At 46.3% G+C, this 65,658-nt stretch overlaps 1 protein-coding gene across 1 annotated transcript; it reads right to left on the minus strand.

Moving 5' to 3' along the window:
• Window positions 1-21,737: 21,737 nt before the first annotated feature.
• CFAP141 (cilia and flagella associated protein 141) lies at window positions 21,738-60,671 on the minus strand. The gene is made up of 4 exons (XM_073566634.1): window positions 60,519-60,671; window positions 60,367-60,407; window positions 34,727-34,856; window positions 21,738-21,916 (listed from the first exon to the last, which is right to left on the minus strand). The coding sequence occupies exons 1-4, from the start codon at window positions 60,561-60,563 to the stop codon at window positions 21,815-21,817; spliced, it is 318 nt and encodes a 105-aa protein (XP_073422735.1). The 5' UTR covers window positions 60,564-60,671; the 3' UTR covers window positions 21,738-21,814.
• Window positions 60,672-65,658: the final 4,987 nt, after the last annotated feature.

Here is a 65,658-nt window from a genome sequence, read left to right on the forward strand (position 1 = left end):
CATCTCTAGCCAGACCCTGGCGCTAGTATTATGTTAGGAGTGGCGGAAGGCACTAAAAAAAAAAATAATTAAAGTGCCTTCGCCACTCGGGGTCCACCGTGAGGCAGGTGATATGACCGCTGCTAGAGAGGCAGAGCACTGTAGTGCTAATGTGCACGGGGTTAACTGCACCCAGAGTGCACTGAAGCAGACTCTGTTAAGGACACAGAGCTGCAAACTTAAAGCACAAATACCGCTGAGTCTGTATAGCGTCACCGACTTCAGCGATGTGGACACGGTATTAAAGGTCACAGAAATAGCCTTAAACCCAAGGACTATCCCCTCTAGACCTACCGTAAAAAATGAGGTACGAGGTGTCGCAACTGCGAACACCCAGGAGGCTGCAAAGACGCTGGCGCAATGCAGGACGCTTAGCTGCTGCAAAAGGTATGGCTGGTGCGCGCTGGCGCTAGCGCTGCTACTGGAGGCTGCCCAATCACTCACACAATCGTAATATCAGAGGGAAGGGGTTTCATAATAAGTCATACACCAGTCCAAGCATCCAATACCAAACATACAGCAGCGGTATGAAAATACTAGCGCATGGAATAGCGGCCATGCGCAATTTTTATAGCGTACGGGACCTGCCAGAAATCTCCAGAGCCCTGAGCTGAGCCAATGGAATCAGGAGCAGGACCTGAGCACCTGACTCCTGAACTCCAATGGGAGCTCGTCCCATGGGCATGCTCAGAAGTTGGAAAAAAGGACTTAGCCTCTGGAGACAAATGTGAAAATCTGGATTCCCGCATAGGCATTATAGAACCCTGATTCCTAACACTATATTCAAGACTGATAAATATTTTATTATTTTTATTCATGTCTCTCTTTTTTATGGGATTCACATTATTTTTTGGTTCCAATGAATCTTTTCTGTCCCTATTATCTGCCCTGATTTTAGCTCTTTCTAACATCCAATTTGCATAGCCCCATTTTTTCAGTTTTTTGAGCAGCACATCAAATTCTTTGTTTTTCACCTGTTCCTCCGTGCAGTTTCTTTTTAACCTTATATGTTCTCCAACGGGAATAGATTTAATTACATGCCTAGGATGTCCACTTCGGGCATGTAATATAGTGTTCCCTATAATAGGTTTACAGTAAGTGTTAGACATAATTTTTTGTCCTACATTTCCCCTTAATTCTAGATCTAAAAATGATATTTGGGTTTTATTGGATTTATCATTATTGATGGTTATTGCTATATTTTAAGTATTTATATATATGTTAATTAATTTGTTTTTATGTGGTATCATTGTGCAAACCTAGAGAATGTGGAATTTTGCACACAGGACCTTTCTATTAGAACATGTGATAGAAGGTGATATCGTCATTGGTCTCTATGGAACATAGGCATTGTAGTAATGCTCACAGGACCTTTGGCTTGTTCATGTGATTTACATTGCAGTTCTCATTGGTCAGCGGTGGATACCGCGATAGACCAGGTCAGCAGTACTCACTCCTCAACAGAGACTTACTAGCCTCACAGTACACTACTCATCAGGAAGGTGTCTATTCTAAGTGACACTACGTACAGGAGGAAATTCAACAGGACCTATCCACTTTAGCAGTCGGTATACTGATGAAGGTCGAGTTAGACCGAAACGTCTGCTATTTGTACCACTGACTACGCAATAAAATCTTTACTAATCAGCAAATAAAGTTGAGTGCCAGGTTTTGTTTATTCTCTCAATAATTTGCAGCTGTGATAAAGACCCATGTAGGGTCGAAACGCGTAGCTGTTGTCTCAGTGCCTCATAGCACATCCATCCACTACTGAGGAGTAAGCCGCTGTACTATTTTAATTTTTCAATAAAGCAAGAAATTTTATCAGCTGAAACGCCCCTTATGTTTCTGTCTACAGACACGTGTAGGCAGGACTGGAGCAGGACTGCAGGTATGGAAACAGGTAGGCAGGACTGGAGCAGGACTGCAGGTACGGACACGGATAGGCAGGACCGGAGTAGGACTGTAGGTCCGGACACGGGTAGGCAGGACTGGAGCAGGACAGCAGGTACGGACACGGATAGGCAGGACTGGAGCAGGACTGCAGGTACGGACACTGATAGGCAGGACAGCAGGTACAGACGCGGGTAGGCCGGACTGCAAAGAAGCACAAGGCAATATGAAAGTGGAAGCCGAAATGCAAGGCAAACCATGGGGCCTAGAATGCTGCTGCAACAACAACAACGATCAGGTGCCTCCATTATGGGAGGGTGGCCTGATATACCCGGAGAGATGCCCCCATTGGTCCTGCGGTGCTACCGGGTCAGAGCACCGCCGGAGGATAAGATCAGAGAGGGTGAGCCGGCCACGGCCTATGGCGCATGCGCAGGGCTCGCAATGATGTCACAGGCCGCGGGCCGGTCAGAGGAGGCCGCCGCCGAAGCAAGGGGGAGCGAGGCTGCGGCGCTGGGTAAGTATGAGAGCACGCGATGGGGTGCCTGGCAAGGTGCACGACGGGAGGCATGGCGACGGGGACGGTGGCAGTGTGGAGAAAACTGCTCATCACCTGCCCAATACAATCCAAACAGTGAAACATGGTGGTGGAAGCATCATGCTATGGGGGTGTTTTTCAGCTGCAGGACAGGACGACTGGCTGCAATTGAAGGAAACATGAATGCGGCCAAATAAACTGTGTTCCAAATTATTATGCAAAAAGAGTTTAGGAGTGATAAGGTTAGAATTTTTGAGTTTGACAATTAAACTCATTGATTGTGATGTGTGTCAGGGCTCTTTATATCACTGAAAGCAATTGCAGATACCTGTGCAAATTAGTTTGGCAGGTGTGTCCAAATAAAGGCAAGACTACTTAAGAAGGCTGTTCCACATTATTAAGCAGCCTACATTTTTTGCCAAAATGGGAAAGAAAACGGATGTGTCGGCTGCTGAGAAGCAACAAATTCTGGAGTATTTAGGTCAAGGCATGACTACAATCAACATTGCCAAGACACTTCATCGTGATCATCGCACAATCAAGAAGTATGTAGCTGATACCCAGCACACACGTGTGCGTGCTGATAAGGAAAAATTGAACTCTTTCCAACAGGCAATTGCATCAGGTTAAAAGAGCAGCTGCAAAAATGCCTTGTCATAGCAGCAGACAAGTTTTTGAAGCTGCTGGTGCCTCCAACGTCCCCCGAACAACAAGATGCAGGGTCCTTCGGAGGTTTGCAGCTGTGCGTAAGCCATCCTGTCGACCACCTCTATCCACTGCACGCAAGCAGAAATGGCTCCAGTGGGCCAAACGATACATGAAGACTGACTTCCAAACTGTTTTGTTCACCGATGAGTGCCGTGCAACGCTCGATGGTCCAGATGGATGGAGTGGAGGATGGCTGGTTGATGGACACCCCATGAAAACACGGCTCAGGCGCCAACAAGGAGGAGGTGGAGTAATGTTTTGGGCTGGAATCATGGGGAGAGAGATTGTCGGCCCCTTTAGGATCACTGAAGGGGTAAAGATGAACTCCATAATCTATGTGGAGTTTCTAAAACAGCACTTCCTGCCATGGTTCAAGAGGAATAACTGTGCTTTCCACAGCAAGATCATTTTCATGCATGATAATGCACCGTCTCATGCTGGAAATAACATATCTGCATCTCTGGCTGCTATGGGCATAAAAGAGGACAAACTTATGGTGCGACCACAATCTTCCCCTGACCTCAACCCCATTGAGAACCTCTGGAGCATCATCAAAAGGAGTGTCTATGATGGCGGGAGGCAGTTCACATCTAAGCAACAGCTCTGGGAGGGTATTCTGTCCACATGCAAAACAATTGAAGCACAAACCATCCAAAAACTGACAAATTCAATGGACGAGAGAGTTCAGAAGCTTCTTTCGAACAAGGGGTCCTATGTGCAAATGTAACATCACCTAGAATAAAGTTTTGACTTGAAAACTGTTTGATTTCATTTTGTAATAAGCTGATAATGCTTATAATTTCACAATTGACCATTTTTTTGTTCAAAATAAAAATAAAAAGGTTGAAAACTCTGCTGTGCATAATAATTTGGAACATGCATTTTGAGTGTTTCTTATTTTTAAAAATATACTGTTTTCATAGGCAGTTTGTCTAAAAACATTGCAATTATAATAGAATATTAGATGACTGGAAAATAACAATGACTGCAATTCATATAGGTAATTTAGAGAAAATATGAGGAAATATTTTTTGCATAATAATTTGGAACACAGTGTACAGAGATATCCTGGATGAAAACCTCTTCCAGAGAGCTTTGGACCTCAGTCTTGGCCGAAGGTTCACCTTCCAACTGAATAATGACCCTTAGCACAAAGCTAAAATAACAAAGGAGTGGCTTCAGAACAACTCTGTGACCATTCTGGACTGGCCCAGCCAGAGCCCTGTCCTAAACCCAATTGAGCATCTCTGGAGAGCCCTGAAAATGGCTGTTGTAACGGGGTCTTCTGGGCTGTAATACCACTTACATTACCACCCCGTGTTTCAGGAGGTCCACTCTGCTTTTCCTCACTTCTGAATGAAGGGTGCTGGCTCGAAAGGCTTTGTAGCATGGGAACATATAAAAGATTACTGCTACTCCATGTATTTCCAGTATGACAACATTTTACTCATCGATCTCAGAATATATGCATACAGAGGGCAGGACAATCAATGTGTGTCGTGCCAGTACATAACAGGCTCCAATTAAGACGCCAGACATACATTACAATAGCCGTGGGATTTACAAAGGTGGGGGGAGATCAGAAGTGGGATATCTTCCTTACCTCTGCCCAGGGGGTCGCAGCCGGTCGGTTGCAGCATTAAGGGCATACATCTCCTATTCGGTGTGCTGGGGGTTCAGTAACAAATGTCTACCATCTTTTCAGTTAGCCATTAAAAGGTATCAACCACTGAGGACTCTCAATTCTGAATATTTTTCTGTCCACCAACATTCACCATCCAACCTGATGGAACTGGAGAGGATCTGCAAGGAAGAATGGCGGAGGATCCTCAAATCCATGTGTGAAAAACTTGTTGCATCATTCCCAAGAAGACTCATGGCTGCACTAGCTCAAAAGGGTGCTTCTACTCAATACTGAGCAAAGGGTCTGAATACTTATGACCATGTGATACTTCAGCTTTTTTATTTTAATACATTTGCAAATGGGTCGCCCCTCACACCCAGGGCAGCGGGGTACTCGGTACCGGGCTGGTGTCAGGGGGATGTGTGACACAGCAGCGGTGACCCGGTCCGTGGCCCTGGGCGCCCAATATCAATGGCGGTGATGTTAATGGTGTAATAGTTTATTTGGATAGTTCCTGACGCCAACCGTGGTGTTTGGCAAGTGAGATGTTGAACCAACGCTGCATGCAGATCCACTGGGACTGATGGTGTGGTGCTGCAAAGATGGTGTAGCTCCCCACAGGTGGAGCTGTAGTCCTAGGGCAGTGTAGGTGCAATGGATGAGGAGAGGCGCAGAATGGTATAGATGCTGGTACCCAGGTGTAGCGGTGCTGGAATAACTGGAGGACACCAGAGTATGCGGTTCCAAAGCTTTACTCACTGTTTGCAGTTCACACAAATGCCTGCCTCCGCACTGTGTTCTTCAGGTCAGGGCCCCAGCCAACCTCCAGGCAGGATAGAAATCTCCCCTCCACACTCCGCCAACATGTACCTTACTGAACGACTCCTCCAATGTGCCTTTAGGTGTGAAGCACTCCAGTACTTAGTTACCCTGGAATGCCTCTCTCTAGGTGTTCCTAGTCTCTACTTGTATGACAGACAGCTGTAGCCTGCTTCAGGGAATCCTCTCTGCGTCCCGGCTCACTATCCAGTTGCTGTTGTGTCCCAAGTCTATGATGGGAGCAAGGCGTTAGTGGCTCACTACTCCTCCGGTGTCTGTTGCCGGACATAAAGATTCAATCAACCTCGGGGACCGGGCCCCGGCCTTTGTGCTCTGGACTGGAAGGGTTCTCTCTCTTTCTCAACCTGCTTCCCACCGTCCTTCTATTCTCCTTCGTTCCGATCTGTTCTATCTCTCTTATGGAATCTGTAGTCTCCAGTCTACGTCTCCTTCCTTCTGTTCCTTTCCCGTGCCAGCTGGCTCAGGTCACTGAGGCAGCTGAGGCACTCCTTCCTCCATCCCTCTTCCAGGGATCCTCACTCCTGTCTGAGTGACTTCCTTTCTCTCTCACCCTCTGTCAGACTGATCTCCTTCTCTGGGACTCACCCCAGACTGACCTCCTTCTCTGGGACTACCCCAGACTGACCTGAAATCTTACACCTTCCCTCTCTTTTATATCTAACTCCACCCGCCTCCCCAGCACCTCCCGTGTTACGAAGCCAGGGACCACAAAAGGCATCCCATGACCTTTCCAGCATAAAGCATGGATGGGTCCCTGCTGAACTATCCTGTGTGTGGGGTGCAGGTGTTGGAATGTGAAAGGTAGTTCACATCCTACCTGGATGGTGGGGTACCACACCTTAGGAGAAGGTGCAGTACCTCTGTGGCGACTGAAGCCTCAGGGGCGTCACACAAAAATTTCTACATTTGTTTTTTTTCAGTCAAGATGGGGTGAACCTTTTTGAATTTACCAAATGGCTGCAAGGAAACAAAGAGTGAAAAATTTAAAAGGGGTCTGAATACTTTTTGTACCCACTGTATGACAGATCTGAACCACCATAAGGATCCCAGATGAGTGTATGGATAAAATAAGTGCCTTAAGAAGGGATATGATAAAATAAGGTAGCGTACAGCACCTAATAACCTATATGAGATGTAGGGATTCGCTCTGGTAGGTAATGGCAGGGCTGCTGTAACGAGGCAACACACAGGCTTAAAGTCCAATTTCAGTGGTTTAATGTCACTTTGCAAACAGCAGGTTAACAGAAGAAAATCAGGAAAAACATAAACGTACTCCAGCTTGGAGAACCACTGGTCCCAGACTGACCCCTTGCACGGGACGGGCTTAACTAAGCAGCTGCCAGGTCCTGCGGCGTCCGCCAGGTGCCATTCCCAGGGTTGTTGAGAGTCTTGCTGCTCTAGTCCTGCAGCATGGGGATCCTGTGTTCAAGTTCTGGCTAAGTCCACACAAGTTCCTGTAACTTCCAGACACACTCACCATGTGCCTAATACCAACCTCCATTACATAGCCCATAACCCCTCCCACCGGTGAGGTAGACATCACATGGGCTGATCACGTGACCATGGCATCATCGCAGGTCCTGTCTTTAGGAAAAAACCCGGTCAAACATTAATCTGCTGGGAGAAATGTATCTCCCACCCAGTAAAATACCCTTTACTGTACCACATACCTCCCTCCTATGTTCAACCCTAGAGGGGTGGATACATGACATACAGTGAACTCTGAACAGGGCATCTGCATTTCCCTGTAGTCTGCCTGCCCGATGTTCTACTGAAAATTTGAAATTTTGCAGGGACAGGAACCACCTGGTGACTCGGGCATTCCTCTCCTTAGCTTAACTCATCCACGTAAGAGGGGAATGATCTATCACCAACCGAAATGTTCTCCCTAGCAAATAGTAGTGCAATGAATCCAGTGCCCACTTGATGGCCAGGCACTCTCTCTCCACAATACTGTACCTGGTTTCAGCTGGGGTAAGCTTCCGGCTCAGGAAGCTAACAGGATGCTCTTCCCCATTAACCTCCTGAGACAGCACGACATCAAGCCCTATCTCAGAGGCATCAGTCTGCACAACGAACTCTCTTTTGAAATTTGGAGTGATCAGGACTGGTGTACCACACAGTACCACTTTTAACTTTGTAAAGGCCCCCTTTAACTGATCATTCCAATGGACCATCACAGATTTCCTTCCTTTTAAGCATTCTGTTAAAGGCGCAGACAGGGTTGCAAAGTTGGGAATGAACCACCTGTAATATCCCACCAAACCTAAAAAGGCTTTTACCTGTTTTGTTGTGAGAGGACGGGGCCAGTTCTGGATTGCCTCCACTTTGTTTACTTGAGGCTTGAGAACTCCTCTCCCAATGACGTAACCCAAGTACAGAGCTTCCTCCAACCCTATGGAACACTTCTTTGGGTTAGCAGCAGCGTCGGACTGGCCCACTGGAGAACCGGAGGATTCTCCAGTGGGCCCTGGCATCTGGTGGGCCCTGGCACCTGCTGGCATACAGGGCCAGCAGTTGCCTAGGGCCCCCGCTGCTCCAGGGGCCCCCAGCCAGTCGTGTGTCGCACACCATGCAGCTGCTATGGGGGACCATGCCAGCGGAGCAGCAGCGGGTGACAGGAGGCAGGAGCCCCTGTCCCCGCTGCTAAAGTGAAATGAATATTCACTGCTTTCCACTCCCACATGGGCGTGGGAAGCAGTGAATATCATTTCATGGTCTCCACTCCCCCAGGGGCCCCGCCTCCAGCCCAGTAAGCCGCTATTCGGATGTAAATCAGGACCGGCGCCGCCCTCTATTGTAAAGGGAGAGAGGGTGTCAGCATAAGATGACGCTCTCTCCCATTAGTCCCCTCTGCTGACTCACAGCCGGTGCGCGATGACATCACCATCGCGCACCCGCTGTGTGTCTGGCAGACGGGGCAGCTCCTGACACTGAAGCCGGGATCAGCGTGGGAGCAAGGAGGAGAGGTGAGTATTGCGATTTGTTTTTTTATACCTGTATCTCTCTCTACATCTATTTTCTCTCTCTGTATCTATTTATATCTATCTCTATATCGATATCTATCTCTCTATCTCTATATCTATCTCTCTATATCTATCTCTATCTATATCTCTCTCTATCTATATCTATCTCTCTCTATCTATCTCTCGCTATATCTATCTATCTGTCTATCTCTAGCTCTCTATCTATATCTATCTGTCTATCTCTATATCTCTCTGTCTATCTATCTATCTATCTATCTATCATCTATGTATATGTCTATCTATCTATATATACACTCACTGGCCACTTTATTAGGTACACCATGCTAGTAACGGGTTGGACCCCCTTTTGCCTTCAGAACTGCCTCAATTCTTCGTGGCAGAGATTCAACAAGGTGCTGGAAGCATTCCTCAGAGATTTTGGACCATATTGACATGATGGCATCACACAGTTGGCGCAGATTTGTCGGCTGCACATCCCTGATGCGAATCTCCCGTTCCACCACATCCCAAAGATGCTCTATTGGATTGAGATCTGGTGACTGAGGAGGCCACTTGAGTACAGTGAACTCATTGTCATGTTCAAGAAACCAATCTGAGATGATTCGAGCTTTATGACATGGCGCATTATCCTGCTGAAAGTAGCCATCAGATGCCTGTTCTTAGCTGAGAGGAGTGGTACCCAGTGTGGTCTTCTGCTGCTGTAGCCCATCTGCCTCAAAGTTCGACGCACTGTGCGTTCAGAGATGCTCTTCTGCCTACCTTGGTTGTAACGGGTGGCAATTTGAGTCACTGTTGCCTTTCTATCAGCTCGAACCAGTATGCCCATTCTCCTCTGACCTCTGGCATCAACAAGGCATTTCCGGCCACAGAACTGCCGCTCACTGGATTTTTTTTCTTTTTCGGACCATTCTCTGTAAACCCTAGAGATGGTTGTGCGTGAAAATCCCAGTAGATCAGCAGTTTCTGAAATACTCAGACCAGCCCTTCTGGCACCAACAATCATGCCACGTTCAAAGGCACTCAAATCACCTTTCTTCCCCATACTGATGCTCGGTTTGAACTGCAGGAGATTGTCTTGACCATGTCTACATGCCTAAATGCACTGAGTTGCCGCCATGTGATTGGCTGATTAGAAATTAAGTCTTAACACACAGTTGGACAGGTGTACCTAATAAAGTGGCCAGTGAGTGTATATATAGCATTATACCCTATGAGGGGGTGCAGCATTATACCCTATGAGGGGGTGCATTATACCCTGTGAGGAGGCAGCATTATACCCTATGTGGGGGCAGCATTTTATTCTATGAGGGGGTGCATTATACCCTATGAGGGGGCAGCATTATACCCTATGAGGGGGTGCATTATACCCTATGAGGGGGCAGCATTATACCCTATGAGGGGGAAGCATTATACCCTATGAGGGGGTGCATTATACCCTATGAAGGGGGCAGCAATTTATTCTATGAGGGGGGCAGCATTATACTCTAAGGGGGTGCAGCATTTTATTCTATGAGGAGGTAGCATTATACCCCATGAGGGGGGCAGCATTTTATTCAATGAGGGGGTGCATTATACCCTATGAGGGGGTGCATTATACCCTATGAGGGGGCAGCATTATACCCTGTGAGGGAGCAGCATTATACCCTATGAGGGGGTTCATTATACCGTATGAGGGGGTACATTATACCCTATGAGGGGGTGCATTATACCCTATGAGGGGGGCAGCATTATACTTTATGAGAGGGCTATATTCTATTAGATGGCTGCATTATATTCTATGAGGGGGTTACATTATATTCTATGAGGAGGCTGCATTATACTACAGTATATGAGGGGGCTGCTTTATATTCTATGAGGGAGGCTACCCCAACTCCTGCTGCATAATTAAGATTTGTACTACCTTATATTATACCTGGATATTAGCGTGTTTTACCGCACAATTGATGGTCTTGTATTTATCTCTATGTAGCTACATAGTGGGCCCCAAGCATGATTTTCTCTGGTGGGCCCAACGTGTTCCAGTCCGAGGCTGGTTAGCAGTTAGTCCTGCTTGTCGCAGAGAGTCTATCACTGCCTGTACTTTTGCTAAGTCACTTTCCCAGTCGGTGCTGTATACAATAATATCGTCTAGATAGGCTGAGGCATAGCGGCGATGGTGACGGAGAACAATATCAATTAATCGCTGGAACGTTGCTGGTGCGCCATGCAACCCAAAGGGTAACACCTTATACTGGAACAGCCCCTCGGGCGTTTCAAAAGCCGTTTTTTCCTTCGCCGCCTCTGTTAGGGGTACCTGCCAATAACCTTTTGTGAGGTCCAGAATCGTAAAATACCGTGCTTGCCCAAATCGCTCTATCAACTCGTCAACCCGGGGCATGGAGTAGGCGTCAAACTTTGAAATGTCATTAAGTTTTCTAAAATCATTACAGAATCTTAGAGACCCATCAGGCTTGGGTATTAGGACTATTGAGCTGGCCCACTCACTTTGGGACTCTTCTATGACCCCTAACTGTAGCATAGTTTTCACCTCTTCCGAGATGGCTTGTCGCCAGGCCTCAGGCACCCGATATGGCTTTAGTCGGACTTTGGCCTGTGGCTCCGTGACAATGTCATGTTGGATTAGGGAGGTGCGTCCGGGGAGCACCGAAAAAACATCTGTATTTCGGCTAATTAACTCCCAGACCTCCTGAACCTGTCTAGGAGACAAAGTATCCGCAATTTTGACTGCGGGTTGGGCTTCTCCTGCCTCGCCCCGAGGTAATGGAGCCTTCTCCATCTGAAACACAGGCAGCGGACTATCCCCACCAAGGTTTTCTCTATCCTTCCATGGTTTAAGCAAATTAACATGGTAAACCTGTTCTGGCTTTCTCCGTCCTGGCTGGTGTACATTGTAGTCTACTGACCCCACCTTTTCCATGATCTCGTAGGGTCCCTGCCACCTTGCAAGGAATTTACTATCTACGGTAGGCACAAGTACCAACACTCGATCCCCAGGGCTAAAGGTTCTTACCCGAGCCTCCCGGTTATAGACCCGACTCTGTGACTGTTGTGCTGCCTCCATATGTTCCCGGACTAAGGGTAGGACTGTCTCCATTCTTTCTTGCATTTTTGCAACATGTTCTATCACACTTTTGTGGGGGGTAGGTTGGTTCTCCCAGGCCTCTTTGGCTATATCGAGTAAGCCCCGTGGATGTCTGCCGTACAATAGTTCAAAGGACGAGAACCCCGTAGATGCCTGAGGCACCTCCCGCACTGCAAATAACAAATATGGCAATAAGAGATCCCAGTCCTTCCCATTTTTGGAAACTGCCTTTTTTAACATGCTTTTCAGCGTCTTATTGAACCTTTCTACCAGACCGTCTGTTTGGGGATGATAGACCGATGTGCGCAACTGCTTAACATTTAGTAAACGGCAGAGTTCCTTCATCATTTTTGACATGAAGGGCGTTCCCTGGTCTGTTAAAATCTCTTGAGGAATTCCCACCCGCGAAAACAAACCCATGAGTTCCTTTGCTATAAGCTTAGCTGATGTGTGGCACAGAGAAATGGCCTCAGGATATCGGGTAGCATAATCTAGAACTAACCAGGATATGTTGGTGTCCCCTTGCTGACTTATTGAGAGGCCCCACCAAATCCATTGCCACTCTCACGAAGGGTATCTCTATAATTGGCATAGGCACCAACGGACTCCGAAAGTGAGGCTGGGGACTGGTTACCTGGCACACTGGACAGTAACTACAGTACCGTTTAACTTCTTCATGGACCCCTAACCAGTAGAACTGCTGCAGAATTCGGTCAAGGGTTTTCTTTTGGCCCAAATGCCCACAAGTACATACATGCGCATGCACTAAGTCCATTACCAGCCTACGATATGTCTGAGGTACGAGCAACTGTTCTACCAATTCCCCACATATTTTCTCCACTCGGTACAACAAATCTTGGTGTAGCTCAAAGCGTAACAGCACTGTAGCTGCCCCAGATTGTTGGGGTTCCCCATTGACAAACAGTACATTTTCTCTAGCCCGGGCTAAAGCAGGGTCTCGGAGTTGCGCCGTACCAAAATTGTCACCTGCTACATTCAAGTCTGACAACTCGGGTCCCGGCGGCAAGTCTTCCACCTCTCCAGCCAATACTTCTATGGGAGAACTCTCCCCCTCCTCCACCGAAGGGAAGGTTATTCCTACCGCCAGCACTTCTTCCTCCGGGCCACCAGGTTCATGCCCTACTTCTGGAGAATGTAACCTGGTTGCCTCTGGTGCCGGCAGTTGCTCCGTGGGTGAGACAACAGATGGCCACGGCATAGAAAATAAAGAAAAGTCTCTTCCAATTATCACCTCATAATGCAAATTAGTCACAACCACCACCTCGTGGCACCGCATCCCCGCTGGCGTGCTGATCACCACAAGTGCGGTGGGATAGTCCCCATGTATACACAACACCCCAATTTTCCGATCCATATACTTGCTGGTTTGTATCCAGCTGGCTCGTACCAGGGTTAGAAGACTCCCTGAGTCCAATAGGGCCACAGCCGGGGTGCCCTGACACAAATATTCCATATTGGGACCTTTCGGGGTGCCCATTGCACACATCGGTTTGGCATAGGGAGACTGGCAGTACCCAAAGTTGGTGTCCATGGGCTCAGCCAGGTGGGGGCAATCAGCTCTCATATGCCCTGGTTCCTGGCACCGCCAGCAGATTATGGGGCTCCATACTTCCCCAGATAAGTCCTGAGCGGCCTTCCTGGGCTCTGCTCGCTGAACCAGGGGTGGAGACTTAGGGAAGCTTCCTGTTACCTTCCGAGGAGTCCCACCCTGTAGCTATTTGATAGCCCCATACCTTTCTAAGGTCTATCATTTGCATGGCATTAGTAGGGGATGCCTGTCCGACCCTTGTCTGGAGGGAGTGGGGCAAAGTCTTCCAAAACTTATCAGTCACTATGCGGTCCAGCATGGCCGTGGGGGACAACACCTTAGGCTGTAACCTCTTTTATAAGAGGTGCATCAGGTCGTAATACTGGGACCAAGCCGGCCTGGAGGGGGTAAACTCCCACTGGTGTACCCGCTGGGCCCGAACTAACACATTTACCCCAAGACATGCCAGTATCTCACCCTTGACGACCATGTAGTCCGCCCTTTTCTCCGTGGGTAGGTCCTGATACGCTTTCAAAGGTCCCGGGGCCAGAAACGGAGCGATGATTTCTGCCCAATGGTCCCGGGGTAGCTTCTCTCTCTCAGCGACTCCTTCGAACAACTCCAGGTACGCCTCCACATCGTCCGACTTCTCCATTTTGGGAACCGCTTTCCGGACATCATGGATTACCCAGTTAGTTCCTTTTGTCTGCGCTGCCATGATATGCTGTATCAACAGTTGATTAGTTTCCTGCTGCTGCTGCATAGCCTGCTGTCGCATGGCGTCCTGCTGCTGCTGCATAGCCTGCTGCTGCTGTGTAGCCTGCTGCTGCATAGCCTGCTGCTGCTGTTGCATGGCCTCTATGAACGTTTTTACCGTGGCCTTCATTTCTGGACAGTTCCCCGACTGGGTCTGTGCCACTCGTTTCACCCAGGACATAGGCTGGGGTACAAATCAAAAATAGTAAAAACAGCCTGGCCTCACTGCGTTTGCCCGCATTCAGTCCACCAATTGTAGGGATTCGCTCTGGTAGGTAATGGCAGGGCTGCAGTAACGAGGCAACACACAGGCTTAAAGTCCAATTTCAGTGGTTTAATGTCACGTTGCAAACAGCAGGTTAACAGAAAATCAGGAAAAACATAAATGTACTCCAGCTTGGAGAACCACTGGTCCCAGACTCACCCCTTGCACGGGACGGGCTTAACTATGCGGCTGCAAGGTCCTGCGGCATCTGCCAGATGCCATTCCCAGGGTTGTTGAGAGTCTTGCTGCTCTAGTCCTGCAGCACGGGGATCCTGTATACAAGTTCAGGCTAAGTCCAGCCAAGTTCCTGTAACTTCCACACACTCCCCATGTGCCAAACACCAACCTCCAATACATAGCCTATAACCCCTCCCACCGGTGAGGAAGACATCACTTGGGCTGATCACGTGACCATGACATCATCGCAGGTCCTGCCTTTAGGATAAAACCTGGTCAAACATTAATCTGCTGGGAGAAATGTATCTCCCATCCAGTAAAACACCCTTTACTGTACCACAGAGAATATAACTGTATTCAAGTATTGTGTCCTATAGATATTTTGGACTGTGGTTTATATTGTGCTGGAAACAGCAACTTAGACCTTTTTGGTACTATACACCCCACTATAATTGCTTCAAAGCACTTGTGTATACACACGGTTATTGAAATGTTAAAATACCTATTAAAGGTTAAGTTTTAATGCCCCCAATCTTGTTATACCTGTGATTATACGTATGGACTATATATAATCCCATGGAGTGAATACTGAATCCAGGGATGTGCGGAAACTGAAAATGCAAGGAAATGTCACAGGTTTACCGAGACAGAGAAAAGTCAGATGATTTCTCCTACTCCTTCACTGTTTATAAGCACTTCACCTTCATATTAAATGGTGCAGGTATCTTTTAGCCATGCAGGGGTTAATCTACTCAGTTGAGAGCTCCTGGAAGCTTTCCTGCATTAAGGCTCTCAGCTGTTAACCGTTAGCCACTCCTATCTGTAATATATTGAGAAGGTAGATTTATCTAAGGCCTCTTTCACACATCAGGTTTTCGCCGTCAGGCGCGATCCGGCGCTTTTGACAAAAACCGGATCCGGCGAAATGCAATGCCGGATCCGGTTCCCCCCCCATTGACTTGCATTTGCGCCGGATGGCCATGCGTTTCATCCGGTTTTCGCCGGATCCGGCATTGTGTCTCAATCCGGCGTCTGGAAAAAACGGCTACTGTAACGTTTTTTGTCTCCGGCGAAAAAGCCGGACTCGCCGGATCCGGCGCGTCCAGCTTTTTCACACAATGAAAGCCTATGAGCGCCGCAATGCGCCGGATCCGGCAAAAGCTGGATCCGGTATTTTTGGTCTGAGCATGCTCAGTAGCTCTGCCTACAAGACACATATAAAAGCAAGACAGTGGGACCCTCAGCCACACCCAACATGCCACCCAAGACAGCAACCAGGCGCAGGAGAAGGCAGGAGACCACTGCAGCACCATCAGCACCACCACCACGCCAAATGGAGCAGCAAATGGAACATGCTGAGGAGGGGAGTCCAGCAGCAGATGAGAGACGGTAATTATCAAATCCCCCATTCCTCCAAACTAGGGCCATGGAATATCAAGATATTCATTGGCCCTTTGTTTCTCTTTATTCAACAGCCGCCCAAGAGATGCAGCAGCAGCAGCAGCAGCAGAAATGGCATCACTGGCAGCAGCAACAGCAGCAGCAATACCCACAGCCATGGAGTCTGGCCATCAACAGGACAGCACATCTTCTTCTGGGAGCCCTCCCTCGCATCGTCAGCGTTTGACGGTAAGTTTTTATTTCCAAAATGCATCATCTCTGTAATATATGTCTATTCATTGCCTTTTATTTCAAAACAGGAATCACAAGATGAAGAGGAGCTCCCAGAAGAAGAAGGAAGGGGTGGACAGACACCTGGAGTGGGCTCACAATTGGTAAGTTTTTGGCATCAAACGCAGAAACACAACATCACACTACAAACAACATATAGAAAACAATGTTCTGCAGACCACACACAGCAAACAAATGCCTACATCCAAAGACATAACATTTTTTGTTTTCTTCTCTAGTCTTCCCAATCTGGTGCTCGGCCAAGAGGTCCTTGCAGTGCCTCCCAGGGTCGTCTGCGACAGCAACGCGGCGGTCACCAGCGTGTAAGTATAAATATTTTTGCTTTGTTTTTTTGCACTTTTTATTTCATTTCTTTTGTGGAGGCTAATTATGTTATTTTTGTCTTTTTCTTTAACAGCCTTCACAGCGTGCTCCCGACTCTGACGGTGAGGATGGAGGAATCGATGTGGACAACCTCATCGATCTCGTCAGAGAAAGGGAGCCGCTCTGGAATATGGCTGACCGCCGCCACGCTGACCTGATCGTTACCCGACGACTCTGGGAGGAAATCTGTTCGCTCCTTGTGGGCCGCTGGGAGGACCTCGATGCTCGGGCCCAGATTAAAGAGCGTAAGTATATACAGTACCGGTTGCTTGATGTAAACCAGTGTTTCCCGAACTCCAGTCCTCGTGGTCCCCACGGATCATGTGTTCAGGATTTCTATTTACTATGGAAATCCTGAAAACATGACCCCTGGGGACCATGAGGACTGGAGTTTGGGAAACACTGATGTTTTATACTAACCACTCCTTTCTCGTTTCAGGGAACAGAATTGTGAATCGGTGGCGGTCTGTGAGGGATCGTTTCAAGAAGGAGTTCAATAAAGAGATGCGGGCCCCGAGTGGATCTGGAGGACGCAGGAGCAAGTACAAGTACGCACAAGCCCTGTCGTTCCTCCGGGAAACAATGGTCACTAGAAGGTAAATATTACACACCACATGTGAAAAAAAATGTTAGATGTAACTTTTTTTTTTCAGCCAGGGCCATACCATGTCACTATTTTAATTGTTTTTTTTTCTCTTTATTCCACAGCACGGTGAGCAGCACTCGGAGCCTGCACGATTGGACCCTTCTGAGGCGATCCCTGAGGAGACCGGCACCGAGGGACACTTCGACCGCCCCGGTACATCTGCACCTTCCCAGCCTTCCCACACATTCGACCCATCTGTCCCATCCACCAGCACAGGAGCATCGTGGCCGCCTACATTACATGAAGCTGCTGGTGAGGAGATCGATTTCCCTTTACCCCACCCTTCTGCCCCTGCCACCTCTAGTACACCTGCGGGTACTGGGCGGCAGTGGCAGAGGGGTCAGGAAAAGACTTATGCGCCAGAGTTCTTGCATCTGAATACATCTTTCCAGAACTGTCTAAAAGTCTTGTCAGAGCAAATCTCCGCAGGCTTTCAGCAGATCAACTCCAGCATTCTGGAGGTGAAGACACTTCTGCAAACCATGCATTCAGAAGCAAGATCTTCGCCAAACCACACCTTTTTCAGGTCTGTTGTGGAGCGCATGGAAACGCTATCTCCTACCCAGCAGATGCATGTAATGCATTCATGCCACGGTGCTCTCCAGCAAGTTACCTCCCAACCTCCTCCTCCCACCACAGTAGTTCCTCCACCTGCACCCCCTCCAGCCACTTTCCATCCTCCCCCTCCTATTACATCTGCACCCCCTCCAGCCACTTTCCATCCTCCCCCTCCTATTACATACCATCCACCTCCCCAGTACCAGCAACCTCCCCAGTACCAGCAACCTCCCCACTTCCAGCAACCTGCCCCGTACCAAACTCCTTCCCCGTACCAAACTCCTTCCCCATACAACTTGCCATCAACATCATCTGCTCCTACAGTCCCTGCCCAACCCTCCACTCCACCGCCCACCACCTCTTCTGCCTCCCACATGTCCACCCATTCTGTAGCTTTTTCCACACCATCACCTCTAACTGTTCCTTCCCCACCACGATCCCAATCCTCTCTCCACACTCCCAGTGTCGAAGTGTCCCGCAGCCCCTCCAGCAGTATTTCCACCCCACACTACACAGATTTATGATGTGTTTTGTAATAAAAATGCCCAGTTGGTTTCAAACCTTTATTAAAAAAGTTTTTTTAACTTTAAAAACAGTTTACAAAAAAAAATATTTTAAATAAAAGTTAAATTATTGTTTACACTGGTGGTCTGTCATTTCTTTCTGCGGCGAAATATGTTTAAAAAAAAGGTTAAATACAGGGTATTTAAAAGGTAAAAAGGTATTCAAAACCAGGTATATAACTGTGGGTAAATTTTAGCTTTTTGCCACAGTTGTGTTCCTGGTTGTGTTTGAAGCAAGGTATTTCACCTAAAAAGTTGTGTTTATTGTTGGTGATTTCCTAACAATGTACACAACTTTTGTTAAAAGGTGAAATACTTTGCATAAAACACAACCAGGTACACACCTGTGGCCTAAAGCTAAAAATAGAGACCATGACAAGATAGCCAACTTTGGTTGGCAAAGGTATATACTGTCGGTACAGAAGGTACACAAGTTTGGTTAAGGGCACAAATCTTTCACACTCTGTCATCCTGCCAGTGTACTCTGCCTTGAGGTGACATAAAGTATAGTGCAAAATTGTCCCTCATTACTGAAACAGTCACAGAACTTCTAGTGGTAATGTCATGGTAATCTTGCAAGGTGGTTTCTTCAGAGGTGTCCTCAATGGAAATGGGTTCCTTGCAGATAACAAAATTGTGGAGTACCACGCAAGCTTTGATCACCTCGTCCACAGTTTCTGTCTTGAGATTGATCGCAGTCAATAGGACCCGCCATTTGGCTGTCAGAATACCAAAGGTACATTCAACCATTCTTCTTGCTCTTGTGAGGCGGTAATTAAAAATGCGTTTTGTTCTTGTCAATCCTCTGCTACCGTACGGTTTCAAAAGGTGTTCTGACAGCTGGAAGGCTTCATCCCCTACACAGACAAATGGCATAGGTGGACCAGATGTTTGCGGCAGCGGTCTAGGGGGTGGGAACTGGAAGGTGTTTCCATACAGTTTACGCCCCATGGCAGACAGTTTGAAAACTTGAGAGTCATTGGAGCGGCCATAGGCCCCGATATCAACCGCAATAAATTTGTATTCCGCGTCAGCGATGGCCATGAGGACAATGGAAAAATATTTCTTCTAATTGAAATATTCCGATCCCGATCCGGCTGGCTTTACAATGCGGATATGTTTCCCGTCCACAGCGCCCAAGCAGTTGGGAAACTGACATATCTGTTGAAACTTTTCTGAAATTTCAATCCACCTCTCTGTTGTGGGCTCTGGTAAAAACTCTTCAGCTAAGGAGTCCCACAGTGCACGGCATGTGTACTTCACTATTCCAGATATGGTGGAAATCCCGAGTCTGTACTGAAAATGCAGTGACGAAAGGGATTCTCCAGTTGCAAGAAATCTGTGGGGAATTAAAAAATAATCAATTAGTTTTAAATCACAGCATCACATACCAAAACTCAGCTATAACACTTGGAGATACAAACTACCACCAACAAGATTGCAGTGAAAGTGTGCTCTGATGCGAGCATATCCAATAAATGTGGCTTACCTTAAAGTCACCATCAGACGCTCTGCGGGTGAAACAGAGAAGCGGCAATAGGTGTCCGCTTTTATTATGAGGTGTACAATGCGCTCCACCAAGTAATCAAAATTCTCCATTTTCATCCGAACATATCCAAAAAATTTATCCGGGTTTTGTCGAAGGTCCATGCAGAGTGTAGAATAGACCCCACGCGTCATTCTCTTGGCTGTGATGGGTTGGATCCACAAACGTCGTCTACGATGCCTGATGCGCTGCTGTCTCGCTCTCTCCTTCTCCAGAACAATCACCCTCAAACGATTCGCCTCCGCTGTAAAATCCGCCAAATTCTTCAAAATATTTCCAATGACAACATCCATCTTCGCCAGTCACTTGCTCTTCTCTCCAACCTGCACTTTCTCCTCTACAACCTGTCAAAGAAGGGCTGTAGGAACACGCTATATATAGTTTTCCAGTAGCCAATCCCGTTCGGAAGGCCACAAGGGGTGTTTTTAAAAACCGGATCCGGCGTAATCCGTCGAAAAACGGATAGAAAAACGGATGAACCGGATGAGACGGATCCGGTTTTGTCTGTCAAGAACAAGACGGATCCGGCAGAAAACCGGATCCGTCACATCCGGTTTTACAAAACATTTGCCGGATCCGGCATTCCGGCACGACGCCGGATCGCGCCTGACGCCGAAAACCTGATGTGTGAAAGTAGCCTAAGACCGTTGCTAGGTTTTGGTAGTGTGCTAAATTCCCCACCTTCTCCTACTTTGGTTTTACCTCGTCCTCCACTCACCGGTGCATTCCTCTGTTATATGTGTTAGTATATTTGTATGTTTGGTATTTTTCGTTACTCCTGTTCATATTACCTTGATAATCAGGTTGGTGTATTATGGTACACTACTACTCCCCTCTTCCCTGGGTGGCGGGAGGGTGCAGACTGAGGGTGGATACAGAAGTTATGGCAAGTTACATGGCCCAGGTGTCCTCACCATGAGAAGTAATCCTAAGAACAGGGCGAGCTAGAGTGCCCCTAGCGTTAGGGATAGGGAAGGAGCCCCTGGTCCCAGAACACCTGACAAAAGAGTCGTGACAGGAATACTGGGATGTACCGATACCAAACAAATAGGGAATTCTAGATTTTGTTTCTGACAATCCATAGGTGTAAAACTGAATGTATTCCCATCAAACGCTCACTGACTGTTCCTTTAGAGTACGACCCATCGGTACATCCTTGCAAAGGAAAAACAAAATTTTGGTTTATAAATTAAAAAAAAAAAAACATATTTGAACTCAATGAGACCCAATGTTTTTCTCAGTTTTCCCAGTGTTCAGGGGCTGTGCTTCTCTGTACTGGAGATTCTCCTCGTCATGTAAGATATTCATCAGCGGGTGAAACGCCATTTGTGTTTGGGGTTAACTGGGGTGATGAGGAGTGGGTGACAGATGATAAAGCAGCATTGGATCAGAAGTTATCCCCCAAGATTTTAATAATGAGATTAAAGAGCAGATGACACTCGGCAGACACTCAAGCTACCCTCTCCTGGGCACTGGAGGAATTACCACCATCTGAACACTCCCCAAACACTGCAGCATTGTTCTCAGAAAGAAAGAAGACATTTATCTCAACCAATGCATCTGTAGGGTTAACTCTTCCCTCACATACAGAGTTTCCCAGACTGTAGCATGGGAAATCCCCAACCCAAAAATAGTATTATACAGGTAAGGGTTAACTGTAGAGACCACACAGAAACCCAGCAGCACCATGAACTGATCATAGCGGAGCTCAGTAGACATTATTGCACATGGTGAGATTAGATACATGGCTCAGCAAATGATATCACATATAATAATGTCTGTGTTGACATTTTTGTACCCTTGATGATGCAGTCAGAGGTGCGGCACTGCGTTATGTACACTGGACACCAGGATCATCATTTATATAACGTGTATATTAAGGTGTGAACTGCTAAAAAGAATCCACTCACATCAGCGTCCTGTCACTTTAATGCCTCCAAACAGCTGAAAAGAAAATATAAAACCGTAATACAGGGTGAACAAGCGTCTCAGAGTCTCTGCACATACAATGTCTTTCCAACATGATTCAGCTCCTGCCGATAATGGAGATACTCATTCTCAAGAAGACCTTGAAGAGCAGCTCTGCGGAGCTAAAAAAGAAAGTCATTATACATCTACATATCTATACATATCTATACATCTACATAGGAACAGTATTATAGGAGCAAGCACAACATCTGTAAGGAGTTTGTATGTTCTCCCCGTGTTTGCGTAGGTTTCCTGTGGGTTCTCTGGTTTCCTCCCACATTCCAAAGACATACTGATAGGGAAACTAGATTGTGAGCCCTATTGGAGACAATGATGATAATGTGTGCAAACTGTAAAGCTCTGCGGAATTAATAGAGCTATATAAATTAGTAAAATAAATAAATAGGGGGCAGTATTATAATAGTTACATTCTTCTACATGGGGCAGTATTATACTAGGTATATTCTTGTACATAGGGGAGTATTATAGTAGTCATATCCTTCTACATAGGAGCCATATTATACTGTAGTATACTGCTCAAAAAAATAAAGGGAACACTTAAACAACAGAATATAACTCCTAGTAAATCAAACTTCTGTGAAATCAAACTGTCCACTTAGGAAGCAACACTGATTGACAATCAATTTCACATGGTGTTGTGCAAATGGAATAGACAACAGATGGAAATTATTGGCAATTATCAAGGCACCTTCAATAAAGGAGTGGTTCTGCAGGTGGGGACCACAGACCACATCTCAGTACCAATGCTTTCTGGCTGATGTTTTGGTCACTTTTGAATGTTAGTTGTGCTTTCACACTCGTGGTAACATGAGACAGACTCTACAACCCACACAAGTGTCTCAGGTAGTGCAGCTCATCCAGGATGGCACATCAATGCGAGCTGTGGCAAGAAGGTTTGCTGTGTCTGTCAGCGTAGTGTCCAGAGGCTGGAAGCGCTAACAGGAGACAGGCCAGTGCAACAGGAGATGTGGAGGGGGCCGTAGGAGGGCAACAACCCAACAGCAGGACCGCTACCGCCGCCTTTGTGCAAGGAAGAACAGGAGGAGCACTGCCAGAGGCCTGCAAAATGACCTCCAGGAGGCCACAAATGTGCATGTGTCTGCGCAAACGGTTAGAAACCGACTCCATGAGGATGGTCTGAGGGCCCATCGTCCACAAACATCCACAGTTTGATTGACTTGGAGTTAGATTCTGTTGTTTAAGTGTTCTCTTATTTTTTTGAGCAGTGTAGTTATATTCTTGTACATAGAAGGCAGTATTATAGGCTATATTCTTGTACATAGGAGCAGTATTATAGCAGCTATATACTTGTACATAGAGGCAGTGTGTTGTGAATTCACTTTCTGGCCTGCCTCTGGTTGCTAGTGAAGGTAGTGGAGCTGGTTGTATTGACAGAGGAGTCGCGAGTTCTCTTTCTGGCCTCCCTCTGGTGGTTACAGGAGGTAATGGAGCTGATCTAATTGACAGAGGTCTGCCACCTGATATTGAGGACGACGATTGGACATCTGGAGTCTCTGACTGGATTTAAAACAGCCCACTCCCTCTATCCCTGCTGGTGATTTTTCCTGCCTCCTGAGGTCTTAGTTTCCAGTTCAGTCCCTGCATGCTCAAGCTAAGTGTTCTTTGCTATTGTTCACATTTGATTTGGTTTTATCTATTCAGTTTTGTGTGGTCAGCCAGCCCCAGCTGGGGCTGTGCTGAATTTCCATCCTTATGTTTCTGTTTGTGTCAGTTTGTTTTTTGTCCCTTATTAGATTGGCCTCTTTTTGCTCTGCTTTCAGAATATGCCAGAGTGCTGATACAGTGGGAGAAGTCTAATGACTTCAGATTTTTTGCTATCAGAAGTGTTGGACATTTTTGCAGGGTTTTTTGCGTGATTGCAGACAGTGTCTCTCCTTTCCTGTCCTTTCTAGTTAGTGTGGGCCCCATCAGCCTATTTTCCTGCCTGTGTTTGTGTTTTCATCTTGTCTCATCGACAATATATGTTTGGGGGCTGTCTATTCCTTTGGGGTCTGCTCTGGGGCAGTTTAGATTTCCCATTTTTTTGTTTTAGGCTTATTTAGTTCTCCGGCTGTGTCAAGGCGTCTAGAATCATCGTACGCACGCTCCACGGCTACTGCTAGTTGTGTGGATAGGATCAGGGGTCTGCAATCCGCTTAGTTACCAACCTCTCTGGTTTTCTGTAGCTTAGCTTGGTCTTCTTTTCCTCCTCGGTGACCCAATCATAACAGAATCACTAGCCTAAACCGCAGATTCTAGGGTACTCAAAAGCAGGAGAAAATTGTAAAAAAAAAAAAAAAAAAAAAGTGTCAGAATTTTTTTTTTTATATGTATTTTTTCCTCTTTTTCTCTGGGACCATAGGAGGAATTTTTCTTTAATGGAGATTAAGCAATGTCTGATCGTGTTGAGCAGCTCGCTGCTGAACTGCGGGGAACTTCCGCCTATCTCGCACAATCACCTGCTGTTGAAACAAAAATCCCTACTCCTGATGTATTTCTGGGGATCAGTCTAAATTTTTGAATTTTAAGAATAATTGTAAATTATTTCTTGCCTTGAAGCTTAACTCATCGGGGAACTCTGTGCAGCAGGTTAAAATTGTCATCTCCTTGCTGCGCAGCGATCCCCAGGATTGGGGTTTTTCTCTGACACCTGGAAATCCTATTTTGACTAATGTGGACGCATTTTTTCAAGCTTTGGAGTTGTTGCATGATGAACCTAATGCTATTGATCAAGCTGAGAAAACCCTATTGGCATTAAACCAGGGTCAGGATTCTGCAGAGTTATACTGTCAAAAATTCCGAAAGTGGGCGGTCCTTACTACATTTAATGATGGTGCCTTAGCAGCTCTCTTTCGGAAGGGTTTATCAGAAACCATAAAAGATGTTATGGTGGGATTTCCTGTTCCCTCTGGTTTTGATGATTCTATGTCATTAGCCATTCAAGTTGATCGGCGTTTACATGAACGTAAAAGTACACAAGAGGCATTGCTGCCTTTTGAAGAAACATCTGAACCCACGCAATGTGATAGGGTTTTGTCTAGGGCGCAACGTCAGGAGTTTAGAAGGCGTAATAAGCTGTGTTTTTTCTGTGGAGACGCCTCTCATACTATTTCTGTCTGCCCTAAATGAGAGAAACGTTTTGCACACACATTTGCTGTGGGCAGTGTACAACCTAAGTTCCTTTTGGCAATTACTCTGATCTGCTCCTTATCCGCATTTTCCGCTAAGGCTTTTGTGGATTCAGGAGCAGCTTTGAATCTGATGGATTTGGACTTTGCTAAACGTTGTGGTTTTCCCATGATACCCCTGTGGACGCCTATTCCTTTGAGGGCTATTGATGCTACTCCTTTGGCGGAGAATAAACCCCAGTTTTGAACCCAGGTGATAATGCAGGTCGCCCCGGACCACCGAGAAAATTGTACATTTTTGGTGCTGCACAATTTGCATGATACTATTGTTCTGAGTTTTCCCTGGTTGCAAACTCATAATCCTGTTTCGGATTGGAAATCTGTGTCTGTGGTGAGTTGGGGTTGTCAGTGTGTTCTTAGTGATACTCCTGTTTTCTCCACCTCTCTCCAGTCTCATGATATTCCTGATTATTTGGCTGATTTTTCTGATGTATTTAGTAAGAGTAAGTCTGCGTCTTTGCTTCGTCATAGGAGTTATGACGGTGCAATTGAGTTGATGCCCGGGTGCAAATTTCCCAAGGGTCGGCTTTTCAACTTATTGGTACCCGAACATGATGCTATGCGATCTTATATCAAGGAGTCGTTGGAGAAGGGTCATATTAGACCATCCTCTTCACCTTTAGGTGCTGGGTTTTTTTGTGACCAAGTATTGACTATCATTCCCTTAACAAAATCACGGTTAAATATCAGTACCCGTTACCCCTGATTTCTGATTTATTTTCCAGAGTTAAAAGTGCCTGCTGGTTTACCAAGCTTGACCTCAGGGGGGCGTATAATATTATTCGCATCAAGCATGGGGATGAATGGAAGACGGCGTTTAATACTCCGGAGGGACATTCTGAGTAACTGGTTATGCCTTTTGGGCTCACTAATGCCCCTTCTGTCTTCCAATCCTTTATGAATGATATTTTCCGGGACTTTGTGGTACAGTCATATGTTAAAGTTTGGGCACCCCTATTAATGTTAACCCTTTTTCTTTATAACAATTTTGGTTTTTGCAACAGCTATTTCAGTTTCATATATCTAATAACTGATGGACTCAGTTATATTTCTGGATTCAAATGAGGTTTATTGCACTAACAGAAAATGTGCAATCTGCATTTAAACAAAATTTGACCGGTGCAAAAGTATGGGCACCTCAACATAAAAGTGACATTAATATTTCGTAGATCCTCCTTTTGCAAAAATAACAGCCTCTAGTCGCTTCCTGTAACTATTAATGAGTTCCTGGATCCTGGATGAAGGTATTTGTGACCATTCCTGTTTACCAAACAATTCCAGTTCAGTTAAGTTTGATGGTCGCCGAGCATGGACAGCCCGCTTTAAATAATCCCACAGATGTTCAATGATATTCAGGTCTGGGGACTGGGATGGCCATTCCAGAACATTGTAATTGTTCCTCTGCATGAATGCCTGAGTAGATTTGGAGCAGTGTTTTGGATCATTGTCTTGCTGAAATATCCATCCCCTGCGTAACTTCAACTTCGTCACTGATTCTTGCACATTATTGTCAAGAATCTGCTGATACTGAGTTGAATCCATGCGACCCACAACTTTAACAAGATTCCCGGTGCCGGCATTGGCCACACAGCCCCAAAGCATGATGGAACCTCCACCAAATTTTACTGTGGGTAGCAAGTGTTTTTCTTGGAATGCGGTGTTTTTTAGCCTCCATGCATAACGCCTTTTTGTATGACCAAACAACTCAATCTTTGTTTCATCAGTCCACAGGACCTTCTTCCAAAATGTAACTGGCTTGTCCAAATGTGCTTTTGCATACCTCAGGCGACTCTGTTTGTGGTGTGCTTGCAGAAATGGCTTCTTTCACATCACTCTCCCATACAGCTTCTCCTTGTGCAAAGTGCGCTGTACTGTTGACCGATGCACAGTGATACCATCTGCAGCAAGATGATGCTGCAGGTCTTTGGAGGTGGTCTGTGGATTGTCCGTGACTGTTCTCACCATTCTTCTTCTCTGCCTTTCTGATATTTTTCTTGGCCTGCCACTTCTGGGCTTAACAAGAACTGTACCTGTGTTCTTCCATTTCCTTACTATGTTCCTCACAGTGGAAACTGACAGGTTAAATCTCTGAGACAACTTTTTGCATCCTTCCCCTGAAAAGCTATGTTGAATAATATTTGTTTTCAGATCATTTGAGAGTTGTTTTGAGGAGCCCATGATGCCACTCTTCATAGGAGAATCAAATAGGAGAACTACTTGCAAGTGGCCACTTTAAATACCTTTTCTCATGATTTGATACACCTGGCTATGAAGTTCAAAGCTCAATGAGGTTACAAAACCAATTTACTGCTTCAGGAAGTCAGTAAAAAGTAGTTAGGAGTGTTCAAATCAAGAAAATTATAAGGGTGCCCATACTTTTGCACCGTTCAAATTTTGTTCAAATGCAGATTGCACATTTTCTGTTAGTACAATAAACCTCATTTGAATCCAGAAATATAACTGAGTCCATCAGTTATTAGATATATGAAACTGAAATAGCTGTTGCAAAAACCAAAATTGTTATAAAGAAAAAAGGTTAAAATTAATAGGGGTGCCCAAACTTTAACATATGACTAAGTTTTTGATCATCTATCTGGATGATATTTTGATCTTTTCCAGTGATTAGGATTCTCATGTGGAACATGTCCGGACTGTGTTCCGGATTTTGAGGGAAAATTCCCTGCATGTTAAGGGATCGAAATGCCTCTTTGGTGTACAGAGGATTTCATTTTTGGGATTTATTTTGTCTCCGTCGGCTATTGAAATGGACCCGGCCAAGGTACAGGCCATTTATGATTGGGTTCAGCCCACTTTTTTGAAGGCTCTCCAGAAATTTTTGGGTTTTGCTAATTTCTATCGTAAATTTATAGGTAATTTTTCTGGTATTTTCAAACCACTGACTGATCTGACCAAGAAGGGCGCTGATGTGCTGAATTGGTCTCCAGAGGCTGTCTCGGCATTTCAGGAGCTTAAGCGGAGATTCACTTCTGCTCCAGTTCTACGGCAACCTGATGTCTCACTTCCATTTCAGGTGGAGACAGATGCTTCTGAGATTGGTGCAGGAGCTGTTTTGTCCCAAAAAGATCCGGTGACTTCTAAAATGAATCCCTGTGCCTTCTTTTCTCGAAAATTCTCCCCATTTGAACGTAACTATGACGTGGGGAATCGGGAATTGTTGGCCATGAAATGGGCATTTGAAGAGTGGAGAAATTGGTTGGAGGAAGCTAGACATCAAGTTGTGGTCCTCACCGACCACAAGAATTTGATTTATCTTGAATCAGCCAAACGCTTGAATCCTAGACAGGCTAGGTGGGCCTTGTTTTTCACGCGTTTTAGTTTTGTGGTCTCTTTTCTTCCAGGCACTAAGAATGTTAAGGTGAACGCCCTTTCTAGGAGTTTCTTTGCGGATTCTCTTATTGTGACCAAGCCTACTGCCATCCTAGGTGAGGGGGTAGTTCTTTCCGCCATCTCGCCCGATTTGAGACGTGCCCTGGAGGAATTTCAGGAGGACAAACCTGAGCATTGTCATATGGGAAAATTGTATGTTCCTGACCAGTGGAGGAAGAGAGTGATGTGTGAAATTCATTGCTCCGCGTGGGCTGGTCATCCAGGTATTTTTGGTACCAGAGATTTGGTGAGTCGGTCTTTTTGGTGGCCTGCCTTATCTCGTGATGTCAGAAATTTTGTGCAGTCCTATGGGACTAAACCCTGTTCTCGTTCTAGTGAGTTGTTGATGCCCCTGCCGGTGCCCAAGAGGCCATGGACCCATATCTCAATGGATTTTATTTCTGATCTTCCTGTCTCTCAGAGAATGACTTATCTGGGTGATTTGTGATAGATTTTCTAAGATGGTCCATCTTGTACCACTCCTAAAGTTGCCATCTTCTTCAGAGTTGGTGCCCTTGTTTTTACAACTGGTGGTTCGGTTGCATGGCATTCTTGAGAACATTGTGTCGGACAGAGGAGTCCAGTTTGTTTCCAGATTTTGGAAAGCTTTTTGTTCCAATCTGGGAATTCAGTTATCTTTCTCCTCTGCGTTTCATCCTCAGACCAATGGGCAGACTGAGAGAACAAACCAGACTTTGGAGTCCTTTTTGAGATGTTTTATATCTGCTGATCAGGATGACTGTGTCTCATTTTTGCCCTTGGCCGAATTCGCGCTAAACAATAGAGCTAGTTCTGCCACTTTGATGTCGCCCTTTTTCTGTAACTTTGGGTTTCATCTTCGATTTTCTTCAGGGCAGGTGGAATCTTCGACCTGCCCAAGTGTGGACACTGTGGTAGAGAGAATGCAGCAGATTTGGGACCAAGGGGTGGATAAGTTGTCCCTCTCTCAGGAAAAAGTCCAGCGGTTTTCCAACCAGCATAGGACCATTGGTCCCCGGTTTAAAGTGGGTGATATAGTATGGTTGTCGTCAAAGAATATTTCTATGAAGGTTGCGTCTCCAAAGTTCAAGCCAAGATTCATTGGACCTTATAAGATTTTGGAGATTCTTAATCCTGTTTCTTTTCGATTGGCTCTTCCAGCTACGTTTAGGATCCATAACGTGTTTCATAAATCTCTGTTGAAGAGGTTTGTTGAGCCAGTAGTTCCAATGGCGGCACCTCCTGACCATGTATTGGTTAAAGGCAATGTGGAATATGAGGTGGAATATGAGGTAGAGAAAATATTGGATTCTCGTTTGGCTAGACGGAGACTCCAGTACTTGGTCAAATGGAAGGGTTATGGCCAGGAGGATAATTCTTGGGTCTCTGCTTCTGACATTCATGCCGATAGATGGGCCCGGTGAAAAGCACGAACCAATCCTGATCGGCCTGGTGGCGTGGGTGAGGGTTCGGTGATCCCTCCTCAAGGGGAGGTACTGTTGTGAATTCACTTTCTGGCCTGCCTCTGGTTGCTAGTGAAGGTAGTGGAGCTGGTTGTATTGACAGAGGAGTTGCGATTTCTCTTTCCGGGCTCCCTCTGGTGGTTACAGGAGGTAATGGAGCTGATCTAATTGACAGAGGCCTGCCACCTGATAATGAGGATGACGATTGGACATCTGGAGTCTCTGACTGGATTTAAGACAGCCGACTCCCTCTATCCCTGCTGGTGATTTTTCCCTCCTCCTGAGGTCTTAGCTTCCAGTTCAGTCCCTGCATGCTCAAGCTAAGTGTTCTTTGCTATGTTCACATTTGATTTGGTTTTGTTTATTCAGTTTTGTGTGGTCAGCCAGCCCCGGCTGGGGCTGTGCTGAATTTCCATCCTTATGTTACTGTTTGTGTCAGTTTGTTTTTTGTCCCTTATTAGATTGGTCTCTTTTTGCTCTGCTTTCAGAATATGCCAGAGTGCTGGTATAGTGGGAGAAGTCTAGTGACTTCAGAGTTTTTGCTATCAGAAGTGTTGGACATTTTTGCAGGGTTTTTTTGCGTGATTGCAGACAGTGTCTTTCCTTTCCTGTCCTTTCTAGTTAATGTGGGCCCAATCGTTTGCTCAGCCTATTCTCCTGCCTGTGTTTGTGTTTTCATCTTGTCTCACCGACAGTATATGTTTGGGGGCTGTCTATTCCTTTGGGGTCTGCTCTGGGGCAGTTTAGATTTCCCCCCATTTTTATCCTCTGAATGCTAGAGTTATGGAATCTCGTTTCCCTGGACATTTTATCCTGATACTGGACTGCATTCTTATTCATCTTATCCTTTGTGTGGTGGACTGAATATGGACCTTTTCGTATTTTTGCCTGAATAAAAGTCTTGGAATTGTTCACTCTTCGCTTGCTCTGTTGATTGTGTGATACCAGAGAAGGACCCCGTGAACCAGTTCCTGGCATTACGGTCATACCAGGTTTTTTGTCTGGACTGGGCCATTCGCTGATGTTCTTTAGCGAAGGTAGCTAGCTGGGCGAGACGGTCTCTGAGCTCTAGAACATAGGGAACGATGGGCATTCCGGTATCTGAGATGTCTCCCTCCAAATGTTCTTTCAGAAGAGTGAGAGGCCCACGGACCTTCCGGCTAAACAGTAGTTCGAAGGGAGAGAACCCTGTGGACTCTTGGGGAACCTCCCGATAGGCGAAGAGGAGATGTGGCAGGTACTTTTCCCAGTCTTTTTCAACGTCAACAAAAGCCCTCAGCATATTTTTTAGGGTTCCATTAAACCGTTCACATAGTTCGTTGGTCTGCGGGTGGTATGGGGTGGTGCGAATGGCTCGAACACCATAGGTATGCCATAGGGACTGGACCAGATCTGACATGAACTGAGTGCCTTGATCTGACAATATTTCACTAGGAAACCCTACCCGGGTAAAGATGGTAACAAGGGCCTCGGCTACCTTTACTGCTGTAAGACTGGACAGGGCCACAGCTTCAGGATACCTAGTGGCATAGTCCACCACGGTCAGGATATATTTTTTCCCCGACCTGCTGGGGTGGGCCAGAGGACCTATGATGTCGACTGCTACACGTTGAAATGGTTCCTCAGTTATGGGCAGGGATTGCAGGGGTACCTTATGTCGAGCTCCTGGATGCCGCATTCGCTGGCACACATCACAGGTGCGGCAATAATGGGCTACAGACTGCGAGACGCCCGGCCAGTAAAAACTTTGGGTGAGTCTCTTTTCAGTCCTTTTTCTCCCTTGATGCCCAGCCAAGGGGATGTCATGAGCCAGTTGAAGTAGCTGTGCCCTGTACTTCTGAGGGACAATGAGTTGCCTGGTCATTGCGTCAGGGTTGCCCTGGTCACTGCCCTTTGTTACACGATAATACAGTCCGTTTTCTCGAGTGAAGCCATCCCCATTATCTCCCATGTGCCCAGTTTCTGCCTTTCGCCTAAGGGCTGCTAAGGTAGTGTCACCCTCTATTTCTCTCCTAAACTCCTCTCTGTCCCAAGACTCTCCCAATGTAGTAGCAGCGAAAGTATTGCTTACCGACTCTGATGCGGTTCGTGGTGGTTGCTCCCCGGTGGGGTCCGGATGACGTAGTGCTTGAAGGGCCTGTAGTCGGGTGACTGCTCCCACAAATTGGCACTGTAACTCCCCAATGTCGTTCCCAAGGAGGATATCTGCAGGAAGTCCTCCCATAACTCCAATCCAACACAGTTTTTCTCCACAACCATAATCCAAACGCACAGAAGCTCGCTGTATATATTTGCGGGCACCGCCCGCCAGGACAATGGGAATTCCCGGACCCTGGTAAATTGCCTCGGGTCGAACCACACGGGGGTCAGCGATAGTCAAGAATGCCCCCGTGTCTCTAAATCCTGACACTTTGTATCCATCAGTAAAGACATCCTGCAGGTGGCGTTGCCGTTGCTCTGAGTAGCTAAAGGACAGAGGCCGGAGTCCGTACACTCCAGGAGGGGTATCTATGGTGCCGTGGTCGGTGGACCACTCTGGTGGGGGTGGTGGTAGCTTTTCCTCAGGTGTGGTGGAATGTACAAGATGCACTGGACGAGGTGGGGCTGCGTGGGGCTCCCTCCGAATCTTGGAGGGGCAGCCAGACTGCAAATGTCCAGGTTGCCCACACCCATAACACCTCCTCTCTGTGATACCCCCAGGTTGTGGTCGGAACTGTTGGGGCCTAGGATTGTGAGCCGTGATTGTCATCGGCTTGCGACTAGGTGGAAGGGCAGATATAATTGGAGGGGGACGGGGCGCGGGAGCAGGCCGTGGTTCATTGTTCAGAAGCATCCTCCATTGCGGCCGGATAGTAAGGGCTTCATCGGCCAGGGCTGCAGCTCTATCCACGGTAACGGCGTGCACTCCCGGACCCATTCCCGTACCTCTGCAGGGCACTTGGCAAGAAATTGTTCTATAAGGAACGCTTGTATAATGTCTTCCACAGTAAAGTCGTTTTCTGCTTCCAGCCATCTCCGACATGCCTCGGACATCTTATGTGCATACATCCTAAACGATCCCCCCGTGGTGCATGGGAGGTCTCGCAACTTGGCCCTATATGAGTCTGGGGTGGTAGCATGGTAATCCAGGATAGTCCGCTTTACAATGTTATAATCCCGATTCCGCAGTGCATCAATGGTTCGGTAAGCCTCCGCCAAGCTTCCGTTCAGGAGCCCCACTAACAAACGCATGCAGCTAGAGTGGGGCACCTCCATCACAGCACACTGCTGCTCAAAGTCTTTGAAGAACCCCTCCACATCTCCAGAAGCCTCATCAAATGGCTTAAACTCTGCCCGGGTGATCCGTACAGGCTCCCGGATTGTTGGGGTTACACTCCACATTGCGTTACTCCCTTTTTCAAGCTCCATTGCTTCCTGTCTCCGCTGTGCCCGGCGTGCAGCCTCCTCCTTGTACTCCTGAGAGACGCCGGGGCCCAGAACCGCCATCTCTTCTTCATACCACACCAACCACTGGCTTTTCTGGATGGGGATCCCGGTCTCCAGTGCTTGTCCTTCAGACATCTGGGAGGAGGTGGCCGGGCTAGCGCCCACCAGTAGATTGATTAAGGCCTCTTTAGTCAGTCCCTGGTAGTTCAGGCCAGGTCTCTGGCTCCCTCCTGTAAACTGCATACAGTCCAATTTCTGTACTCACTCTCTCACTCTGTGGGTGGTTCTCCATTGGGTTACGCTCTGTTGATCCCACTGCTGCCACCAGTTGTCACGGGGTCCTTCTCTGGTATCACACAATCAACAGAGCAAGCGAAGAGTGAACAATTCCAAGACCTTTATTCAGGCAAAAATACGAAAAGGTCCATATTCAGTCCACCACACAAAGGATAAGATAGTGCAGAATAAGAATGCAGTCCAGTATCAGGATAAAATGTCCAGGGAAACGAGATTCCACAACTCTAGCATTCAGAGGATAAAAATGGATCCTTCTCTCTGAAATGCAAACTTTTCACCATCATGTCTATACCGGAACTGACCTGTCCAGCTGCCGTTCTTCCCCCCCACCCCCTTCCTTGTCCAGGGGTAGTCCAACAAGTTGCCTCCCAGAGGAGAACAAAAGGCCTTAGGGATTAATGCACTACAGGGGGTCATCAAGAGACAGATACAGTGAGGCTGTAGACTTACAATGTAATAAGAAAATCACTATGAAAATAACTGGAATTGTTAAAAATAGGAATATACAAAAAATGACATCCACATAACATATCACACCATCACAGACCTTAATAGATTGGTCTCTTTTTGCTCTGCTTTCAGAATATGCCAGAGTGCTGGTATAGTGGGAGAAGTCTAGTGACTTCAGAGTTTTTGCAGAGTTGGACATTTTTGCAGGGTTTTTTGCGTGATTGCAGACAATGTCTTTCCTTTCCTGTCCTTTCTAGTTAGTGTGGGCCCAATCGTTTGCTCAGCCTATTCTCCTGCCTGTGTTTGTGTTTTCATCTTGTCTCACCGACAGTATATGTTTGGGGGCTGTCTATTCCTTTGGGGTCTGCTCTGGGGCAGTTTAGATTTCCCCTTTTCTTGCTTTAGGCTTATTTAGTTCTCCAGCTGTGTTGAGGCGTCTAGAATCATCGTAGGCACGCTCCACGGCTACTGCTAGTTGTGTGGATAGGATCAGGGGTCTGCAATCCGCTTAGTTACCAACCTCTCTGGTTTTCTGTAGCTTAGCTTGGTCTTGTTTTCCTCTTCGGTGACCCAATCATAACAGCAGTGTTATAGTAGTTATATTCTTGTACAAAGGGGGCAGTATTATAGTAGTTATATTCTTGTACAGAGGCAGTAATACCGTTATAGTGATGATAATTATAATGAGATAATCATGCTTTTGCTGTGTTTTTTCACTCACCATTACAAGTTCTTTATTTGCCATCTGGATTTCTTGTTGCTTCTGAATGTTTTGACGTTTTTGGATACGGGCAGCATTGACCCCGCGTGTGTCCTCTTTCCATTCATACATGTCCTGGAGACTACGTTGACTGCAGGTCACACGAGTATAATATATAGTGAGAAAAAGGGAAAAACTAACTAAAGACACCAGTGACATCACCGCCATTCATATATAATGATATATTACAGCAGTGACATCACCGTTCCCCACATATGATATATTACAGCAGTGACATCACCGCTCCTCACATATAATGATATATTACAGCAGTGACATCACCGCTCCTCACATATAATGATATATTACAGAAGTGACATCACCGCTCCTCACATATAATGATATATTACAGCAGTGACATCACCGCTCCTTACATATAATGATATATTACAGTAGTGACATCACCACTCCTCACATATAATGACATATTACAGCAGTGACATCACCGCTCCTCACATATAATGATATATTACAGGAGTGACATCACCGCTCCTCCCATATCTATAATAATAATTGCCCTAAGCAGCTTCCGGTTGTAACAACTTCCGTCCAGTTGTAACCGGTGACGTCACCGCACACCTCTTTCCATGTTAACCCTCAACACACACACACCTCTCACCTTTCACCATCTCCACTCACTGTTTCACTCCACATACGACCCTTTCTCTCACTCCGTCTCTCATACTCACGCCGTCATCGCCGCTGCTCCACGATCCCCGACATCTTCTTACGCCGGCACCATCCAGGATCCAGACGTCCTCCACGCCGGCGACATGTTCTTGCGGCGACGCCATTTTGGATCGGCGAAATCCCGCGATAGTCAAGATGGCGTCGCCGCAAGAACATGTCGCCGGCGTGGAGGACGTCGGGATCCAAAATGGCGTCGGCGAAAACTCGCGAGATTTCGCCGACACCATTTTGGATCACGACGTCCACGCCGGCGACATGTTCTTCCGGCGACGCCATCTTGAGTATCGCGGGATTTCACGATACTCAAGACGGCGTCGCCGCAAAAACATGTCGCCGGCGTGGAGGACGTCTGGATCCAGGATGGCGCCGGCGGAAGAAGATGTCGGGGATCGTGGAGCAGCGGCGATGACGGCGTGAGTATGAGAGACAGAGTGAGAGAAGGGGTCGTATGTGGAGTGAAAGAGTGAGTGGAGATGGTGAAAGGTGAGAGGAGTGTGTGTGTTGAGGGTTAACATAGCAAGAGGTGTGATGCTATCGCATCCTCCCGATGCGATAGCATCGGGCCATAATCTAGTAATGATATATTACAGCAGTGACATCACCGCTCCTCACATATAATGATATATTACAGCAGTGACATCACCGCTCCTCACATATAATGATATATTACAGCAGTGACATCACCGCTCCCCACATATAATGATATATTACAGCAGTGACATCACCGCTCCTCACGTATAATGATATATTACAGCAGTGACATCACCGCACCTCACATATAATGATATATTACAGCAGTGACATCACCTCTCCTCACATATAATGATATATTACAGCAGTAACATCACCGCTCCTCACATATAATGATATATTACAGCAGTGACATCACAGCTCCTCACATATAATGATATATTACAGCAGTGACATCACCGCTCCTCACATATAATGATATATTACAGCAGTGACATCACCGCTCCTCACATATAATGATATATTACAGCAGTGACATCACCGCTCCTCACATATAATGATATATTACAGCAGTGACATCACCGCTCCTCACATATAATGATATATTACAGCAGTGACATCACCGCTCCTCACATATAATGATATATTACAGCAGTGACATCACCGCTCCTCACATATAATGATATATTACAGCAGTGACATCACCGCTTCTTACATATAATGATATATTACAGCAGTGACATCACCGCTCCTCACATATAATGATATATTACAGCAGTGACATCACGGCTCCCCACATATAATGATATATTACAGCAGTGACATCACCGCTCCTCACATATAATGATATATTACAGCAGTGACATCACCGCTCCTCACATATAATGATATATTACAGCAGTGACATCACCGCTCCTCACATATAATGATATATTACAGCAGTGACATCACCGCTCCTCACATATAATGATATATTACAGCAGTGACGTCACCGCTCCTCACATATAATGATATATTACAGCAGTGACATCACCGCTCCTCACATATAATGATATATTACAGCAGTGACATCACCGCTCCTCACATATAATGATATATTACAGCAGTGACATCACCGCTCCTCACATATAATGATATATTACAGCAGTGACATCACCGCTCCTCACATATGATATATTACAGCGGTGACATCACCGCTCCTCACATATAATGATATATTACAGCAGTGAAATCACTGCTCCTCACATATAATGATATATTACAACAGTGACATCACCGCTCCTCACATATAATGATATATTACAGGAGTGACATCACCGCTCCTCACATACAGTGGGGAAATAAAGTATTTAGTCAGTCAGCAATAGTGCAAGTTCCACCACTTAAAAAGATGAGAGGCGTCTGTAATTTACATCATAGGTAGACCTCAACTATGGGAGACAAACTGAGAAAAAAAAATCCAGAAAATCACAATGTCTGTTTTTTTTTTCAATTTATTTGCATATTATGGTGGAAAATAAGTATTTGGTCAGAAACAAAATTTCATCTCAATACTTTGTGATATCTTTTGTTGGCAATGACAGAGGTCAAACGTTTTCTGTAAGTCTTCACAAGGTTGCCACACACTGTTGTTGGTATGTTCGCCCATTCCTCCATGCAGATCTCCTCTAGAGCAGTGATGTTTTTGGCTTTTCGCTTGGCAACACGGACTTTCAACTCCCTCCAAAGGTTTTCTATAGAGTTGAGATCTGGAGACTGGCTAGGCCACTCCAGGACCTTGAAATGCTTCTTACAAAGCCACTCCTTCGTTGCCCTGGCGGTGTGCTTTGGATCATTGTCATGTTGAAAGACCCAGCCACGTTTCATCTTCAATGCCCTTGCTGATGGAAGGAGGTTTGCCCTCAAAATCTCACGATACATGGCCCCATTCATTCTTTCATGTACCCGGATCAGTCGTCCTGGCCCCTTTGCAGAGAAACAGCCCCAAAGCATGATGTTTCCACCACCATGCTTTACAGTAGGTATGGTGTTTGATGGATGCAACTCAGTATTCTTTTTCCTCCAAACACGACAAGTTGTGTTTCTACCAAACAGTTCCAGTTTGGTTTCATCAGACCATAGGACATTCTCCCAAAACTCCTCTGGATCATCCAAATGCTCTCTAGCAAACTTCAGACGGGCCCGGACATGTACAGGCTTAAGCAGTGGGACACGTCTGGCACTGCAGGATCTGAGTCCATGGTGGCGTAGTGTGTTACTTATGGTAGGCCTTGTTACATTGGTCCCAGCTCTCTGCAGTTCATTCACTAGGTCCCCCCGCGTGGTTCTGGGATTTTTGCTCACCGTTCTTGTGATCATTCTGACCCCACGGGGTGGGATTTTGCGTGGAGCACCAGATCGAGGGAGATTATCAGTGGTCTTGTATGTCTTCCATTTTCTAATTATTGCTCCCACAGTTGATTTCTTCACTCCAAGCTGGTTGGCTATTGCAGATTCAGTCTTCCCAGCCTGGTGCAGGGCTACAATTTTGTTTCTGGTGTCCTTTGACAGCTCTTTGGTCTTCACCATAGTGGAGTTTGGAGTCAGACTGTTTGAGGGTGTGCACAGGTGTCTTTTTATACTGATAACAAGTTTAAACAGGTGCCATTACTACAGGTAATGAGTGGAGGAAAGAGGAGACTCTTAAAGAAGAAGTTACAGGTCTGTGAGAGCCAGAAATCTTGATTGCTTGTTTCTGACCAAATACTTATTTTCCACCATAATATGCAAATAAAATGAAAAAAAACAGACAATGTGATTTTCTGGATTTTTTTTTCTCAGTTTGTCTCCCATAGTTGAGGTCTACCTATGATGTAAATTACAGACGCCTCTCATCTTTTTAAGTGGTGGAACTTGCACTATTGCTGACTGACTAAATACTTTTTTTCCCCACTGTATAATGATATATTACAGCAGTGACATCACCACTCCTCACGTATAATGATATATTACAGCAATGACATCACCGCTCCTCACATATAATGATATATTACAGCAGTGACATCACCGCTCCTCACATATAATGATATATTACAGCAGTGACATCACCGCTCCTCACATATAATGATATATTACAGTAGTGACATCAATGCTCCTCACATATAATGATATATTACAGGAGTGACATCACTGCTCCTCATATATAATGATATATTACAGCAGTGACATCACCGCTCCTCACGTATAATGATATATTACAGCAGTGACATCACCACTCCTCACATATAATGATATATTACAGCAGTGACATCACTGCTCCTCACATATGATATATTATAGCAGTGACATCACGGCTCATCACACATAATGATATATTACGGCAGTGACGTCACCACTCCTCACATATAATGATATATTACAGCAGTGACATCATGGCTCCTTACATATAATGATATATTACAGCAGTGACATCACCGCTCCTCACATAATGATATATTACAGCAGTGACATCACCGCTCCTCACATATAATGATATATTACAGTAGTGACATCACCGCTCCTCATATATAATGATATATTACACCAGTGACATCACCGCTCCTCACATATAATGATATATTACAGCAGTGATATCACCGCTCCCCACATATAACGATATATTACAGCAGTGACATCACCGCTCCTCACATATAATGATATATTACAGCAGTGACATCACCACTCCTCACATATAATGATATATTACAGCAGTGACATCACCTCTCCTCACATATAATGATATATTACAGCAGTGACATCACCGCTCCCCACATATAATGATATATTACAGCAGTGACATCACCGCTCCTCACATATAATGATATATTACAGCAGTGACATCACCGCTCCCCACACATAATGATATATTACAGCAGTGACATCACGCTCCTCACATATAATTATCTATTACAGCAGTGACATCACCGCTCCTCACATATAATGATATATTACAGCAGTGACATCACCACTCCTCACATATAATGATATATTACAGCAGTGACATCACCGCTCCTCACATATAATGATATATTACAGTAGTGACATCAACGCTAATCACATATAATGATATATTACAGCAGTGACATCACCGCTCCTCACATATGATATATTACAGTAGTGACATCAACGCTCCTCACATATAGTGATATATTACAGCAGTGATATCACCGCTCCTCACATATAATGATATATTACAGTAGTGACATCAACGCTCCTCACATATAATGATATATTACAGCAGTGACATCACCGCTCCCCACATATAATGATATATTACAGCAGTGACATCACCACTCCTCACATATAATGATATATTACAGCAGTGACATCACCGCTCCTCACATATAATGATATATTACAGCAGTGACATCACCGCTCCTCACATATAATGATATATTACAGTAGTGACATCAACGCTCCTCACATATAATGATATATTACAGCAGTGACATCACCGCTCCTCACATATGATATATTACAGTAGTGACATCAACGCTCCTCACATATAGTGATATATTACAGCAGTGATATCACCGCTCCTCACATATAATGATATATTACAACAGTGACATCACCGCTCCTCACATATGATATATTACAGCAGTGACATCACCGCTCCTCACATATAGTGATATATTACAGCAGTGACATCACCGCTCCTCACATATAATGATATATTACAGCATTGACATCACCTCGCCCCACATATAATGATATATTACAGCAGTGACATCACGGCTCCTCACATATAATTATATATTACAGTAGTGACATCACCGCTCCTCACATATAATGATATATTACAGCAGTGACATCACCGCTCCTCACATATAATGATATATTACAGCAGTGACATCACCGCTCCTCACATATAATGATATATTACAGCAGTGACATCACCGCTCCTCACATATAATGATATATTACAGCAGTGACATCAACGCTCCTCACATATAGTGATATATTACAGCAGTGACATCATCGCTCCTCACATATAATGATATATTACAGGAGTGACATCACCGCTCTCACATATAATGATATATTACAGCAGTGACATCACCGCTCCTCACATATAATGATATATTACAGCAGTGACGTCACCACTCCTCACATATAATGATATATTACAGCAGTGACATCACCGCTCCTCACATATAATGATATATTACAGCAGTGACATCACCGCTCCCCACATATAATGATATATTACAGAAGTGACATCACCGCTCCTCACATATAATGATATATTACAGCAGTGACATCACCGCTTCTCACATATAATGATATATTACAGCAGTGACATCACCGCTTCTCACATATAATGATATATTACAGCAGTGACATCACCGCTCCTCACATATAATGATATATTACAGCAGTGACATCAACGCTCCTCACATATAGTGATATATTGCAGCAGTGACATCACCGCTCCTCACATATAATGATATATTACAGGAGTGACATCACCGCTCCTCACATTTAATGATATATTACAGGAGTGACATCACCGCTCCTCCCATATCTATAATAATAAATGCCCTAAGCAGCTTCCGGTTGTAACAACTTCCGTCCAGTTGTAACCGGTGACGTCACCGCACACCTCTTTCCATGTTACCCCTCAACACACACACTCCTCTCACCTTTCACCATCTCCACTCACTGTTTCACTCCACATACGACCCTTTCTCTCACTCCGTCTCTCATACTCACGCCGTCATCGCCGCTGATCCACGATCCCCGACATCTTCTTCCACCGGCGCCATCCTGGATCCAGACGTCCTCCACGCCGGCGACATGTTCTTGCGGTGACGCCATCTTGAGAGCATGCAGTATGTATGTAGCATGCATGTAGTATATATGTAGTATGTATGTAGCATGTAGTATGTATGTAGCATGCATGTAGTATGTATGTAGTATGTATGTAGTATGTATGTAGTATATATGTGTTATGTATGTAGTATGTAGTATGTATGTAGTATGTATGTAGCATGCATGTAGCATGCAGTATGTATGTAGCATGCATGTAGTATATATGTAGTATGTATGTAGCATGTAGTATGTATGTAGCATGCATGTAGTATGTATGTAGTATGTATGTAGTATGTATGTAGTATATATGTGTTATGTATGTAGTATGTAGTATGTATGTAGTATGTATGTAGTATGTATGTAGCATGTAGTATGTACACTCACTGGCCACTTTATTAGGTACACCATGCTAGTAACGGGTTGGACCCCCTTTTGCCTTCAGAACTGCCTCAATTCTTCGTGGCAGAGATTCAACAAGGTGCTGGAAGCATTCCTCAGAGATTTTGGACCATATTGACATGATGGCATCACACAGTTGGCGCAGATTTGTCGGCTGCACATCCCTGATGCGAATCTCCCGTTCCACCACATCCCAAAGATGCTCTATTGGATTGAGATCTGGTGACTGAGGAGGCCATTTGAGTACAGTGAACTCATTGTCATGTTCAAGAAACCAATCTGAGATGATTCGAGCTTTATGACATGGCGCATTATCCTGCTGAAAGTAGCCATCAGATGCCTGTTCTTAGCTGAGAGGAGTGGTACCCAGTGTGGTCTTCTGCTGCTGTAGCCCATCTGCCTCAAAGTTCGACGCACTGTGCGTTCAGAGATGCTCTTCTGCCTACCTTGGTTGTAACGGGTGGCAATTTGAGTCACTGTTGCCTTTCTATCAGCTCGAACCAGTATGCCCATTCTCCTCTGACCTCTGGCATCAACAAGGCATTTCCGGCCACAGAACTGCCGCTCACTGGATTTTTTTTCTTTTTCGGACCATTCTCTGTAAACCCTAGAGATGGTTGTGCGTGAAAATCCCAGTAGATCAGCAGTTTCTGAAATACTCAGACCAGCCCTTCTGGCACCAACAATCATGCCACGTTCAAAGGCACTCAAATCACCTTTCTTCCCCATACTGATGCTCGGTTTGAACTGCAGGAGATTGTCTTGACCATGTCTACATGCCTAAATGCACTGAGTTGCCGCCATGTGATTGGCTGATTAGAAATTAAGTCTTAACACACAGTTGGACAGGTGTACCTAATAAAGTGGCCAGTGAGTGTATGTAGCATGCATGTAGAATGTATGTAGTATTTTTTTTTTTTTAACATTTAACACATTAGCCGGATGATGGGACTACTACTGTCCCATCATTGGCTAATGTGTCAATCACTGTCATGGTAGCAGGCATCGCCAGATGGGACTTGTAGTCACATCGGACGATGCTTGCCCAGACCCCCGGACATCAGCAAAAAGAGGGGGAGAAGCCAGCGCTGCTTGTGGTCAGAACGTAATACATAAAGTGTGAAAACACACATTGGTTTCTATCTGTATTCAAAAATGAGACATTTAGCAAAAAATTGATCAATTGTTTGAGCTACCCCGCCACGTCAAGGCAGTCTCGTATGGGGAGTCCTACTCTACGTTTTTTATGTTCGCTGTGCCATTGCGGCCTCCTAAATGTATAAAAGCAAGACCTCATTACATGCACACTGTACCTCAAGCATTTCAAAATCGTTCCTATGGCACCAGAGGACAAGCGCAGATAAAGGTTAGCCAGGTCCATGCAGACATTTCAGGTCCAACCTCCACACTGCCTGACCAGCACCACAGATAAAGGACGATCCAGGCCCAGATACAGGTGCGTAATCAAATAAAGCCTAGGGCAGGGCAGGGCCGCTGTTAATGTGAACAGCAGCCTAGATCAATCACTAAGAAAACAGAAAGAATAGCGTACATGACCCAGCGCGCACGGCTACAGTGGTGGTCAGCCACAAAACCAATATCAAGAAAAAAGAGGGGGAGAAGCCAGCGCTGCTTGTGGTCAGAACGTAATACATAAAGTGTGAAAACACACATTGGTTTCTATCTGTATTCAAAAATGAGACATTTAGCAAAAAATTGATCAATTGTTTGAGCTACCCCGCCACGTCAAGGCAGTCTCGTATGGGGAGTCCTACTCTACGTTTTTTATGTTCGCTGTGCCATTGCGGCCTCCTAAATGTATAAAAGCAAGACCTCATTACATGCACACTGTACCTCAAGCATTTCAAAATCGTTCCTATGGCACCAGAGGACAAGCGCAGATAAAGGTTAGCCAGGTCCATGCAGACATTTCAGGTCCAACCTCCACACTGCCTGACCAGCACCACAGATAAAGGACGATCCAGGCCCAGATACAGGTGCGTAATCAAATAAAGCCTAGGGCAGGGCAGGGCCGCTGTTAATGTGAACAGCAGCCTAGATCAATCACTAAGAAAACAGAAAGAATAGCGTACATGACCCAGCGCGCACGGCTACAGTGGTGGTCAGCCACAAAACCAATATCAAGAAAAAAGAGGGGGAGAAGCCAGCGCTGCTTGTGGTCAGAACGTAATACATAAAGTGTGAAAACACACATTGGTTTCTATCTGTATTCAAAAATGAGACATTTAGCAAAAAATTGATCAATTGTTTGAGCTACCCCGCCACGTCAAGGCAGTCTCGTATGGGGAGTCCTACTCTACGTTTTTTATGTTCGCTGTGCCATTGCGGCCTCCTAAATGTATAAAAGCAAGACCTCATTACATGCACACTGTACCTCAAGCATTTCAAAATCGTTCCTATGGCACCAGAGGACAAGCGCAGATAAAGGTTAGCCAGGTCCATGCAGACATTTCAGGTCCAACCTCCACACTGCCTGACCAGCACCACAGATAAAGGACGATCCAGGCCCAGATACAGGTGCGTAATCAAATAAAGCCTAGGGCAGGGCAGGGCCGCTGTTAATGTGAACAGCAGCCTAGATCAATCACTAAGAAAACAGAAAGAATAGCGTACATGACCCAGCGCGCACGGCTACAGTGGTGGTCAGCCACAAAACCAATATCAAGAAAAAAGAGGGGGAGAAGCCAGCGCTGCTTGTGGTCAGAACGTAATACATAAAGTGTGAAAACACACATTGGTTTCTATCTGTATTCAAAAATGAGACATTTAGCAAAAAATTGATCAATTGTTTGAGCTACCCCGCCACGTCAAGGCAGTCTCGTATGGGGAGTCCTACTCTACGTTTTTTATGTTCGCTGTGCCATTGCGGCCTCCTAAATGTATAAAAGCAAGACCTCATTACATGCACACTGTACCTCAAGCATTTCAAAATCGTTCCTATGGCACCAGAGGACAAGCGCAGATAAAGGTTAGCCAGGTCCATGCAGACATTTCAGGTCCAACCTCCACACTGCCTGACCAGCACCACAGATAAAGGACGATCCAGGCCCAGATACAGGTGCGTAATCAAATAAAGCCTAGGGCAGGGCAGGGCCGCTGTTAATGTGAACAGCAGCCTAGATCAATCACTAAGAAAACAGAAAGAATAGCGTACATGACCCAGCGCGCCCCCCGGACATCAGCACAGCCCCCCGGCAGGCCGGCACAGCCCCCTGGCAGGCCGGCACAGCCCCCCACAGGGTGCACAGACCACCGGCAGGCCGGCACAGCCCCCCGGCAGGCCGGTACAGACCCCCACAGGGTGCACAGACCACCGGCAGGCCGGCACAGCCCCCCGGCAGGCCGGTACAGACCCCGGGCAGTCCACACAGCCCCCCGGCAGGCCCGAAATGACGGCGCATCATGATGCGCACACACCGCGCATCATGATGACGTCAGGCTGTCAATCAACTTTGAACTTCCGATTCCGATGCCGACTTCCGATATTGAAAAAATATCGGAAGTCGGTATCGGAATTCCGATACAGCAAGTATCGGCCGATACCCGATACTTGCGGTATCGGAATGCTCAACACTAGTGAGGAGCGATGATGTCACTGCTGTAATATATCATTATATGCGAGGAGCGGTGATGTCACTGCTGTAATATATCATTATATGTGAGGAGCGGTGATGTCACTGTTGTAATATATCATTATATGTGAGGAGCGGTGATGTCACTGCTGTAATATATCATTATATGTGAGGAGCGGTGATGTCACTGCTGTAATATATCATTATATGTGAGGAGCGGTGATGTCACTGCTGTAATATATCATTATATGTGAGGAGCGATGATGTCACTGCTCTTATATATCATTATATGCGAGGAGCGGTGATGTCACTGCTGTAATATATCATTATATGTGAGAAGCGGTGATGTCACTGCTGTAATATATCATTATATGTGAGGAGCGGTGATGTCACTGTTGTAATATATCATTATATGTGAGGAGCGGTGATGTCACTGCTGTAATATATCATTATATGTGAGGAGCGGTGATGTCACTGCTGTAATATATCATTATATGTGAGGAGCGGTGATGTCACTGCTGTAATATATCATTATATGTGAGGAGCGATGATGTCACTGCTCTTATATATCATTATATGCGAGGAGCGGTGATGTCACTGCTGTAATATATCATTATATGTGAGAAGCGGTGATGTCACTGCTGTAATATATCATTATATGTGAGGAGCGGTGATGTCACTGCTGTAATATATCATTATATGTGAGGAGCGGTGATGTCACTGCTGTAATATATCATTATATGTGGGGAGCGGTGATGTCACTACTCTAATATAATATATCATTATATGTGAGGAGCGGTGATGTCACTGCTGTAATATATCATTATATGTGAGGAGCGGTGATGTCACTGCTGTAATATATCATATGTGAGGAGCCGTGATGTACAATGTCTGCAAGATATGTTTTCTGTTGCAATGTGCTAAAAATCCTCCATTTTGTAAGAAGCTGCCTGCCAGTGTCTCAGTTACATTGCACACTGCAGCAGCTTCCCTTCCCCCCCAGGTGTTATAAATCAACTTCCTGCCACACCATTTGGATTCTCTCAGCCTCAGCTGAAAGAGGACAAAAAAGTGCGGGAAAGGAAAACTGTTTGAAATCAGGAGTTAGAAGTAAACCTTTAAGAGCCTGCCCTGCGAAAGCCCTATAACATAGAGATATAATAACCATATCTCTGTGATCCGAGCGGTCCCAGCCCCGCTACAGTGTCACTTCCAAAGTACTAACATGTCGAGAACCTAAGATATGATTTGCGCCCAAATGGATGGTCATATCGCATAGATGTTTGATGTTTTCTTGATAGGCTCATTACGCTGGGAAACATGATACCACTGATGAGTCCATACCAGCTTCTCCCATAAAGTTATAGCTAATCTAAGTTTTGTAGCCAAAATATAACTTGAATGAGAGAGGTGGGATCAACCCAGAATGCACCTCTCCGTGATGTCACATAGGAAAGTCTATAAGGCATTCCCTGGCAAAACCAGCTGAGAAGAGCTCCAATCCTCGTGCATAGCAGAACCCAGATGAGTGGAGACGTGCAGCTCCGCCTCCACCCCCCTTAAAGCCACATGGGATGCCTAACAACAACTGACTAAATGTGAGTGTACCTTCTTCTTTCATCCACTTTGTTTTATACTTGTCTAATGTACATATCTTATGTCTCAATTTTATAGCAACTTTTATCTGTAATCACTGTCCTCTTTCGGAAAATAAATGATTTAATATTTAGCCTGTCTCCATGCTCTAAGAATCGAACTATACGCCTTTGATAGATAATCGCTACTAATTCAAGGGGTTTGCCACGGACCCTCTTAATTTAACACTGTGAATTAAGTAACCGTGACTGGTGGCAGCGCGTTGTGTACGGCTATTGCGGCTTGCTGGCAGTCTAGAAGGGTCTTATTTTGCTGAATAAGGGGCTGCGGCCACAGCATTGATAATTCCCTTACTGCAGAAGCCCAATTGCCGATTCACAACAGGCAGTCCGTCCGGCGACTAATTATCCTAGGTGCAGTTCCCTGACTGACCTGAGGGTAAGGGGGGCGCCGGAGAGCTGCGAGTTCCAAAGTGGAACTGAGAAAGTGGGATATACATAAATCCCCGCAGTACTTGGAAGATTGATAGCAGTGGCGGGGCATCCAAATTAAACTCCCCCTGCGGCAAATTGTAGAGCGAGAGTAGCTTGCTGGATATTTTGGTCACATGGTGCCAGTGGTGGGATAACTAAAATAAGCCCCAACTGTGCCTGTGATAGCCGTGTGCCAGCAGTGTGTCTCGTCCCTCCGTCCGCTGATACACCCGTGTCAGTGGTGGGACTGTGACATAGTGGTGACACAGGGTCCGCTGTCCGTCGCATTTTGATGGCAGCGGGACCCCCATTAGTCGCCCATAAGTGGACGAACGGCGGTGGGCTGTTCGTCACATATTGGTGGCAGAGCGGTGGGATAATCCTAGAGCATTAGTGATTTGGTTTGAGCAATCAGTCCTCTCACTAAAAACCTGCACGGTTCCTGCGGGAATCCTGCATCATAGGTTTTGGAGAACAGACTCAGTGGTTATTAGTCCTGAGACATTTTGTGTACGTGCAAGTATCCCCTTCCTTTTTTCTTCGTTTTCTTTTCTATCTTTTATTTGGCAACCATGGCGGCAAAGGGAGAACCTTGGTACAAACGGCAGACAAAGGAAGTTCTTGCTGGGTTATGCACGTACCAAGGCCTTGACGCCACGAACAAAAACAGAGCTCAAATGATCGCGGCTCTAGTGCAGCTGGACAACGACCAGAATCCAGCGAGCGCAGAAGTTGGCCCAAGTGGCAATGGGGCTGAAGCAGAGGCTCCACTCCTGAGCGCTGGCCCAACATTCAACCTGAACGGGGTGGACCCCTATCTGCAAATGGCCTTGGACGAACTCCCCGCCGAAGACAGTGATGGGCGAGTGAGGCTGATCCAGCAATATCGGCAGGAGGCCCAAGCCGAACGTGAGCGCCAAGCTGAGGCTGAGAGGGCCGAGCGTCAAGCCCAGGCTGAGAGAGCTGAGTGCCGAGCAGAGGCTGAGAGAGCCGAGCGCCAGGCGCAGAGGGCCCATGAACTGGAGGTACTCCAGCGGGGTGGGAATGCCCCCACAGTCCGAAGCGGTGAGCCCAGCAGCATCCAGACTCCTAAACCCCGGCCAGAGCATTTTCCCGTGATGGAAAAGGACGGGGACTTGGACACGTTCCTGCGAGCCTTTGAGAAAGCCTGCAGACAGTACCAGCTGCCTAGAGACCAATGGGCAAGGTACTTGACCCCAGGGCTAAAAGGCAAAGCCCTGGAGGCATTTGCTTCTCTTCCGCCAGAAGCCGATGACGACTATGACGCCATAAAGCAGGCGCTGATCGCCAAATACCGGCTGACACCTGAGGTATACCGAAAGAAGTTCCGGCACCTCCAACGTAGCCCACACGATAGCTACAGTGATGTGGTGCAAGGACTCAGGACCCACTTTGACCAGTGGATCCATGGACTGTCCGTTGAAACCTTTGAGCAGCTACGGGACCTGATGATCAAAGACCAGTTCCTGCATCTCTGCCCAGCTGAGGTCCGACAGTTCATCCTGGACCGCGAACCAACGAACGCGGACAAAGCGGCGCAGATCGCCGACAACTACGAGGCCAAGCCCGAGACGCGGAGGCCAGTCGTCAACAGCTGGAAAGGGGGTAAGCCTGCAACCAACCCCAGTACCCCAGCTAGCCGTCCCTCCGGAGGCCCTGTCCCTGTTGCCAACAACAGGCCGGCTACTGACAGTCGCCTGTGTCACCACTGCCAGCGGCCTGGTCACCTCTTTTACGCCTGTTCGAATAGGCCGAAGAACCCCCCCAACTAAGGCCCCCGGGCCCAACGCCTCTGTTCTTTTGGTGGGAGGTGTGGTTGGGAGGGCTGACGACAACGTTCAACCTGTTCAGGTGGGGGCCCGTCTTGCTACAGGCCTCAAGGACACCGGGGCTGAACGAACCCTCATCCGTCCTGGACTGGCGGCCCCTGAAGAGTTTGTTGAGGGGAAAACCCTGACTGTCACCGGGATTGGAGGCACCCGTTGTCCCTTGCCAGTGGCCCGGGTTTTTCTTGATTGGGGTGCCGGGAGCGGGTTGAGGGAGGTGGGAGTGTCTGAAAATTTGCCCACTGATGTTTTATTGGGGACTGACTTGGGGAGGATGGTTGCATACTATGTCCCTGACACCCTTCCCCAAACTGATAATAAGGGTAACGTTAACCCTGATGATGTTGATGATGGGAAACTGAATGTGTTACCTGCTAATGCCTTGATGAGTAATGATGCAACTAACAACCATTCTTTCCCCAGGTATGATGCTGATGCTGATGTGAATGTGCCAAAGCAAACTGATAACCATTCTTTTCCTAGGAAGGATGATGATGATGTTGATGTTGATGTATCTGTGCCGACTGAACCCGTTAACCCTTTCTTTGAAACGGTAGATGTGTCCACAGGTACCGAGGTGCTCAGCCCCGTCACTCTGCGGAGTGAGACGGCTGAGGAACCCCTGGCAGGAGCAAGCAACGGTGCTCAAGGAAATGGGGAGGTGCATGGGGACCATGAGGAAGGTAATGCCATGCAGCTGACCAGTGCCACCGAGGAAGGTAACTGGCCCATAAGTAGCCCTGCTCCTGAAGTGTTGGGGGTGGATGGGGAGGTAGAGCCCAGGGCAGCACCGGCTGGTGGGTCTGTAGAAATCCCCAGGGAGGCAGCGTACATAGCATCTGTCACACGCAGTCAGAGTGCCCAGATCGCAGGTAACGCACTGTCTTCTGGACCCTCTGCTGCTACAGGAGAGACTGAACCCGAGGTGAACCCAGAGCCGGTTCCAGAGGGTCCCAGTAAAGGAGGTACCCTGACGTCACTTCTGGCAGCCTCCAGCATGGAGTTCCAGGCTGCTCTGCACTCAGATGCCAGCCTGGAGAAATTGAGAGGTCTCGCCAAGACGCCCACCTCCGAGTCTGATAAGGAGAAGGTGTTCTGGGAACGAGGAAGGTTGTACCGGGAGACAGTACCCGGAGATCCTAAAAAGGAGTGGTTGAGGGAAAGACAGCTGGTCGTCCCCTATCAGTTCAGAACTGAGTTGTTGCGGATTGCCCATGAGATTCCACTCGCTGGACACTTGGGGATCAGCAAAACAAAGGCATGGCTGTCTCAACACTTCTATTGGCCCAAGATGGGGACAGATGTAACACACTACTGCCGCTCCTGCGCCACCTGTCAAAAAGTGGGTAAGGCGGGGCCTGCTCTTAAGGCTCCCCTTATTCCTTTGCCGGTGATAGAGGAGCCTTTCCAGAGAATCGCGGTGGACATCGTAGGCCCGCTGGCCGTCCCCAGCAGCTCCGGAAAGCGCTACATTCTCACCGTGGTAGACTACGCTACCCGGTACCCAGAGGCAGTAGCTCTGTCTTCAACCCGGGCAGATAAGGTGGCTGACGCACTGGTGACCATCTTTTCAAGGGTAGGATTTCCCAGGGAGATGCTTACCGATCAAGGGCCCCAATTCATGTCTCGCCTAATGGAGGCTCTCTGTGAGAAAATGCAGGTGACGCACCTGGTATCGAGTCCGTATCACCCACAGACTAATGGTTTGTGTGAACGCTTCAACGGTACCCTCAAACAGATGCTCCGCATACTGGTTGAGACCCAAGGGCGCGACTGGGAGCGGTACCTCCCACACCTGCTGTTCGCTTACAGAGAAGTTCCGCAGGCCTCGACCGGGTTCTCCCCCTTCGAGCTCCTGTATGGCAGGCGAGTCCGGGGACCCCTTGGGTTGATAAGAGAATCCTGGGAAGATGAGCCAAACCCCACAGAAGTGTCCATCGTGGATTATGTCATGCGCTTCCGTGACAAGATGCAGACCTTGACGCAGTTGGTGCATGACAACATGACGCAGGCTCAGGCTGACCAGAAGCGCTGGTACGACCAGAACGCCCGGGAGCGGACCTACCAGGTGGGTCAAAAGGTGTGGGCGCTGGTCCCTGTACCAACGGATAAGCTTCAGGCAGCCTGGGAAGGCCCGTACGTCGTCCACCAACAGCTCAACCCGGTCACCTACGTGGTCACGCTTGACCATGCTCGGGGTAGGCGCAAGGCCTTTCACGTCAACATGCTGAAGGCGCACTACGAACGTGAAGCTTGCGTCCTACCGGTCTGCAATCTGCCAGAGGATGGGGAGGAAGATCCCCTCCTGGACATGCTGGCCCAGGCCAAGGCCAATGGGTCCATTGAGGACATGGAGATAAGTGGTTCGCTCACCGTGTCCCAGCGGTTGCAGTTGATGGCCACCCTGGAACTCTTCCGGCCCGTGTTCACCAACCAACCGGGGAGGACGGAGTTAGCGGTTCATAAGGTGGACACCGGGAATCACGCCCCATTACGGCGAACACCTTATCGGATCTCTGAAACGGTGCAACAAGTCATGCGCCAAGAGATCGATGAGATGTTAAGGCTGGGGGTGATTCGACGGTCAAAAAGCGCGTGGGCTTCACCTGTAGTCCTCGTGCCTAAAAAGGATCGAACCACCCGGTTCTGCGTGGACTACAGGGGGCTCAACGCCATCACAACCTCTGATGCCCACCCGATGCCGCGCATCGAGGATCTGCTCGAGCGGTTGATAAACGCCAACTACATATCCATCATGGATTTGAGTCGGGGATACTGTCAGTTTCCCCTGAGCCCTGAGGCGCAGGAGAAATCCGCCTTTATTACCCCCTTTGGACTGTACGAGTCCACGGTCATGCCCTTCGGCATGAAGAATGCCCCTGCCACTTTCCAGTGGATGGTAAACCACCTGCTTCGGGGACTGGAGGAGTACGCGGTGGCGTACTTAGACGATATTGCCGTCTTCAGTTCCACCTGGGAGGAACACCTTCAGCACCTCCAGGAGGTGCTCAAGCGTCTTCACCAGGCAGGCCTGACCATCAAGCCGGGGAAGTGCCAGATAGGCATGCGCAAGGTCCACTACCTGGGGCACCGGGTAGGTGGGGGTTCCATGAGTCCGGAGCCAGAAAAAGTGGACGCAATCGTGTCCTGGCCCACCCCCAGGACCAAGAAACAGGTGAAGTCCTTCTTGGGCACTGCAGGGTACTATAGGCGGTTCGTACAGGACTATAGCGCCCTTGCCAAACCCTTGACTGACCTCACCAAGCAGAGGCTACCCCAAACAGTCAACTGGACAGATGACTGTGAGGCGGCTTTCCAAGCTTTGAAAGCAGCCCTGTGCAACTCTCCAGTGTTGAGAGCAGTCGACAGCAGTCGCCCGTTTCTGGTACAGACCGACGCCAGCGAGTTTGGCCTCGGTGCTGTGCTTAGCCAGGTCGATTCGGGGGACCAAGAGCACCCCGTGTTGTATCTGAGCCAGAAACTTTTGCCGAGGGAAGTGGCATACTCGACCATCGAGAAGGAGTGTCTGGCCATGGTGTGGGCACTGCAGCGTTTGCAGCCCTACCTGTACGGGCGCGCCTTCACGGTGGTAACTGACCACAACCCTCTGAGCTGGTTGCACACAGTGTCCGGAACCAATGGAAGATTGCTCCGCTGGAGCCTTGCCCTTCAGCAGTATGACTTTACTGTAAAACACAGGAAGGGCAGTGAAAACGGCAATGCCGATGGGTTGTCCCGCCGGGGCGAACCCGCTGAGGTGCGCATGGCCGATTACCGAGAGGTAATGCCTCCTTAGCGCCCTCTTAAGGGGGGAGGTGTGATGTACAATGTCTGCAAGATATGTTTTCTGTTGCAATGTGCTAAAAATCCTCCATTTTGTAAGAAGCTGCCTGCCAGTGTCTCAGTTACATTGCACACTGCAGCAGCTTCCCTTCCCCCCCAGGTGTTATAAATCAACTTCCTGCCACACCATTTGGCTTCTCTCAGCCTCAGCTGAAAGAGGAAAAAAAAGTGCGGGAAAGGAAAACTCTTTGTTTGAAATCAGGAGTTAGAAGTAAACCTTTAAGAGCCTGCCCTGCGAAAGCCCTATAACATAGAGATATAATAACCATATCTCTGTGATCCAAGCGGTCCCAGCCCCGCTACAGTGTCACTTCCAAAGTACTAACATGTCGAGAACCTGAGATATGATTTGCGCCCAAATGGACGGTCATATCGCATAGATGTTTGATGTTTTCTTGATAGGCTCATTACGCTGGGAAACATGATACCACTGATGAGTCCATACCAGCTTCTCCCATAAAGTTATAGCTAATCTAAGTTTTGTAGCCAAAATATAACTTGGATGAGAGAGGTGGAATCAACCCAGAATGCACCTCTCCGTGATGTCACATAGGAAAGTCTATAAGGCATTCCCTGGCAAAACCAGCTGAGAAGAGCTCCAATCCTCGTGCTGAGCAGAACCCAGATGAGTGGAGACATGCAGCTCCGCCTCCACCCCCCTTAAAGCCACATGGGATGCCTAACAACAACTGACTGAATGTGAGTGTACCTTCTTCTTTCATCCACTTTGTTTTATACTTGTCTAATGTACATATCTTATGTCTCAATTTTATAGCAACTTTTATCTGTAATCACTGTCCTCTTTCGGAAAATAAATGATTTAATATTTAGCCTGTCTCCATGCTCTAAGAATCGAACTATACGCCTTTGATAGATAATCGCTACTAATTCAAGGGGTTTGCCACGGACCCTCTTAATTTAACACTGTGAATTAAGTAACCGTGACTGGTGGCAGCGCGTTGTGTACGGCTATTGCGGCTTGCTGGCAGTCTAGAAGGGTCTTATATTGCTGAATAAGGGGCTGCGGCCACAGCATTGATAATTCCCTTACTGCAGAAGCCCAATTGCCGGTTCACAACAGGCAGTCCGTCCGGCGACTAATTATCCTAGGTGCAGTTCCCTGACTGACCTGAGGGTAAGGGGGGCGCCGGAGAGCTGCGAGTTCCAAAGTGGAACTGAGAAAGTGGGATATACATAAATCCCCGCAGTACTTGGAAGATTGATAGCAGTGGCGGGGCATCCAAATTAAACTCCCCCTGTGGCAAATTGTAGAGCGAGAGTAGCTTGCTGGATATTTTGGTCACATGGTGCCAGTGGTGGGATAACTAAGATAAGCCCCAACTGTGCCTGTGATAGCCGTGTGCCGGCAGTGTGTCTCATCCCTCCGTCCGCTGATACACCCGTGTCAGTGGTGGGACTGTGACATAGTGGTGACACAGGGTCCGCTGTCCGTCTCGTTTTGGTGGCAGCGGGACCCCCGTTAGTCGCCCGTAAGTGGACGAACGGCGGTGGGCTGTTCGTCACAAGTGACATCACAGCTCCTCACATATAATGATATATTACAGCAGTGACATCACCGCTTCTCACATATTATGATATATTACAGCAGTGACATCACCGCTTCTCACATATAATGATATATTACAGCAGTGACATCACTGCTTCTCATATATAATGATATATTACAGCAGTGACATCACCGCTCCTCACATATAATGATATATTACAGCAGTGACATCACCGCTCCTCACATATAATGATATATTACAGCAGTGACATCATCGCTCCTCACATATAATGATATATTACAGCAGTGACATCACCGCTCCTCACATATAATGATATATTACAGCAGTGACATCACCGCTCCTCACATATAATGATATATTACAGCAGTGACATCACCGCTCCTCACACATAATGATATATTACAGCAGTGACATCACCGCTCCTCACATATAATGATATATTACAGCAGTGACATCACCGCTCCTCACATATAATGATATATTACAGGAGTGACATCACCGCTCTCACATATAATGATATATTACACCAGTGACATCACCGCTCCTCACATATAATGATATATTACGTCAGTGACATCACAGCTTCTCACATATAATGATATATTACAGCAGTGACATCACAGCTCCTCACATATAATGATATATTACAGCAGTGACATCACAGCTCCTCACATATAATGATATATTACAGCAGTGACATCACTGCTTCTCACATATTATGATATATTACAGCAGTGACATCACCGCTCCTCACATATAATGATATATTACAGCAGTGACATCATCGCTCCTCACATATAATGATATACACTCACTGGCCACTTTATTAGGTACACCTGTCCAACTGTGTGTTAAGACTTAATTTCTAATCAGCCAATCACATGGCGGCAACTCAGTGCATTTAGGCATGTAGACATGGTCAAGACAATCTCCTGCAGTTCAAACCGAGCATCAGTATGGGGAAGAAAGGTGATTTGAGTGCCTTTGAACGTGGCATGATTGTTGGTGCCAGAAGGGCTGGTCTGAGTATTTCAGAAACTGCTGATCTACTGGGATTTTCACGCACAACCATCTCTAGGGTTTACAGAGAATGGTCCGAAAAAGAAAAAAAATCCAGTGAGCGGCAGTTCTGTGGCCGGAAATGCCTTGTTGATGCCAGAGGTCAGAGGAGAATGGGCATACTGGTTCGAGCTGATAGAAAGGCAACAGTGACTCAAATTGCCACCCGTTACAACCAAGGTAGGCAGAAGAGCATCTCTGAACGCACAGTGCGTCGAACTTTGAGGCAGATGGGCTACAGCAGCAGAAGACCACACTGGGTACCACTCCTCTCAGCTAAGAACAGGCATCTGATGGCTACTTTCAGCAGGATAATGCGCCATGTCATAAAGCTCGAATCATCTCAGATTGGTTTCTTGAACATGACAATGAGTTCACTGTACTCAAATGGCCTCCTCAGTCACCAGATCTCAATCCAATAGAGCATCTTTGGGATGTGGTGGAACGGGAGATTCGCATCAGGGATGTGCAGCCGACAAATCTGCGCCAACTGTGTGATGCCATCATGTCAATATGGTCCAAAATCTCTGAGGAATGCTTCCAGCACCTTGTTGAATCTCTGCCACGAAGAATTGAGGCAGTTCTGAAGGCAAAAGGGGGTCCAACCCGTTACTAGCATGGTGTACCTAATAAAGTGGCCAGTGAGTGTATTACAGCAGTGACATCACCGCTCCTCACATATAATGATATACAGTGGGGCAAAAAAGTATTTAGTCAGTCAGCAATAGTGCAAGTTCCACCACTTAAAAAGATGAGAGGCGTCTGTAATTTACATCATAGGTAGACCTCAACTATGGGAGACAAACTGAGAAAAAAAAATCCAGAAAATCACATTGTCTGTTTTTTTTTCATTTTATTTGCATATTATGGTGGAAAATAAGTATTTGGTCAGAAACAAGCAATCAAGATTTCTGGCTCTCACAGACCTGTAACTTCTTCTTTAAGAGTCTCCTCTTTCCTCCACTCATTACCTGTAGTAATGGCACCTGTTTAAACTTGTTATCAGTATAAAAAGACACCTGTGCACACCCTCAAACAGTCTGACTCCAAACTCCACTATGGTGAAGACCAAAGAGCTGTCAAAGGACACCAGAAACAAAATTGTAGCCCTGCACCAGGCTGGGAAGACTGAATCTGCAATAGCCAACCAGCTTGGAGTGAAGAAATCAACTGTGGGAGCAATAATTAGAAAATGGAAGACATACAAGACCACTGATAATCTCCCTCGATCTGGTGCTCCACGCAAAATCCCACCCCGTGGGGTCAGAATGATCACAAGAACGGTGAGCAAAAATCCCAGAACCACGCGGGGGGGACCTAGTGAATGAACTGCAGAGAGCTGGGACCAATGTAACAAGGCCTACCATAAGTAACACACTACGCCACCATGGACTCAGATCCTGCAGTGCCAGACGTGTCCCACTGCTTAAGCCTGTACATGTCCGGGCCCGTCTGAAGTTTGCTAGAGAGCATTTGGATGATCCAGAGGAGTTTTGGGAGAATGTCCTATGGTCTGATGAAACCAAACTGGAACTGTTTGGTAGAAACACAACTTGTCGTGTTTGGAGGAAAAAGAATACTGAGTTGCATCCATCAAACACCATACCTACTGTAAAGCATGGTGGTGGAAACATCATGCTTTGGGGCTGTTTCTCTGCAAAGGGGCCAGGACGACTGATCCGGGTACATGAAAGAATGAATGGGGCCATGTATCGTGAGATTTTGAGGGCAAACCTCCTTCCATCAGCAAGGGCATTGAAGATGAAACGTGGCTGGGTCTTTCAACATGACAATGATCCAAAGCACACCGCCAGGGCAACGAAGGAGTGGCTTCGTAAGAAGCATTTCAAGGTCCTGGAGTGGCCTAGCCAGTCTCCAGATCTCAACCCTATAGAAAACCTTTGGAGGGAGTTGAAAGTCCGTGTTGCCAAGCGAAAAGCCAAAAACATCACTGCTCTAGAGGAGATCTGCATGGAGGAATGGGCCAACATACCAACAACAGTGTGTGGCAAACTTGTGACGACTTACAGAAAACGTTTGACCTCTGTCATTGCCAACAAAGGATATATCACAACGTATTGAGATGAAATTTTGTTTCTGACCAAATACTTATTTTCCACCATAATATGCAAATAAAATGAAAAAAAAACAGACAATGTGATTTTCTGGATTTTTTTTCTCAGTTTGTCTCCCATAGTTGAGGTCTACCTATGATGTAAATTACAGACGCCTCTCATCTTTTTAAGTGGTGGAACTTGCACTATTGCTGACTGACTAAATACTTTTTTGCCCCACTGTATTACAGCAGTGACATCACCGCTCCTCACATATAATGATATATTACAGCAGTGACATCACCGCTCCTCACATATAATGATATATTACAGCAGTGACATCACCGCTCCTCACATATAATGATATATTACAGGAGTGACATCACCGCTCTCACATATAATGATATTATTACACCAGTGACATCACCGCTCCTCACATATAATGATATATTACAGCAGTGACATCACAGCTCCTCACATATAATGATATATTACAGCAGTGACATCACAGCTCCTCACATATAATGATATATTACAGCAGTGACATCACCGATTCTCACATATTATGATATATTACAGCAGTGACATCACCGCTTCTTACATATAATGATATATTACAGCAGTGACATCACCGCTCCTCACATATAATGATATATTACAGCAGTGACATCATCGCTCCTCACATATAATGATATATTACAGCAGTGACATCACCGCTCCTCACATATAATGATATATTACAGCAGTGACATCACCGCTCCTCACATATAATGATATATTACAGCAGTGACATCACCGCTTCTTACACATATAATGATATATTACAGCAGTGACATCACCGCTCCTCACATATAATGATATATTACAGCAGTGACATCACCGCTCCTCACATATAAGGATATATTACAGCAGTGACATCATCGCTCCTCACATATAATGATATATTACAGCAGTGACATCACCGCTCCTCACATATAATGATATATTACAGCAGTGACATCACCGCTCCCCACACATAATGATATATTACAGCAGTGACAACACCGCTCCTCACATATAATGATATATTACAGCAGTGACATCACCGCTCCTCACATATAATGATATATAACAGCAGTGACTTCACCGCTCCCCACATATAATGATATATTACAGCAGTGACAACACCGCTCCTCACATATAATGATATATTACAGCAGTGACATCACCGCTCCTCACATATAATGATATATTACAGCAGTGACATCACCGCTCCTCACATATAATGATATATTACAGCAGTGACATCACCGCTCCTCACATATAATGATATATTACAGCAGTGACATCACCGCTCCTCACATATAATGATATATTACAGCAGTGACATCACCGCTCCTCACATATAATGATATATTACAGCAGTGACATCACCGCTCCTCACATATAATGATATATTACAGCAGTGACATCACCGCTCCTCACATATAATGACATATTACAGCAGTGACATCACCGCTCCCCACATATGATATATTACAGCAGTGACATCACCGCTCCTCACATATAATGATATATTACAGCAGTGACATCACCGCTCCTCACACATAATGATATATTACAGCAGTGACATCACCGCTCCTCACATATAATGATATATTACAGCAGTGACATCACCTCTCCTCACATATAATGATATATTACAGCAGTGACATCACCGCTCCTCACATATAATGATATATTACAGCAGTGACATCACCGCTCCTCACATATAATGATATATTACAGCAGTGACATCACCGCTCCTCACATATAATGATATATTACAGCAGTGACATCACCGCTCCTCACATATAATGACATATTACAGCAGTGACATCACCGCTCCCCACATATGATATATTACAGCAGTGACATCACCGCTCCTCACATATAATGATATATTACAGCAGTGACATCACCGCTCCACACACATAATGATATATTACAGCAGTGACATCACCGCTCCTCACATATAATGATATATTACAGCAGTGACATCACCTCTCCTCACATATAATGATATATTACAGCAGTGACATCACCGCTCCTCACATATAATGATATATTACAGCAGTGACATCACCGCTCCTCACATATAGATATATTACAGCAGTGACATCACCGCTCCTCACATATAATGATATATTACAGCAGTGACAACACCTCTCTCTATAAAACCTCACATATGCATTACCGTTCTAGTTCTATCTCCTTGTTCTTTAGGATCTCTTCTCTCTGGAATATGAAGGCCACATATATTAACAAATTTATATAAAAAATAAATATAATGGAAATATTTTTAATTAGAGCAAATTAAATAAATTTTTATCCTTATTTTCTAATCACCTCGGTAATGTTTCTTGAGTCATGCAATGTCCTAGATCTCAGCATCTTGAGTGATTTACACTTTGCAGTGTTGATAATACAGAGAACATTTATATGAGGGCTTGTAGTCAGGTCTGTTCTGGATCAGTGCTCTCCCTGTACTTACTTTTCCGAGGAGTGTTACCATGGAAACAGTCAACAGAAGCTGAAAATGTGACATCACTTCCTGGCTCTTTTTTTTACTCCCTTCTCACCCCCCAATGGGGGTGGTTTTTTCTTTTGTCCTTCCACATACTCGGGTTCTCTACCAGAGGCCTGGGAGTTTGAGGGTTCTGTGCAGGATCTTAGTTGTTCCCAGCATTGCACTTTTCTGGACAGAGAGTTAAGATATTGTTCCTGGGATCTGTTGTAGCTATTTCCCCAACTTAGGGGTCACTGCTCTAAGTGCTCCTATCACCACTGCAATCACTGTTGCCTTCACCTTCCACATCTTCTCCAGGTCTCCTTTGAGTCCCTGGTATTTCTCCAGCTTCTCATATTCCTTCTTTCTGATGTTGCTGTCACTTGGCACTGCCACATCTATTACACAGGTCAACGAAAAAATTTTTTTTTTCTGGTGTCCAAAATATTTTAATGAATTTGGGGTATTTTTGGGGTGCTGATTCTGAATATGTCATCAGTTTTGCCAGATTGGCTCAAGTTTTTGAGATTTTTGGTATCTTATTTATAGCACTTGTTGGTAAATGCGACGCATCATCTCATTAATTTCTTTGGATTAGTACTTGAACTGAGCAGTTCTCAATATAGTTTTGTGTTAATTAGTGTTCTAAAAGTTTGTTCATAGCTTGATTTTTGCACTAACTTTATGTTGTTGTCTGTTTTCCAGTGAAAAGCATGAACTCATCATGAAGAAGTTGTCTTAACGATCCAGACTCATTCTGTTACATTTGTGGTGAATATACACTGCCAAAACATAGAAGAAACATAACAGACTTCGTAAAAAAAGTGTATTTTGCCTATTTTGGGGTTATGCTTGGGGACCAAGACAAGTTTTGGGCACCACACATAGTGTGCAAAGCATGTATCGAATTATTACGAAAATGGAGCAAAGGACAAAGAAAAAGCTTCAAATTTGGTGTTCCAATGGTGTGGAGAGAGCCAAAAAATCATCATGATGACTGTTATTTCTGTGCAGTGCAAGTGCAAGGATTCAATAAGCATAAGAAACGAAAATGGGAGTAACATGGAATCTGCAAGAAGGCCTGTCCCTCATTGTGAAGATGTGCCTGTACCTGTGTTTACCATAAATAACAGTCATCATGATGATTTTTTGGCTCTCTCCACACCATTGGAACACCAAATTTGAAGCTTTTTCTTTGTCCTTTGCTCCATTTTCGTAATAATTCGATACATGCTTTGCACACTATGTGTGGTGCCCAAAACTTGTCTTGGTCCCCAAGCATAACCCCAAAATAGGCAAAATACACTTTTTTTACGAAGTCTGTTATGTTTCTTCTATGTTTTGGCAGTGTGTATTCACCACAAATGTAACAGAATGAGTCTGGATCGTTAAGACAACTTCTTCTTGATGAGTTCATGCTTTTCACTGGAAAACAGACAACAACATAAAGTTAGTGCAAAAATCAAGCTATGAACAAACTTTTAGAACACTAATTAACACAAAACTATATTGAGAACTGCTCAGTTCAAGTACTAATCCAAAGAAATTAATGAGATGATGCGTCGCATTTACCAACAAGTGCTATAAATAAGATACCAAAAATCTCAAAAACTTGAGCCAATCTGGCAAAACTGATGACATATTCAGAATCAGCACCCCAAAAATACCCTAAATTCGATGAAATATCTTTGGCACCAAAAATGCTGTTGACCAGTGTTATCATTGCTGTCTTCTGATCCTTGTCTACTATCACAATGTCTGGTTGGTTAGCCAACACCTGCTTATCCGTCTGGATCTTGAAGTCCCACAGGATTTTAGCCCTTTCATTCTCCACCACTTTCTCTGGGGTCTCCCACCTGGACTTAGGGGGACTTAGTCCATATGCTGTGCAGATGTTCCTGTATACAATTCCCCCTACTTGGTTGTGGTGTTCGGTATACGCTGTTCCTGCTTGCATTTTGCATCCTGCCACTATGTGTTGAATGATTTCTGAGGTTTCTTTGCATAGTCTGCACCTTGGGTCTTGTCTTGTGAGGTAGATTCCTGCTTCTATGGGTCTGGTACTTAGTGGTTGCTCTTGTACCGCTATGATTAGTGCCTCTGTGCTGTCTCGGAGTCCAGCTTTCTCCAGCCATTGGTAGAATTTCTCTATGTCAGCCACCTCCATTATCTGTCCATGGTACATCCCATGCAGCAGCTTGTCTTGCTATGGCGCTTCATGTTCCTGTTCTTCCTTCCATATCTGTTGCTGCCTTAGGCTTTCTCTCAGCATCTCATCTTCTGGCGCCATTTTTCTGATGTATTCCTGGATACTGTGATGGCCGTCTGCGAATCTGGGCTGCAGTGGGAACAGCACCCCGAGTAACCCTGTGAACCTTAACCCCTATACAGGGATCTGGAATTGTAGCAAGGCCCAGGGGGTAGCTGTCTAGAGAAGCAGTGGACCAGAGCAGGACGGCCGCCAAGGGGTCAAAACTAAAACCCGTAATCAAAGTCAGGAGGCAGGAGTCGGAGGCCGGAGGGCAGCAGAGGTACGAAATCAGTAGACAGAAGGCGAGTCTAAAGTCCAGGCCAGGGTCAGTAAAACCAGAAGGGCAGCAAAGGTACAGAATCATGCAGGCAGAAGGAGAGTCAGGAATCCAAGCGAAGGTCAGCGTCAAAAATCGGAAGAAAGGCGGAGGTACAAAAACGGCAGGCAATAGAATGGTCAGAAATCCAGGCTGAGGTCAGAGTTTAACTATAGCAAATTACAAAGCAGCACACAGGGGAACCAAGAATATATCCGGCGGGCTGCAAGACCAGTCCCAAGGTATTTGAGGGATCAGGTCATCCCTCACAGGTTCCTGGACTGATGATGTAATTAGGACCGCCCCCCAGGACCAGGCCAGATGGAGATGCAGTAAGCCCTACATGACTGACAGAGGGGCGGAGCCTGCACCCACCAGATGCCTGCGCAGGAGCCTCTTCTGTGTCACCACACTCACCCTGGGGCGAACCACGGCGCCTCCCAGTGGCCGAGGCAGGAACAGCCGTCCCCGAGTCCGACAGCGACGTGACGGTCCGGCGCCTCCTAGTAGCCGAGACCGGAACAGCAGGCCCCGAGTCTGGCGGTGACGTGCCAGTCCGGTGCCTCCTAGTGGCCGAAGCCGGAACAACAGGCCCTGAGTCTGGCAGCGATGTGACAGATACTCCTTGTTTCATCCGTGATGGTGGCTTGGATACTTATCAAGCCCCGACCACCGTCCTTTCTGTTGGTATACAATCTTTGGGTGCTAGAATTATGGTGGAGACCTCCATACATTGTGAGGAGCTTTCGTGTCTTCACATCTGCAGATTCCATCTCTTCTTTTGGCCATCACACTATGCCAGCAGGGTATCTGATAACTGGCAGGGCATATGTATTGATGGCGTGAAATTTATTCTTCCCATTGAGCTAGCTCTTCAGGACCGGTCTTACCCTTTGATGGTATTTATGGTATTTGGATGTTGCTGGTTTTCTTGCCTCCTCATCATGGTTATCGTATCCCTGTGGGATGCCAAGATACTTGTAGCATGTCTGTACATCTGCTATGTGTCCTGCTGGTAATTCCACTCCATCAGTCTTGACTACCATGCCTCTCTTCATTATCAACCGGCCTCACTTCTCCAGTCTGAAGAACATCCCGATGTCTTCGCTGTAGATCCTTGTCAGGTGGATCAGTGAATTGATGTCTCGTTCGTTTTTCGCATACAGCTTGATGTCATCCATGTAGAGGAGGAGGCTGATGGTGCTTCCACTCTTGAACTTGTATCCATAGCCAGACTCTGTAATTATCTGACTGAGGGGGTTCAAGCCTCTGCAGAGCAGCAATAGGGACAGTGCTTCACCTTGGTATATGCTGCAATTGATGGTCACTTGTGCTAGTTATCTAGAGTTGACTTCCAATGTTGTTCTCCATAGCCGCACTGAGTTTATGAGGAAGGTTCTTAATTTCCTGTTGACATTGTAGAGAGCCAAGCATTCACAGATCCATGTGTGTGGCATTGAGTCATTGGCTTTCCTGTTGTCAATCCAGGCTGTGCTGAGATTGGCCTGTCTGGATCTTGAGCGACTGCTGTCTACCAGGAGCTGGTGCTTAGAGCCTCTGGTGTCGGTCCCAATGTCTTTCTGAGCTGGATTCATGTACTGGTTCATATGGTTCTGTAGCTTAGTGGCTATGATGCCTGACAGGAGTTTCCATGTTGTTGTAAGGCAGGTTATTGGGCGGTAGTTGGATAGAACTCTTCCTTTGTGTGGATCCTTCATGATCAGCACTGTTCTTCCTTGTGTTAGCCAAGCTGGGTGGTGGCCTTCTAGCAGTTGGTTCATCTACTTTGCAATGCGTTCATGTATCGCTGTAAATTTCTGTAGCCAGTAGGTGTGGATCATGTCTGGGCCAGGTACTGTCCAGCTCTTCATATTCTTGACCCGCTGTTAGATATCTGCTTCTGTAATGGAGACTGGTTCTTGCTCTAGGTGGTTGCTGTTTCATTCTCAGATCTTGCAGCCACATTGCACTGGCGTTGTGTGGTTTTTCCTTCTCTCTGTAATACTGCCCCTTATATATAAGAATATAACTACTATAATACTGCTCCTTTGTACAATAATATACAATTGTGCTCAAAAGTTTACATACCCATGCAGAATTTTTGCTTTACTGGCCTTTTTTCAGAGAGTGGCCATCTCATTCTCCTGAACTCGGTATCATTGAGCCACTCTGGGGAGTTCTCAAGTGCGCATGCTAGACAGCCCAGGAATTTACAGGAACTGGGGACTTTTTGTCAAGAAGAGTAGGTAACTTTACCATCTGAGAAAATAAAGAACCTCATCCACAACTACCACAAAAGACTTCAAGCTGTCATTGATGTTAGATGGGGCAATACAAGGTATTAACAAATGGGGTATGTAAGCTTTTGATCAGGCTCATTTGGATGTTTTGGGTTGTCATTATGTTTTAGAAA

This window comes from Dendrobates tinctorius, unplaced genomic scaffold (assembly GCF_039654945.1).
Source record: "Dendrobates tinctorius isolate UK_male_01 unplaced genomic scaffold, ASM3965494v1 ptg000019l, whole genome shotgun sequence".
Lineage (NCBI taxonomy): Eukaryota > Metazoa > Chordata > Amphibia > Anura > Dendrobatidae > Dendrobates > Dendrobates tinctorius.

What these genes read in the sequence shown, in the direction of transcription:
- CFAP141 (XM_073566634.1), bottom strand. Translation starts at nt 60,563, where the DNA reads ATGCTGAGATCTAGGACATTGCATGACTCAAGAAACATTACCGAG. An exon ending in ACTCAAGAAACATTACCGAG is followed by an intron (nt 60,408 to 60,518) that starts GTGATTAGAAAA and finishes TTCATATTCCAG; the next exon opens with AGAGAAGAGATCCTAAAGAA. An exon ending in CAAATAAAGAACTTGTAATG is followed by an intron (nt 21,917 to 34,726) that starts GTGAGTGAAAAA and finishes TTTCTTTTTTAG; the next exon opens with CTCCGCAGAGCTGCTCTTCA.